Genomic DNA, 72,089 nt, shown 5'->3' with positions numbered 1-72,089 from the left:
TAACAAGTATTGGCGTGTGAAACCCTACCCTTAACAAGTATTGGAAACAAACCGATACCCTTGGCAAGTATTCCCTGAATTGAACCCCTAAACCATAAAAGTGATATTTTAACGGTCACGGACGTCAGTTTTACCTTTACCTACATCATTGGGCTTTGTACGGCCCCACCTCCCACCCCTCGTGCAAATCGGGACTCTACCGGGCTCTAAACACGTTTTTAGTCTTAACCCTCGCAAATTCGACCCTTGAAACACGTACGTAGCTTTCCTAGCGAAATATTATTTTAGTGTGTTTGACACCCTTATTTAATACGTTACGTACGTAACGTGCCCTATCTTGAAAAATACATCCTTTTTACGTGTTTTTTGGGGTCGCGCATGGTATCCACTCGTAAATGTAAGTGCCCCCCCCCCGGACAAGTACATAGTAACATTATAATGTAAATGAAATTTTGACATTTTTGGCTTCCCATGATTTTAACCATGGATGTATGACACTGATCTGTACCTTATCTAATCTGATACATCACTGATCTGAATGTCAGGGCCCGGTCTTACAAAGAGTTGCGATTGATCCGATCAACCACAACTATGGACGGGCAGCAAACATCAACATTTAAAGTGTGTTTCTCTTAGTTCACTAAGGAGATTGTGCATATTTCCTGAAGAAAAAAATTATGGTATGGATGGATTTCCATACAGTTGAGATTGATTGGATCAATCGTATCAATCATAACTCGTTGTAAGACCGGGCCCCGATCAGTGATGTCGGCCTTTGTTTTAACACAGACCTAGACCTAGACCATGGACTATCAGTAGAGCTGGACCTCGGAATATGAGTTATACCTTTGAAACAAGTACATGAATAAGTTAAAGAAATATGTCCTTTCTCTATTAGAGTAGGCTATGTATTCTTAAAAAACGAGCCAGTAAGGGTCCAACCGATAAAAATGGTGAATATCAACCAATAGTTCTGGAAGATTTTAACCATTAAATTGGTTGGTCTTGATCATTTAATATCCATCAACACAATGGTTATTTTCACCAATCCTTTTCAAGACTGCAATTGGCTATTGCCTGGAAATTCGGATGAATTGGACATGAAGATAGTGATATACGTAAGTACTGTATATGAAAACGAAACTGTTCTCCAGCGGTTTTATTTATGCGATTGTGTTTGTGTAGTTTACGCTATATACCAACGAATTTCTGTGCGATATACATTGAGGCGGAAATGACAAAAGGAATAATAAATCCTTTATTATATTTGCAAATTATGGTGAAGTGAACCTTGGACCGATATCAACGGCCGAATGAGTGAAAAAAATGGGACACTGCCCTGGGGGTATTAGTTTATTACTTTTCAGCCTTAAAACGCTAGTTCGTCGAGACCCCAGGGGCCACTTCCATTGACGAGTGGATACCATGCATGACCATGGGGTTTCGAAAAGCATCCTAAACAAGTATTTCTCATAATTATTCCGAAAATGCACCCCTTAACATGTATTGGAAACAAAACAGTACCTTTGACAAGTCGACCCTTAAACAAGTACAGCGATATTTTGATCGTTATACACGGACGTCGGCTTTACCTTTAATTACATTGGGTTGAGTTCCGCCCCACCTCCCACCTCGTTCAAATCGGACTCTAAACATCCTTTATAATGCATTTTAGTCTTTTTTATACCCTCGAAAATTTGACCGTAAACATGTTGCTTTCCTAGCGAAACTGATATATATACCCCTTTTTCAGTATTTTGCTGTTTTTGACACCCTAAATTACGTTACGTACGTAATGTTCCTAATCTTGAAAAGGAGATCCTTTTTTCGCATTTCTTTGGTCGCGCCTGGTATCCACTCGTCAATGGAAGTGTCCCCGGGTCTAGACTAGGCCTGAATCGCTGGCGTACAAATGGGGGGGGGGGGGGGTCTTGCCCTCCAAGGGAGAAATGTAATATTATTGCCTGGATATTATGTCAAAAGCTATCACCAACTTGGATTTTTGTAATAAAAAGTACAATAATGTTGCATTAATGATAAATCATTAACTATCTCTATGTGATTTTATGTCTGACTTAGACAATGATTAAACATATTGTTTTGATTTTGGAAATACTCGTATAATGCATCGCATAAGAGACAATTTGAACTAGCCTTTGAATGGCGCGTGCGCTTTACAAATCTACTCTCTTGTTGATATAATTATTCACAACCATGCATGAGCTCCAAGCTTACTCCCAGAGTTCGCCCGATGGGTACAGGTCAAATATATATCCGGAATATTGTTCAATGAACGGTGTTTTTATATTCAAGGCATTATCATAATGCTTTGTAAACAGTGACCTTGTATACCCACGTGATCAATAAAATAGTCTGGCCCCGGAGTATGGCGAGCCATCAGTGACATTAAACGTACCGAAGTGAAGATTATATTCTTTCGAGACGCCATGTGTGATTTCATTTCTGAAGTTGGTTGTATGTTCTCATTTGGATAAAATCTGTTGGTTGTTTTCATATTATTAAATTGTGCATTTTCGTATTACTAGTATTTATGTATTCATTTATTTATCAGAACATATTTATTCAGGTACAAAAGATCAGCATAAAACTGTTTTTCATCAATGACCTGATGAAAACATAAAGAACAACATAAATCATCATATCATACATGAAAATAAAGTCAAAATCTAAGTCAAAGAAAACAATACTTAGTAACATAAATAAACAAATATTGTTACTTAAATGATAATATGAATCAAACTAAAATATTTTAAGTTATCAAAAGGGAACAGTTACTAATTATAAAACTACTAATTGTATAATTTATTCACTGATAAAAACACTGAACAATGAAATAATTATGGCATTATAGTATTCTAGATTCAAAAGTTAAAAGTATGGTGATTTGCCTTCTTCTTCCTCTCTAGCTCAATATTCTTCTTCACCCCATCTCGACCTTACCCTTCCTTCTTCCTTTCCCTTTCCATACTTGCCATTCTCAATTTTATGTTATTCGCTGTACACCTGGATTTTCCATCTGTTTATGTTTAGGATTTGAATTTTCCATTTGTATTGTATGTATGCTTGTATTTTATTTTGTCTTATGTTATACAGGGCCCCAAGTATAACAGTATTTGACTACTGAAGGGGCTACCCCGTTATTATAACTTTTAATAAATAAATAAATAAATATACACATATTTTAATTCAGTCTTTGGCTGCGGCCCAGTCAAAGGTTTTAATAAACAATTTTTTAATTTAACTGAATTGAATATGAATTATACTTTTTTTCATTGTCGGGGGAAGGGAAAATATTTTCAAACTTCGGTAACTTTGATAAATTTATATATATATTCCTTTACTATAGGAGGATTATTAGTACATGAAGATAGATGAAGTCATTTCTATATATACAAAAGTAGCATAGACGTGCAGATACAGAGTTAACAGGTTGGTGTGAAGGGCATATTGTTATCACTTATTCTATACATTTATTAATATATATATGATATATACGTTAAATGAAATATCAAAAATTCGAATTCGTTTATTTCATTTCCAAGAGAAAAGGGGAGGTAATTACAATGACATGTGCATATTATGATCACACAAACAATTCAAATCGAGATATGTAATAAGAATAATAATATCAGTAATGAAAGTGATGATATTTGTATAATATGTGCTCAATGCGCTCCTATATCACCCCGGCTAAGCTTGGATACCGATTCCTGTACTCACAGCTTTTTGAGAAACTCCTTCCTACCGGTAGATGTACCAGACATTTACCTCACCTGGGTTGAGTGCAAGCGCATTGTGTTGTGGATCAATTTCTTGCTGACGGAAATTACGTCATGGCTGGGATTCGAACACACGACCCTCTTAGACTATTCCACTGGGCCACACCGCTCCATGTACATAATATATATTTTCAATGATGAAACAAAAACAGAATTATAAAAGCAAATTAGCAATATATACATGTATGTATATGTGGAAATGGAGGGATCCACTAATAAAGCAAAACTAATTGCTTGTTGTTGTTGACCCTTCAAAACAACTTGGCACTGGCACCGATCTTGTGAGATTTGTGTTCATCATTGACGAGCCGACCGGTAACCTATATGGGAGACGGTCGCGACCGTCTCCCATATAGGTTACTGTGCAAAATTCTACAAAAATAGGGGAATTATAGGTCAGCACACCCCTTCCCTTCCCCAAAAGGAATAGCCGCCAATGACTTCTGGTATAAGATTGGACAGGAAAGAAATAGGAAAGAACTTTTAAGCACGTATCCTATGGTGTTTTATAAATTGATTTGATCAGAAATGAAAAAGGAATTACTAGTGTATCTTGCAAATAATATTTCAAATGCAAATAAGTATGATTGAAGGGGCTGTGTTACGTGTATGAACCATTGGGGCACTCTCCATTTGTAGAGACCTATATATTTGTAGGCATATTTGTTCAAACTTTAATGCCTTCGATAACTAAACCCATATTCATTAGAAATATTTTTTGTATACTTGTACAGTACACTCTATTTATCATCATTCACTGGTCTGACTAGCCTCCTAATGGGGGCTGGTGCCCTTACTTGCTAGAGCTCTGTGAGTACTGAGCTGAACTGGCTTGCCCCTTAAATTGTGGGTGAACGGAGCAGTAAGCAGTAGGGCACCAGGCCTCACCAGGATGTAACTAGGAATTTCAGTGGGTGATGCAAAACCGTTCCTGTAGTAAATTAAGATCTCTCTGCATTGACATTTATGTTTGTAGTTGTTTATGTATATCCATAAGAACTGTTACTGCGCGCGGCGCCATGAGCATTTATGGACGGTATGTGCGCTCAATAACACACTCACTTTTATTATTACATCTCACTCGTGCATGAATGTACACTTAGATAGATAACTCTTAAAACATCGAAAATAAACCCTCGAATGCACAATAGTTATCAACGCAACCTTCTGAAATATAAGTAGGTCCAGCTAAATGAGAATAAGAATACATATAGATTTGAATAAGAATGATGCACCAAATTGAAGTAAACTTGCAGGAAGAATGTGAGAAAGAAGGAACTCCTGTGCCCAAGGATCGGACATCAATTTCTTGCAATTGTTTCGGGAATATTGATAACACCCGTACTAAACTTATTAGGGGAGGGTTTGTACACCGTGAATAAAGGAAACCAATGAATGCAGTGTATACTGGGTACGTGGTTTATGGACAGATGGCCCGCCATACATCAAATACGTGCGCAAACATCCGCACGTACCATAGAGGGAGGAGAGGGGAAGAGAGAGAAAGAGATGTGCGCATAATCATAATATACCAGTCCGTGTCATCGCGATAAACGATGATAAACGATCGAGGCGCCTTTCCCATGCAATAATGTGCGACCAGTTTAGATCATCACTAGATTCAGGCCACTGTGGAATAAGCAAGAACTTGAGAAGGATTCTCTTCTAAAGGTCAAGAAACACAGACAAAAAATGGGATCGTTTGGTGGACATGCAGTCCCTGGTGGATTCTTTATCATTGTTGCTATCTGGTGGATCATACAACTTGCATACACCACCGCTGTACTGGACAACGGAAGGAAGCGTCCCCGGTCGCGCCTGATGCAATGTCTGCACCGAGCTCCAATTGAAGCAGGCCTAATCATTTTCGGCGCCGTTGCCGGCATCGTCGTCGAGATGGCCTACTCCGAGCCTATCCTAGTCCTCATCGATAAAAACGGTGAATGGCAAAACGATGTCGAGTGGGGTCACTGCTCCATGTACTTGTATTTCGGCCTCTACGGATTCGTCAAAACTATAGGAGCGACGTGTGTTCCTTCTGTAGCCAGGTATGAACAAGCTTTCGGCGCTTTGGCGTACTCCGTGGAAGGGTTTCTCTTTTACTACCACACCCACGGCCGCAGTCCTCTGGATATCCACCTTCACAGCATGCTTGTTTTTGCCATCTTTGTCTGCTTCTTGTCAGCAGCCGGTGAGATTTGGAACCCTGATGATATCCTGATCCGGCTGATCCGGATTCTGTTCACCCTTGTCCAAGGTACGTGGTTCTGGCACTTGGGAATCGTTCTGTACAGGCCGCCATCGGGAGAGGTATGGGATGGTGAAGACCACCTCAACATCATGTTCACTACGGCCTTTTTCACGTGGCATATTCTCATCGGTATGTTGGTTCTGTTCGTCATCTATTGCAGCACCAAACTGGTGTTGAAGTCCTGTGGGATCTCGACTGTGCAGTACTCTGAGACGTGTAACGGTCGTGAGGAACTTGAGATCAAGCTCTTAGGAAACACGTCAGACTGAGGATATAGGAATAATCAACATCTTATGGATCTTTGATCATGATGATGATGATGATGACGATGATAGTGATGATGATGATGTGTAACGGTCGTGAGGAACTTGCGGTCAAACTATTAGGGAACATATATCAGAAATGTCAGACTGAGGATATATGAATGGGCCAACGTCAGCCCTGGGCCCGTTTCATAAAGAGTTGCAACTGTTGTAACTTAATTTGCCATTATGGCAACTACCATGGCAACAGGGCACAGCAGCCAATCAAAATCAAGGTTACCATGGTAGTTGCCATAATGGCAAAGTTACAATAGTTGCAAATCTTTATGAAACGGGACCCAGTATTGATATTAGGTAAATAATAATAATGATAATTCCAATTACGACAATGATAATGACAATTAAATAGTATTAACAAAGATAATATAATTAATGATTTGCATTGACATGCACTTTTTTATTTTTATATCTGATAACCTCTATTCTCTGATTATTCATTCTGGATTTTAATGATTATCATGATCACGTTGTATCCTATTTAAAATAATGTAATTTGTGTACAATCCAGGCACCGGCTGTGAGATACAATTTAAAGTATACCATGAATGATGCGATGATGGTAATAATGATAGTAATAATGTTAAAAATAAAATTATTAATAGTAATAATAACCATGATAACAGTAATTTAGATTTACAATGTGCCAAATACAATCTAGAACAATCAGAGAAATAAGACAATAAGAGAAAGAAGAAGAAAAATTATATACGTCTGCAATAAGAAAATAAGAGACAAGGATAAGTGAGACAATTAAGGAATAGAGTTACGTTATACATACATTCCCGTGTTTAAAAATCACAGGTTGAGATAGTAATTCATTTCCGGATTAACAAGGAACAGAACCTTTCATGCCAGCGTGTTATTCTGTGAAAATTCGTCCATAAAATTATTTTTTTTAAGTCATGAATTATGTGCTCTGTAATCTTTGATATTCGTACCATAATTCATGTAACCCAATATATTTACGCAGATTTACGAGAAATATGCATTGCCTTTCGGTGTTGGAAAGGAAGTTGGAAACCAATTAATACAAACCAGATTTCCTCAAAATTCCGAGCTGACGATAAATTATTTCTTTTAAAAAAATGAGAAAATGAACAAAAAATCCACCTTGTGGTCGGTCAGGTCAGCTATTCAGTAGCTACCAACGAGTATTTGAGCTTTTTCGGACTATCAACAGTAGCTGTTCAGCCAAGATGGAAAAGTTGAACCATGTCGAGCTAAATATACATGTAGAACGGTTGACGAGAACGCGATTGAACTTTGGTCACTTGCTTTCTCTCTCGATTTCAATTTCAAATATATATAGCCTATCCCAGGGGGGCAGGATTTTCCAAACGGGGGGGGGGGGGGGACAGTTTTATCTTTTACAAGCAAAAAAAGAGAGAGAGAGAGAGACAAAGGCGGATTCAGGATTTTCAAAAGGGAGCATATGTACAAGGGGTTTTTCTCTCCAGAAAAAAAGGGTTTTCATTTCGCATATGCATGACATTTTCCACAATTTTTTTTGTGGCTCTCAAAAGTTGGGGGGGGGGGGGGCACGGGTAGGAGGTGCCCCTGCCTGGGTCTGCCACTGGCCTATCCCTTAACACTGCAAACAAACGTAGGTGTAAATTTAACACCAGCCCGGTATCTATATCGGAAAATACAGGCAGAGAGGTGTTGAAACAACACCAGTTTAGAATCAAACCGATATTGTTTTAACACTATTGGTGTTGCTTTAATGTCTATCTGGTATTAAACTAACGCCAAAACTGGTGTTGTTTCAACACTTCCCTGGTGTTTACCGATATAGATACCAGGCTGGTGTTAAATGAACACCGGCGTTTTTGTAGTGTAAATTGATCAAACTTAGACTAAAATATTCTGCAAGACTTGCAGAGCGCTACCAAAAATAGCACACACCATCTGTATCCTGTCTCCAATCAGGCAAGTATATACATCAATTCTAAAATATAGGTCTTGTGCAATTATGAATCTTAAAAGTATGCGAAACATTTTCAGTTGCCATTCATAATTTTGTATGCTCTTGCTTTTAACAATTAATTTTGATGTATATTTGCTAAATGAAGATCGAGATTTTTAATTGGATCTAGGTTTTGATATATAATACTGTAATTACGTTTTTGTTCATTTGCTTTGTTTTATTGTACATGGATTTTTGTAAATTGACCCTTTCAGCATGTGCTGCTGGTCAATTTTCATGTGAATATATACCAATAACTGACCTCTTTATAATTCGTAAATAGAATTGTAAATGTGAACTTTGAAATAGATTATTTGCTCACATTTATTGTACAATAGATGTATCAACTCGAGGTGGGGCAAATCCGGATTTAGAATAAATTATACATCAATAGCACTTCTGCTTTTGTTTCGTTTTACTATTTGAGACAAGACAATAGTCGCTTTATTAGCAACAGTGTAGTTTTAAGAATGGTTAAATTCATTTTACATTAGCAGGCCTATCCAAAACATATGAATAATATAAAACTTTGGGGATTATTTTTTACTTCTAAATTTACTCAATAGAAAATAATATTCGTAAATTTAATATTTTCCTTCTGATGAAGTATATTTTAATTATCGATATCAAAGATTCGCGTTTGAATTATAGTCCTACTTACAAATTACCTGATAACGTTTCTTTTTTCTTTCATGTAAAATGTTTAACGGGTTTTGATAATTATGTTGTGCTTATCATTGTGTAATATTTCTATCTTAAAAAAAAAAGTAAATTGTGAGCATTATCATCAGCCACTACATGGCTGCAAGATACAATTTGAAAAGAATTAATGACGACGATCACACAATACATTGATTATCGTGTTGATCACGTGATGGCAACATGATTGCCTTGTCATGACATCGTGTGCAAGAAGCATTCCTTTTGTTTAATGTCACATTCACCCCAACAGCAAGTTTATTTGGATGAAATAGAGAGAAATCGTTCAATCGTAGCTATGAAAATTTCATCAATATCGGAGGTAACATGAAAATGGCATGTTCAATTAAATTAAATTCAATTTATTTTCATTCTTCAACATTATACAAATAAATACAAGATAAATTATTTCAATTTAAATGAAAGCATGAACAAAATTTAACATTGAATAAATGATATACATAGTCAATAAGTGATCGAATATAAATTAACATGAATGTAAAATTTAAATCAATATAATCAATATAATTAAATCAATATAATTATATGTTCGCTTATTGCAAAACGCGTGTACACACTGTTCTATTTGGAAACAAGGGAGTTAATGACGTCACACTCTCACAACGTCTTGGACATTTTACTATGTAAATTCAAATTCAAAATCAAATAGGCCTATTTAACTTTTAAATATTTCACGTTTCACTGTACATTATTGGATGAAATGGAAACGTTTGGCTTTTCAAATGTTAGAATACAAACTATAGCATCATCGATTTATTCATTCGCTTACCGCCAGTGATGTGTGTATTATTATTTCGTGAAAAAAAAGAAACATTTGAAATAATTTCTTATTTACAGCCAATTTTGATGAAATTTCCATTGTGCTATTTTTGCGTGTCAGTCTCATTTTTGCCGATAGATTGACTTCAACTTTTAAAGGCAACAACAAAAAAATAATTTATATCAAACGAAGGTTTAATAATAAAAAGAACACTTATTGCCTTATTCAATATTGGCCAACAAGGGGAATTACTAATGATAAACGAGAAGGGTGACAAATAGAATTCTAAATTGAAAATGTATACGTATACGTATTCTCACACATGTTTATTCAAGTTTCAGAGTACAAACGTACAACAGAGGGAATGTTTAAAACTATTAAAATGATTAACAGAGGTTTTTATATTCTTTCTTTAGATGGTTTATAGAATAACGCGCATCGGAACTGAGTACATTTATAAAATATGGTATTCTTAAAAAAAAATAGTGTAGGAGAATGCTATTATACAGAATTAGTGTTTAAGGAGGTAATAAGCATTTTAGAACGCATGAATGTAAATTTAGTATTAATAATTTTATTGATGACATAAACATTTTTAGACAATATAACTTTTTGTCCTAAACAAATATTGAGAAATCATATTAAATCTGCAGAATTTGTTAGAATGCTCCATGCAGGGAGTGGAGAATGTACATAACATTGTGTGCTAACAAGCAAGAATCTGAAGACTGTGGAAATAATATTGTATAATGCTTAGAGATGCTCCGATGTACACTCTGTAAACAAATCAGTCGAAATTACCAATTAGTCGGGTCAGCTGGATGCAACTGTTATTATAGTCATATTTGACTATTTTCTATATAGTCGTATTTTACTAGAACAGAGTTACTTCCGACTAGAATATGCGACAGAAATGTGACTAGACATATCAGTTGCACCCAGCTGACTACTAGTCAATTTGACTGATTTGTATTACATGTTTTAAGAGTGTATGAAACACGAGATCAAAGGAGATATTATTCATTACTTATTGTTATAATTCTAATTACCATCAATAATTAATTTTAAACTGTTGATTATCTTTTTTATGACGTTTGAAATTTAAACTGTAATATACTGTATATAGATCTGATATAGAGTAGTATTTTTTGGAAATCAAATTGTTTTATGAATTGCCTTTGACTAAAATTATTGAAATAATTGTAATAAACCTTATTGTCTTTCACATCATGAGTCGTCTGGTATTGTTTGTTTTCTCCTTGTGAATTTGAAATAAGAGTCCTATTCCATAACTTCATCGCACCATGTTATGCCCAACCTGTTTCAAATTTTGTTCATTTTCTCTTGTTTGATTTTGTCGTCATACCTCACATTATCTGAAAAGATGGTGTTAACAATTTCTGTGGTAAACGCTGCCGTACAGACCGATAAAGGGTATGGGCCTCCGAAATTGTTTAGACCAAGAAAAATGAGGAAAAGAAAGGAAAGGTTGAAATTTATTATTTTCAAAATGTTATGTCAAAATGTAGGCCTATCACGAATTTTAAAGTTTGTATTAAAAAGTCAAAACTCTGCTTACTCAATTGGCTCGTTTGCATTTTTGAACAGGAATTTTTGCCCCATACGCCATGTCTGCCCCGTCAAATTTTGTGGCTCACCACATGGTTGTATAATCAGCAAAAAAAAAAAGAATATGCTAGTTTATTGTAAATGATATAATTATAGCAATTAAAATTCAGTTTTTCAGTGCATTACCTCATTGCAGATAGTCCAAGTGGATGTCAGGTTCCTAAACTAGTTTCTATGGTAACGGTTACCGCATGAATTTTGAAATGTGCAGCGAATCAGGGATTTGAATTTATAGGTGTTTCTTAGGTACCATTCTATCGACCTGTTTTGAAGGGGAAATTCACCCTGACAAATTGTTTACTGTAAAAATAGCAGAAAAATATATTAATGAAGGTTTGCGGAAAACCGATCAGAGATTAAGAAACTTATTAGAAGTTTGAGTTTTTTTTATCTGTGACGTCATATACTAGCAGCTGCCCCGTATTTTATGCACCAAAATGTATACTTTTCAATTTTTGAATCAGTGGTTCATGATTGCTAAAAAATCTTTCAGGAGCGGATGTGAAATGAATTGTATGTTGATCTACTTAAGGTAAAATAAAAACCATTTTCTTTTTTTTCAAGAAAATGACATTTCATTGATATGTTTTATTGTACCATATATGGGGAAAACTGCTCGCAAATGACGTCACCATTAAAATGTAAAATTCTAAAAGCATTTTAAATCTTTGATGGATTCCCTATAACCCCCTCCAGTATCATTTTAATTGTTTTCTGATATTTTGACAATAAACTTTATATCAGTGTGAATTTCCCCTTTAATTAATTAAGTACAATACTTCGGATCCAAAGTGTGCTTCAAAATTGAATATTACAAGAGCGATTTGACATGAGAAGGCCGTGCATTTAAGTTCACGAAAAAATAAGAAATACCAAATCAAGTGTTATCAATTTGGTGCAGAAGATCTACAGTATGATTTAAAAACGTTACCCTTTCCATTCGCCCAACATTATAATTCTAATTTTCTTCTCAGAACCTTTCTTATTTTATCTACTGTACGTGGAGGGGCTTTTGGATTTTTTGGCATGGAGGTTTAAGACTGGCCATTTTTACCTCTGCCATTATTACCTATATGCCATCATTACCGCTGCCATTTATACCTCTGCCATTTTTACCTTTGCCATTATTACTGCTGCCTTTTATACTTCTGCCATTTTTACCTTTGCCATTTTTACCTTGCCATTTTTACCTCTGCCATTTTTACCTCTGTCATTTTAACCTTTGCCATCTTTACCTTTACCATTTTTACCTCTGCCATTTTTACCTTCGCCATTTTCACCTCTGCCATTTTTACCTCTGTCTTTTTTACACCGAGCCGCTAATGTCATGTTTTGCATAAACGATGCACAGATGGCATTATTAATGCAGGGATGGATCAAGCTTTCGTCAGTAGGGGCGGAAAAAATATTTTCATCTACATTTCCCCCGATCGGCCGCAATAAGCAGATTTTTTGTTTTCTTTTGTTGTACATCATGGCTTTATTCTTACAAATAAGACAAGATAAAACGCGAACTCGAATTCATGGAAATTGCATGAATTCAGACCTGAAAATTGGACATTCTATACAGCATTTGTTAACCATGATCAAGATTCGCCTATTTAACTTAACGCTTAACGCAATCGAGGCAAAGCGCGAGAAAATTTTAACAAACCGTCCCTAGTGGTTTATGAAGAGGAATGTATCTATATAGAACCGCCAGCTGCAAAATTTTGGATTTACCGACCTGAAAACAAATTCTAACCACCTTTTAAAATCATCAACCGGATATGGCCCTACATGATACAACAGTGTGTACCAGTGTGTTCACAGTATTGACCACAATGTGAAATAAACATCACACTGTTAAATTTTTTAGCATTTCAATAGTGTAAATCACATATTCACATACTCGACCGTGTGAACACGCTGTGAACACTGTCGAGGACTGGTTTCCGCAGTGTGAAACGATCTTCACACTGTTAGTGAATTTAACTAGCATTTTAACAGTGTGAATAATATGTTCGCATAGTCTCCATTATGTGAACACACTGTGATCACTCTGTGTGACGCTATTCTTTCCAGCGGGGGTAGGCCTGTAACCTAAAAAATTTTGACGGGGGCCTATAAATAAAAGATTTTTCGACCTAGCTGGTCCGAAAACAATATCTCGCCTGCAAAGCAGAGCGAGACCCCGGGAGCGAGACTATGCGACTTTTCCGACGGCGGCATCGTCAACATTGAAATCTTAACCTTAAGGTTAAGTTTTTGAAATGTCGTCATAACTTAGAAAGTATTTGAAACTAGTTTATGAAACTTGGACCTAAGGGTAATCAAGTTTTACTGAACATCCTGCTTGAGTTTCTAGTCATATGACCCAGGTCAAAGGTCATTTAGGGTTAAAAAAATTGGCAATGTTGGGGGTATTTGTTGAATTGCCATCATAATTTTGAAAGTTTATTGAGTTCATGAAATGTGCACATGATGGTAATCAAGTATCACTGATCGTCTTACAGAAGTATTTTAGGTTTCATGATAAAGGTCAACTTTCATTCAGGGTCAATGAACAAAGTGGCGTATACGCATGATTTTGGAGATGGGCTCAAGGTGAAAGAAATGTTGACCCCCCCCCAAAAAAAAAAGGTCATCACCACAAATTTAGGTCGTTTAGGTTTCATGACCAAGGTCAGCTCTAATTTAGGGTCAATGAACACAGTGGTGTATGCATGCTTTTTGGAAGGGGGGGTCCAAGGTGAAAGAACAAAAAAAAAAAGGTCATCACCACAAATTTTAGGTTGCTTCGTACCTCTAAAAAAATTGACAAGCAAAAAAAAGTTCGTCAAACAAATTTTAGTTTCTTTTTATTCTTGGGGGGGGGGGGATTGAACCCCTGTAACCACCCCCTGCGTACGCCACTGAATGAACATGGTATCTTCTTGAATTACTATTCTAAACTCGTTTTCAAAATCAGCACTGCGGTATATTGAATGGCGTAACTATATGCAAGCGAGACTGCCAGAGGCGTTCCATCACTTGTTTTTATAAAGAACATACGAGCGCGAGCTGAGATGTTTTTTTATAAGATTTTTAAATTTTGATCCAGTATCACTTATCTGATAAACTTCTTCTTAAATAGTGGCAAATTTCCCAAATAACAATGGAAGATTGCAAAAATGATCCCAATTCTAAAAGTCGAAATAAAAACCGTCCCAACAAATTTTAGACCCATCTCCTCCTTGTATGTCAAAAGTTTTAGAACTTTAATATTCAGAGGCAGGTTGTCTCGTACTTACAGAGCCACATTATTTTCTCGCTTGCACAGTTTGGTTTTCGGGCAAAACATCCAACGATTATAACCCTGATCAAGGCAACTGATGACTGGTACCATGCAATTGATAAGAAGGAATAGACTGGTGCGGTGTTCGTCGATATCAAGAAGGTTATCGACACCATACAGGCCTGGGCGGATCCAGCCTCCGCCATTAGGGGGGGGGGGCGGAATTTTTTTCAGCCATATATTCCCCGATCGCCCGCTCGAAGATGATTTCGGTTTGGTTCTTTGAAGGGGTAGTCCTAATCGTCACTTCTTAGCTTTATTCTTGTAAATCAACATAAAATATAATATATGTTAATCATTTTTTGTAATCGTGAACAGGATAGCTATATAACTAAATGCGAGCGCGAAGCGCGAGCGGAAAAAATTGAGATTTAGACCTTAAAATGGGACACCCTATTCATGATGTGTAAATCATGAAAAGAATGAGTAATAGGGGATCTTCCTACATTAATAATGCGATCACAAAGCACGAGCAGAAAATTTTTGATATTGTGATTTGAAACTGGATAATGATATAAAATGAATAAAGAACAAGTTGCGTATCTGAATAAACTTGCACGCGCATGTTTCATATTTAGACCATAGATTTAGACTTAGAATCTAGGCATTCTAAATACATCTTTTATCATGAAAATCAATAAAGCGAGCGCGAAGCGCGAGCTTAAAATATTTGATATTCCGATCTAAAAAAAAAAGTCAATTTCAGTTCCATATTCTAAGCACTTTGTAGGAAAATACTGTGAGGTGGATATGGATCTCACTTAATAAAGAGCTGATATTTTTCATTATTATTATTTTGAGTTTTTACATAGGACCGGGGCATCCTTAGGACATGTCATCATATGAAAATGACGATTTTCTTTTTATTCCTCTTGCTAAGCGCGAGATGAAACACAAGGGACAATTTAATTATTAAATCAATATCTTATTTATTAATCTAATAGGCCTAATAAGGGTGTGAAATCTGATGATATTATGGCCTGAAAACTGAACATTTCAAGCACTTTTGTAAATATGAATAGGATGCATGAGTTAATTTATTTTTAACAATTAAGGCGAGCGCAAATCGCGAGCAGATTTTTTTTTGAAAAACTGTCATGAAATGGGGATTTTAAGTAGCTTGTTGTATAATCAATATTGAGACACACAACGGGACACACATAACTCTCCAATCAAAATGCGAGAGTGCAGCGCTAGCTGATACAGTTTGACAATCAGAGCTGAAAAGGGGTACTTTGAAAACTTATGGAATACACGAAAATAATAGGTACCTGATAAATTTGCGAGTGCGCAGCGCGAGCAGAAATTTTATTTATTTATTTATTTATTTCTGATATTTTGACAGGGTAGCCCATTCACCAATAAGTAGTGGTCTTCCATGGGGCCCTGAATAACAATAAACATATTTACAAAATGCATAATGTATGTACAGAATGTTACGGCATTAAGATTCACATTAGGATTTGAATGTAAAACGAAACATTAACAAACTTAGCAGCAAACAAAACGCAGACGGACATTCGTTTGACGTATATAATCAAATATCAATAAATCAGATTAACTGTTAAAACTGTTAATATTAAAAATGTTAATATTCAGGCCATAAATTTGACATCTTTACAGAGCACTATTTAAAAATCAATAATGAAAGTTCGATTTCCGAGGTGAAATATGTTTCGTATATTGACTTCAAAACTCGATATTTAATCTCCATATTGTCCGATATGTAAATCACCTAACAGGTAATGCTCGCGAAAATTTTATTTAGTGACATGAAAGATTCTTTTTATTTTCCAAGTCTTCCCCTCATCTTATCTTATTTACCCATCTTCTTCCTTTTCTTTTTTCTTCTTTCTTTTCCCCTCCTTTTTTTTCTTTCTTTCTTCCGGCTTTTTTGTTCTCTTTTTTTTTTGCTCCGCCAATAGGGGGACCCGGGCCCCTCGCCCCCCCCCTGGATCCGCCTATGCCAAAGACTGGCAGCATAATGCATTTTATAAAAAAAAAAAACTATTTCGTGTAAAATCTTGCCAAATTATTGAATTACATGATCTTTTCCTTTGAGCAACAGGTTAGCATTATTGTTATTTTGTTTCATTTCTTTTCATATGTGTTTACTTGTAATTATTTAGGGATCCCATCGAATAACAGAACTGTCATGTTGACAACAATGAATGTGGGCTATCCATCCGTTTTGTTTATTTTGTTGTTTTTATACGGAAAAAATATTAGTATTATACTGTCTTAAAGCGAGAGCGTTATCACAATTTTATTTTCTCAGATCTAGATTTAATTATAGTTTTACAATTTATTGCTTGATTGCATGAATTTATGCTTGCCGAATATGATCATAATTATGCTATTCATCTTACTTATCAGAGTAATCTGACACTGTTTTATATTGTTTTACACACAATATTATTTTAATTATAGTTATTGTTTCACTGCAAATTTCTATTTCCTATAGTGTCCCTAATTAATTCTTACTTTCATTTCAGTGGTTTATATCAGTCAATGAATTATACGATTTGTAGTTTATATCTATATTTTTCCGTTCTGAGTAACATTTTTAGTCATTTTCATGTTATAAAGTGTCGATATCGAGTAAATGTCGAAACTTGTAAAAAAAAATTAGAAAATCCTTTGATACCTTCACATATTAAAATATTAGTACATAACAGAAAAGGATGTCAATATATTTATAAAACTTTGCTTGGAAAAACAAAATGTGTTCCTTTAATATGTTCAAAATGGGATCGGTATTTAGATGATTCTCCTGATTATATAAAAATTAAAAAATACCATATTATGATATTTCGTTTTACTTCAGATATTGGTTTGAGATATTTTCAGTATAAGATATTAAGTAGAATATTATTTCTGAACAAACAATTATATAAGATGAAGATTGTTAAAAATGAAAAATGTTCATTTTGTAATAGGGAGTTGAAAGATATTGTACACTTTTTTATGAATGTAAATTTAGTAAAGAAATTTGGAAGAAAACAGAAAATTCGATTAATGAATGTTTTCAGGCACATGTTAAGTTTAGTTTGAAAAATGTGATGAGAAAAGAAATGATGCATTGAATTGTTTGGTATGTATAATCAAACAGCATTTATTTTTTCAAAAGTTAAATAGAAAAAAAAACAGTGTTTACATAATTTATGCAAAGAAAAAAAATGATTCAATATTATGAAGATGAGAGATATATTAGTTCTATATCGGGTTTGTTTAACAAATTTAATACTAAATGGATGTCACTTCATTCTTTATTTACTTGAGAGAAATGTTTAAGTATTATTATTGTTCGAGATCATTTATTGATTGTGTAATAATGTTTGCTTTTGTATATTTTGATATTATTTGATTCAATAAAAGGCCTTTGGAGGGCTAAAAAGTTGGAATTTTTTTTTTAATGTTATTTGTTTAAAAATATTTGTTTATTTATGTTACTATGTAAGCATTGCCTATATAGATAATGACTCGGAATTTGATTCTTATTTCCATGGAAGGTATTGATTTTAAGTTGTTGTAATCTTGATTTTGTTGAAAAACAGCTTATTGCTGATCTTTTGTAAAATATATTCTAATAAATAAGTAAGTAAATTAAATGAATAAATAAAGAAATAAATATATTAGATAAATGAATGAATGAATGAATAATTAATAAATAATTAGATTAACAAATGAAATAAATAAATGAATAAATATATAAATATATAAATAAATGAATAAATAAATAAATGAAATAAAATCTATAAATATTTCTTGTCACCTCCCCTTTACGTATATACCGTACCGTATACGGTACCAACGTAACCGCTAGTTGGCGCTAAACTTTCGTTTGATACGGTTTATAGTTGGATGACGTGTGGGACGAAGATCAACAACAAATAAGGTAAAATTTATGCATAATTTCAGTGTTTTATTATCCTAGGTCTGAGAAAATAATTTGGTGTGACCTCTCTGTTTGCAAGGCAGGAGTTTCGGTGGAACACCGCACGCTTCAAATTCAGCAAATGAGGCTAAGCCTAAGTTAAATAAAGAGCATCGGGCTCAGCTCAGCCGAGGAGAGGGCGGGTAGGGGTGTTTTGCCAATGCCCAGGCCGCTAGCTGCGGCGCGCTTGGCGCAAGATTACCGGTACTATGATTCTCTGCACAGACTGTAGTGTAAGTTAGTGTGTGTGTGGGGAAACACACATCAAAAATAATAAAGTCACTATGCATTGTTGTTAGCAGACTCAAATACATATCTGTGTTTGCATGATTTTTCGCATATCGTTGGCGGTCATCTGAACCGTCGTATAGATCCACATACGACGCCAACGGTTGAAAACCAGTTTACTAGGCTATAATTTTCACACTTCTCAGGCCTTACAAGTAACATATTCATTGCCAAAAAAGAAAAATCCATGGTTGGAAAGACCAAGACAATTGCTTGACAATGGTATCCTAATTACACAAAACGAAAGATTATACTAGAAAATATCGCAAAAAAAAAAGAGCTCTGTGGCGTGCTTGTAATTTCAGTTTGAGCGGTTTAGTCTTTAGATTTCCCCTGTACAAAAACGCCATAGGGAATACAACAACCCACTGAAAAGGCCAATGCACTCAACCATCAATTCCAATCAGTATTCACTGAAGAGACTCCAGTGCCTCCTGACTTGCTTCCCCCTTCTTCGCCTTATGAAACCATGCCAGATGTCATCATTACAACGAAAGCCGAAAGGTATCAAGAAACTGCTTGACAATCTGAAGCCAAGGAAAGCACCCGGTCCCGATGGCATCACTCCTCGAGTACTCAAGGAGCTATCGGGTATTATCGCACCGTCCCTGAGGGATATCTTCAGGAAGTCCTATAGCACCGGGGAGATACCAGAGGACTGGAGAAATGCCAATGTAGTGCCTGTCTACAAGAAGGGAGATAGAGCGGAACCAAGCAACTACAGACCCATCTCACTAACTTGCATCGCATGTAAGTTGATGGAGCATATCCTTGCAAGTAACATCATGAAGCATGGAAACCTCCAGGATATTCTGTACCCTCTTCAGCATGGCTTTAAACAACACAGGTCATGCGAGCTACAATTGTTAGGACTGGTAAGCGACCTTGTAACATACTCAGAAGAACACGTCATGACACAAGCTCTGCCAGTTCAAGTGTGTTTAATACGCAATGCGACTTCGCTAACGCTACACAGTAAATTCAATCATGCGGACACCTGTTGGTGCTATGTCGGTAACCATGACAATCACATACCTTACACTGCTTCCCCTTTTAACAAGTGGATTCCCTGACACTGTATAAATTCGCAATGTTTTGAAAATAACATAATATACCAGCAAGTAATCTCAACAGTAAATTACACAATTCAATATCATGTTTCCTTTTTTTTTTTTTTAAGTAGGCTATGCATCTTATAGCTATTTGTTTTAGAAAATGTTTAACATGAAAAGCAATAGTTTCTTTTGGTTATTGAGGGTAATATGACTCAAAAGTAGCAAATATGATTCGTCTGATAAAGTAGTTTTGCAGATCAAAAGGGTTTTTCAATTTCTCTATTATTTTAAAGTCTATAATATCCGCAATCTGACATTTCTTTATTAATGCTCATGAGTATCAAATAAATCACAATTTCATGTATAAATGCAATGTACTTCACGGTTAATTCTTTATAGTAATAATATACTGAACAAAACTTTTAACTTTTCAAACTCTCTATCCTTCCTTCTAATAGATCAATACATTTTAACAGAGATATAAGTCTGTGTATGTATTAGAAAATAATCATACTGTTGTATGTGCTTGAAATTAAATATTCCACATATAATTATCTCACCTTACTTGCATGTCGTGTTATAAATTACACGTGTTAACACTTGTTAACTCATGCTTTATTTTGAATAAATTAACCTGTCAATTGGTTTACGGAGTCTATGTGATCTTCGAGGTGGATGTGGTGAAAGTTTTTGAGTAACCCCGGGTGTAGCCCCTGGCTGTACATCTGTACTTGGGCCGCTTGTACTTTTGACTGGGGATTTCTCTATTCCCACTTCAGAATTTAACTGCCGAGACTGTGCGGAGTCTGGCAATGAAATTAAATCAAAACTATCATCCAAATCTGCATGATCACTAGACTCTGGCAAACACTCTTGGTTATCACTTGCTTTTAACATGTGATCTACATGAACACTTCGAACTCTACCACTTATATCAACTAGATACCTTCTACTTCCACAAACAGTAACAACTTCTCCCAACTCCCATTTACCTTCTTTGTGTGGGGGAGCAAGGATACGAACGTTCTCACCAACATCAAATGAACGATACCTACGACTACCCTTGAAATATCTCTTTTGACTTGATTGTTTGTTTTCTACTTTTTGAGATAGATCTGGTAAAATCAAACTTAGTCTTGTTCTAAGCCTTCTCTTCATCAAAAGCTCAGCTGGTGTAAAACCAGTAGTTGATTGAGGAGTAGTACGATACTTCAACAGAAAATTGGCTAGTCTTCGCTTTATACTAAACTTAGAACTACCATCAAACACTTGCTTTTTCAAAGCTTCTTTCACTACTCTTACTGTTCTTTCTGCAGCTCCGTTAGATGCTGGATGGTAAGTGGGAACTAAAATATGCCTAATTCCATTTTGTTTCATGAAAGTTTGAAATGCTGCAGAACGAAATTGAGGCCCATTGTCTGAAACTAACTGTTCGGGTAAACCATGACAAGCAAAAATGGACCTGAGTTCATTCATTGTTTTCTCAGTTGTTGTATTAGTACCCATATGAATTACTTCTATCCACTTAGAGTGACTATCTATGAGAACAAGAAAATGCTCACTATCAAACTCACAAAAATCTACATGGACTCTCTGAAATGGTCTAGCTGGCCAACGCCATGTTTCTAACGGTACTCTTGGTGGTTTGCTTCTGACATTTTGACAAACAGAACATCTACTAGAAATTTGCTCAATTTCTTTGTCAATACCAGGCCAAAACATAAATCCTCTAGCAACAGCTTTCATCGCTACAACACCTGAGTGCTGAGAATGAAGTTCATCAAGTAACTTATGTCTCAATGACTTGGGTATTATCACTCTATGTCCCCATTTGACACATCCCTGATCACATGACAACTCAAACCTTCTACTGTGATACGGTTTCAACTCATCATTCATTGGTTCTGTTTCTGACCAACCATATAAAGTTTGTTCATACACTTGTTTCAAAACAGAGTCTTTCTGAGTTTCTGCAGCAATCTCTGTTGCTGTTACTGGAAAGTTACTGTCTACAACATCAGTAACATAGATAGTACCTTCTGTACCATCTTCAGAATCTTCGTGAGGCAAACGAGATAACGCATCTGCGACAGCATTCTCCTTAGAACTGAGATACTCTATGTTGTAGTCATACTGCGAAAGAAGTATTGCCCACCGCTGCATTCTTGATGCTGCCATTGTCGGAATCGATGACTTAGGACCCAACAAATGAAGTAGCGGCTTGTGATCAGTGATGAGCGTAAAGTTTCTACCTAGCAGATACTGATGAAACTTCTTGATACCGAAAATGATACCTAACGCTTCTTTCTCAATCTGAGCGTAATTACGCTCACTCTTCGTCAAGGTGCGTGATGCAAATGCGATTGGCTTTGTTGCTCCGGTATCCATCACATGACTTATCACTGCTCCTACACCGTAGCTAGATGCATCACAAGACATCTTCAATTCACGCCTGTTATCATAGTGAACAAGAAGTGCATCACTGGTTAACATTCGCTTGCATTTCACATATGCTTCCTGTTGGGCTTTCGACCATTCCCATTTCTGTTCCTTCTGTAGTAACTTATGGAGCGGTGCTAACACTGACGCAAGATCCGGTAGAAATCGCGAATAGAACTGAACCATCCCCAAAAATGATCTTAGCTCGGTCACATTCTTTGGCTTAGGAGCATTGATGATTGGCTCAATTTTCTCTTTGACTGGTTGAAGCCCCTGTGAGCTTACTTTCAACCCTAGGTACACCACTTCACTTTCCACAAAGGCACATTTGCTCCTTTTTAGCTTCACATTATGATCATTCAAACGCTTCAATACTTGCGCGAGCACATCAAGATTTTCATCCACTGTGGTTGTAGCTATCAATACATCATCTTGATTACACAAGCAATGGGGGATACCTTGAAGAATCTTATCCATTGTCGCTTGGAAGATCTTCGGTGAGGACTTAATTCCATATGGTAGTTTTGTGTAGGAATACAATCCCATATGCGTGTTGATAGTAAGATACTGCTGACTTTGCTGGTCCAAGTTGAGTTGTGCATACGCGTGAGAAAGATCCAACTTCGAGAAAACTTTGGTACCTCCCAACTCTGCATACAAATCCTGCGATGTGGGAAGAGGATAACACTCGTCATCAACTGCTCGATTGACTGTGGTCTTATAATCTCCGCAAAGACGAACACCTCCATCGGCTTTCGGCACCACTACGATCGGAGTTGCCCAGTCGCTGTAGTCTGTCTTTACGATGACTTTGTTTTTCTCAAGGTTTTTTAACTCTTTCTCAACTTCTTCTTTCAGTGCGTACGGTACTGGTCGCGGTCTACAGTAGACTGGAGTTGAATTCTCCTTGATTCTTACGTGCGCTTCCACACCAGAAATCCCTTCATAGCTGTCTTCAAACATTCCGCTATACTGTCGGAGTAGACTCTGCAATTTTGAAGACTCAACATGGAACACGTTATTCCAATCTAACTTCAACTTAGTCAGCCAGTTCTTACCCATCAGTGTAGGACGATTCGTGTAACTTGTTACCATCATGGGCAACAACAATGTATTCCCTTCATAGGTGACTTCACATTCAAATTCACCACACAAGTCCAACTGCTGACCAGAATATGTTCTGAGTTCTAATGAATTTGGTCTCAAAGGTACATCACTGAAGTTTCTCTCATATGTGTCCTTACTCATAATAGAACAATCTGCCTGGGTGTCAATCCTCATAGTCAAGGATTTCTTGTTGATTACAACTTCTGTTTCAAACTTATTGATCGAATCTGTAGCATAAACACAATACAAATTCAAATTATGCTGCATAGAATTCTCTAGATCATCAGTTTCATCCAACGCATGAACTTCAGCATTGCCGCCAGATCGACGCGATTTACCTTTACTCGGTACACTAGACTTTCCTCTATTTGACTTACAAGCTTTAGCTATATGTCCCTTCATCTCGCACTTGAAACATTGTGAACCTTTAAATGGACATTCTTGAGGTGGATGATTTCTGGAATTACAGCGATAACAGTTTCCATGCTTTTTACTTTCAGCATTAGAGGGTTTGGGTTTACCTCCACGACTAGTTGGTTTAGCTTTACGGGTGTAACTTTTCTGACTATTCACACTTCCAGCATTATGAACAGAACGAAGTTCACGAGCATTTCTTGATGCCATCTCCATCGACAAAGCAATTTGGCAGGCTTTATCAAAATCTAAATCTTGAGTATTCAACAGTTTGTTCTGAATTCGTTCATCAGCCAACCCGCAAACAAATCTGTCTCGCAAAGCTCTATTCAAGAAAGATCCATAATTACAATGTAAGGATAAATTCTTTAAGGCAATGATGAACTCACCAACTGTTTCACCTTGTTTCTGATTTCTCGTTCCAAACTTGTAACTTTCAGCTATCTCTAACGGCTTAGGATCGAAATGATTCTTCAACTTATCGATGATGTCGTCAAATGTTGCATCTTTCGGCTTGCTGGGCGCTAACAAATTTGCGAGAGTTACGTAGATTTCTGTTCCAATTTCAGTTAGTAAAATTGCCTTTTTCCGTTCCTTCACGAATTCAGCATTCTGGGAAGTTTCAACGATGTTATTGGCCATGAAAAACAGTTCCATACGTTCTACATATGAAGTAAAAGGTTCGCGAGCCTTCTCAAAGCTCCCTAACCGTCCAATATAGCCACTGGGCGTCGCCATGTTGTATCACGCATTGACTGAATACACGTGCGAATACCATGTGCGAATACACGAAGACTTCCTTCCTAGTTCCATCAACAATACGACGGTAACTTTAACCAGAAAATTTCCCTTTATGACCTCAAAATTAGGATCAAACTTTTGTCTCACAGATTAGCAGTCCCTTAACCAGCAAAATTAAGACTTTAAGGCTTTCGTAGACTCTTTTCTGATCATCCTCGTCGCCAATTTGTAACATACTCAGAAGAACACGTCATGACACAAGCTCTGCCAGTTCAAGTGTGTTTAATACGCAATGCGACTTCGCTAACGCTACACAGTAAATTCAATCATGCGGACACCTGTTGGTGCTATGTCGGTAACCATGACAATCACATACCTTACAGACCTGACCAACAACCTTCAAGATAGAAAGCAGACAGACATCTAGTTAGTGCTGGACTTTAGCAAGGCATTTGACAAGGTGGGTCACCAGCGCCTTCTCCGGAAACTGGAGTTCTATGGAATTAGAGGACATAACAATCGCTGGATTGCCAACTTTCTTCATTTACAGGAAGCAGCAAGTGCTCCTGGATGGTCGTAGTTCATCTCAAGTCGACGTAACTTCAGGCGTGCCACAGGGCTCTGTCCTCGGCCCCTGCCTCTTTCTCTACTATATCAATGACCTGCCTGATCAACTCAAGTAAAGAGTTCGAATGTTTGCTGATGATGCTATCATCTACTTCACAGTTCAGTCAGATGCTGATGCTGACCAGCTGCAACAAGACCTCAACAGACTATGTGAGTGGACCAGTAAGTGGATGATGGAATTGAACACCAATAAGTGTGAAGACATCACAGTCACCAGGAAGCGAAACAGGATTGTACACCAGTACAAACTCAAAGATGCTATCCTTACTCCTGTAGAAGCAACAAAATATCTTGGTGTCACTATCACATCAGACCTGAAGTGGAACAGTCACATCAGCAATGTTTGTCAAAAGGCTAACAACACCCTTGCCTTCCTACGAAGAAACCTGCGAGTAAACTCTCCCAAGTTGAAAGCTACAGCATACCAATCACTCGTCAGACCTTTGGTGGAATATGCATCTACTGTCTGGGATCCATCAACCTCCAAGAACATCTACAAGCTTGAAATGATCCAACGCAGAGCAGCTAGATTCACACTGAATCGATATCACAATACATCAAGTGTGTCATCGATGCTGCAGGAGCTAGGATGGACATCCCTTCAACAACGACGGAAAATCTCTCGCCTTGTGATGTTCTACAAGATCCACAAAGAGCTTGTCCCATTCAACTCTGATGCATACATCACCAATACCCTTTTTACACAGGATTTTCTTAACCCCGGACTATCGCTAACCCCGTACTATCCTTAACCCCGTACTATTTTTTTTCCTTTTTACACATGCCAAATTGTTATTGCTAACCCCGGATAAGGAATGCTTGCTTTTCACACACGAAACTCGCTAACCCCGGACTAGTGGTTTTTGTCGATCATTCGTAGTACAAGTACCTCACTCGTACCATTTTACACACGCTACAATTTCCTTAACCCCGTACTATAGGTGGGGCCAAATTGCCATTTAGCCCCACCTATAGTACGGGGTTAAGCTTAGCCCACTTTCGTTTTACACTAGCGATCTTAACCCCGTACTATCGCTCTTAGCACCGCAATTGCTGGGATAACCCTGCTTTTTTGCAGGGCCAAATAATCCCGTACTAAAGGTGGGGTTAGCCCACTTTGCAAAAATGCTGTGTAAAAAGAAAGTGGGCTAAGCTTAACCCCGTACTATAGGTGGGGCTAAATGGCAATTTAGCCCCACCTATAGTACGGGGTTAAGGAAATTTTAGCGTGTGTAAAAAGGGTACTAATGTACTAGATCAACAAGAGCTGTTCACACTCATGGATATCTCATGCCACAATCACGGACCCAACAACATCAATGCTCCTTCTTCCCCAGAACCATCAAGATGTGGAACACTCTCCCAGTAAATGTTGTGACAGCACCATCAACCGAAGCCTTTCGTCTGCAACTGACGAAAGGCAACAACAGCTAGATCAATACCTGTTTTTACTTGCACCATGTATATATTTGGCACATGCACTTTACCCTTGTGACACACACTTCACCAAGTTCTGCAAGAATCTTCAGGATTGAAGGAAGCAGACTACACAGAAGAAGAAGAACCCTGACCGCGATTTCAATGCGCGCGGTCAGTCAAAACGTTGTATTGTTTTTCATGTGCAAAGTCAATACAGTGCAGATGGCCGATACAACAGTTTGGTTGACCGCGCGCACTGAAGTCGCGGTCAGTCAAAATGTATCGCTCTGCTACACGTTTCCAATGGGATTTGTGCATTTTTTTATAAAATTGTATGGCTTCGCCATGAAAATCCCCTCATATCTCAGAAACTAAAATAAATTGCTGCCTCGAAATTCATTTATGAATAGAATAGGACTTGTACATTCATTTTCTGCAAAAATCTCCAATTCGATTTTTTATTTTTATTTTTTTAACCAAAATTGACTGATACGACAGTTTGGATGAATGCCGACGATATGTGACCACCAAAACCAGCAATAAGTTGCCAAAATATGATTTGGAGACTTTTATTGAACTTGAAAAAAACACTTGTATCCTAAGCTTGCAATGATATAACTTGTTAAAATTAATAACCCACCAAAGTACTTGATACAATGATCAAGAAATTCTTACAGAGCTTATGAAGAATAAGGACAAAATATATTTGAAGTATGGGGTACACTTATTCATGAGATGTGCACACTGTGCAACCTCAGTGAAACTTCTAGAGCAGTCTGCAAAACATGTCCCAGAAATCCTTGTATCTTGTCTACTCAACTTGACAACTTTAAGTTTTGACAGTATGAAGAATAATTACTCTTTTAGATTTAAGCTAATTTTGTCATTTTTGATGTTTAAAGACTAGTTACTATTTTTCCTATTTACAGATAATCTTCCCTGGGCTAGTGACCAAGTGTTGGTTAAAGGGTGCCTGATCACATACGGAACTTGACCTTGAATAACAGATAAAATGTTTTAAATTAAAGATAAATAAAAGTAGTCGCAGTAAACACTGATTTCATCAGAAAGCCTGTATAAACCAAGGTTAATTGTCACTATACCACATAGATCTAGATCTTGTACAGTTGCATTAACTGAACTTTGTGAAATCTCAGCTGAAAACGGACCACACTGAAGATCACCAACACAGATGAGGACATGTGGGACAGTGTTTTGTTGTTGCTTGGAAAAAGCCCCGACGAATTCATGCTTGTTTTGCAAATTTCTTAGCAATTACATAATACTTTCCATAATTCTTAGGCACATATTTTTTATTTATCACAGATAGATTTATGCTTGGGGTGGTCATTTGATCGGATTCTGTTCCAACTCATTTTGAAATTGTTACCACAACTGGCATTTACATATATATGTATCTTCGATTATCTCATTTGCAGGCTTTCTAGGAGTATGAGTTCTCTTCGTATCAAGGGTCAGAGGGTCGCGCTACCTGAAAGGGTCGTAGCCCCAGCCATCATAGAGATAAAAGATGGAGTCATAGCGGCCATTCACAGATAGATTTATGCTTGGGGTGGTCCTTTGATCGGATTCTGTTCCAACTCATTTTGTAATTGTTACCACAACTGGCATTTACATACGTATCTTTGATTATCTCATTTGCAGGCTTTCTAGGAGTATGAGTTCTCTTCGTGTCAAGGGTCAGAGGGTCGTGCTGCCTGAAAGGGTCGTAGCCCCAGCCATCATAGAGATAAAAGATGGAGTCATAGCGGCCATTCACCGTTCAGATCTCGATAGGGTACCATGGAATCCAGACACAGTAAGTAAACGTATTAGGGACAGTCCCTATTTTGGGAAAACACAAAATAAACAAGTTCTCACCCATAATGAATCACGCCATTAAAAAAAAGGTTTGTCTATAGGGCTGTGTATTAAAAAATAATGCCCCTATTTTTAGTTAATTATTTTTGTAATTGCCTGCTGATATATTAGGAATCATACAACTCTTTATCAATTTAGTTCATAATGATGGTGTTGTAGATGTAGCTTTATACTGTTGTTTTATATAGGTTAGATGCTGGGGACAGCATACTTACTAATGTTGGTGTTGTAGATATCCTTTCAACTTAATAATGATTTTGCAGGAAATAGATGCCGGGGAAAGCTTACTTTTAGTGATGCTGTTGTGGATAAACTTCCAGCTTTATACTGTTGTTTTACAGGATAAAGATGCCTTGGATAGCTTACTTTACTTAGTGATGGTGTTGCAGATAACCTCACAGCTTTATTCATTAGTGTTTACAGGATATAGATGCTAGGGATAGGTTACTTTATACTAATGGTGTTGTAGAGCTGTAACCATGCAGCTTTGCTGTTTTACAGGGTATAGATGCTATGGATAGCTTACTTAGTTGTTGGTGTTGTAGATGAAGTGCCGTGGTGTAGCGTCAGTCCACACTTTGCCACTTTCACCCAGATGCGAATTGGGTACCGGTGGGAAACAACCGTCATTGTATTTAATAGCAAGTTTGCGCCTAACAGGCTGCTAAAAAGCTATGAATCCAGTGACCAGGTAATAGTAATTATTGTGAAGCGCTTTGGGCAGTTAGAGATTGATAGTGTGCTCTATAAAAGCCAATCATTATTTATTTGTTTTTACAGGATATAGATGCTGGGGATAGCTTAGTGATGCCTGGTGTCGTAGATAGTCATGTTCACGTTAATGAACCCGGTCGAACCTTGTGGGAAGGTTACAGGACTGCTACTAGGGCTGCAGCTGCCGGTGGAGTAACTACCATCGTTGACATGCCATTGTAAGACACAACACATTCTTATATACATCAAATTTAAAAAAAAAACATTTATTTAGGAAGTTAACAGAGATACCAACTGTTTATTTTTTATTATTTTATACTGTTGGTTTTATTTTAAATTAGATTCATGTAAGTTATAAGAAAAACACCTTTTACCCAAAATTGTATTCAACATTGAAAAATAATATTTTGATTTTTTTTTTCCCCACAGAATAGTGTAATTTTTTTACTTTTTGGAATCCCTGAGTTTACCCAAAATTAATGAAGAAAAAGCATATGATAAAATTAATCAATAAAGGTGATTGTTATTACTTGTAGAGATTTGATAATCAATGATAAGGAGGTTCAAATTTGATTTTGTAAAACAGTCCTGATGCTAAGGCACATGAAATGACAGAGCCAAAAATTATTCCCCCTCAGCATTTTTTAATTTGTATTTTGTAATCCTCAAATATTTTTATACACAAAACTGGAAATGATGGGATGTCGCTGTGATTCCTGCTCAGCATCCTTCCCTCGACAATCTTCTTGTTTCACCTTACATAGAACAATGCGGAATGATGGTTTGTCACTGTAAAAGACACCAAATCCTGCTTGACGTCTTATTCACTTGTACTCCTCTGATGTTATCATACACAAAACAATTGGGAATGTAAAAGAGAGAAAAAATCCTTCCCAATACCCAATTCAACATATGCTATTGGATTTTGGAAACAGATATTACATGTAATTGGCAGTTGCTATTTCATTTCTGCATTTTGTTTTTCGCAGGAATAGTATTCCACCCACAACCACTTTGAGTGCATTCCACGAGAAGATGACCCATGCCAAGGCTTCCTCCTATGTAGACGTTGCATTCTGGGGAGGAGTTGTACCTCAGAACCAGGTAGGTGAAACGATGTCCACAGGCTTCGAAGGTAGTAAGGTCCATTATTAAAGGGATGGTCCGGGCTGAAAATATTTATATCTAAATAAATAGAGTAAAATTCACGGAGCAAAATACTGAAAATTTCATCAAAATCGGATAACAAATAACAAAGTTAATGAATTTTAAAGTTTATCAATATTTTGTGAAAACAGTTATATGCACATTGCCATGAATATTCATTAGGTGGGCTTATGATGTCACATCCCCACTTTCCTTTTTCTTATGTTATTACATGAAATAAAGTGTTTCATTTTTTCATACATGTATGTGTAAATGATATGTCTCCATTATGATGAAAATTAGTTGCAGCAATAAATAACTAATGCACTTTAATCAGTTGTCAATCCAATTGTTTTAGTTCTTGGTAGAAAATTTTTGAATAAACCTAATTTCATATAGTAAAATACAAAAGAACAAGTGGGGATATGACATCATCAGCCCACTTAATGAATATTCATTTAGACATGCCTAGAACTGTTTCACTGGAATAATGCAAATCTTTGAAATTCAATAACTTTGTTATTTGTTATCCGATTTTGATCAAATTTTCAGCATTTTGCTTTGTGAATTTTCCTCTATTTATTGAGATATAAATATCTCTAGCCTGGAGGTGCGTTTCCGTTTTACACCCTGGCGAAGGCATTTTCCGCAAAAATAGCCACAAAGCGACTAGTGAAGAGTCTACACACGTCGCTGGTTGCAGCGTGCGACACAGGCGAGTCCCACACCACCGCATGCAATCTGCACAGTTACTGATCAGAGCATAGAGTTCCTCGGCACTTCATGTACAGAGAGCAGTCGTATGAGTGAAATCCGAACATGCTTTTGCAGTTACTTTTTTTTAATGAAAAGTTATGAAAAAGTTTTTTTTCTAAATATGAATTATTAACTAAATGAATAGAATGACAGACAAAATAAAAATAAACAGATACATATAATAGAAAGAAAATTGAAGTTTGATGGATTGATACACTTAGATGCCGAAAGATAGATATAGAAGACTGATAAATAGATAGAGACATAGATAGATAGATAGATAGATAGATATATAGATAGATAGATAGATAGATAGATAGATAGATAGATAGATAGATAGATAGATAGATAGATAGATAGATAGATAGATAGATAGATAGATAGATAGATAGATAGATAGAAGTAGAGAGAGAGAGAGAGAGAAAGACAGAGAGATGGATAGATAGATAGATAGATAGATACATAGATAGATAGATAGATAGATAGATAGATAGATAGAAGTAGAGAGAGAGAGAGAGTAAGACAGAGAGATGGATAGATAGATAGATAGATAGATAGATAGATGGGGGGAGAGAACTTGAGAGATGGAGAGATGTTATAGATAGATAGATAGATATATGGACGGATAAAGAGAAATAGAGAGAGAGAAAAAAAGACAGACAGATGGATAGATAGATAGAGAATGAGAGTGACTACAGAGAGCAGTCGTATGAGTGAAATCCGAACATGCTTTTGCAGTTACTTTTTTTTTATGAAAAGTTATGAAAAAGTTTTTTTTCTAAATATGAATTATTAACTAAATGAATAGAATGACAGACAAAATAAAAATAAACAGATACATATAATAGAAAGAAAATTGAAGTTTGATGGATTGATACACTTAGATGCCGAAAGATAGATATAGAAGACTGATAAATAGATAGAGACATAGATAGATAGATAGATAAATAGATAGATAGATAGATAGATAGATAGATAGATAGATAGATAGATAGATAGATAGATAGATAGATAGATAGATAGATAGATAGATAGATAGATAGATAGATAGATAGATAGATAGATAGATAGATAGATAGATAGATAGAAGTAGAGAGAGAGAGAGAGAGAAAGACAGAGAGATGGATAGATAGATAGATAGATAGATAGATAGATAGATAGATAGATAGATAGATAGATAGATAGATAGATAGATAGATAGATAGAAGTAGAGAGAGAGAGAGAGTAAGACAGAGAGATGGATAGATAGATAGATAGATGGGGGGAGAGAACTTGAGAGATGGAGAGATGTTATAGATAGCTAGATAGATAGATAGATAGATAGATAGATAGATAGATATATGGACGGATAAAGAGAAATAGAGAGAGAGAAAAAAAGACAGACATATGGATAGATAGAGAGAGAGATAGAGAATCTGAGAGATAGATAGATAGAGAATGAGAGAGACAGAGAAGATAGACAAATTAACAGATAGATAGATACTGTAGTTACATAGATAAATAAATATATAAAAGATAGATAGATAGATAGATAGATAGATAGATAGATAGATAGATAGATAGATAGATAGATAGATAGATAGATAGATAGATAGATAGATAGATAGATGGGGGAGAGAACTTGAGAGATGGAGAGATGTTATAGATAGAGAGATGTATATATGGACGGAAAAAGAGAAAGAGAGAAAAAAAATGACAGACAGATGGATAGATAGATAGATAGATAGAGGGAGCGAGAGATAGAGAGAGATAGATAGATGTTAGATAGATAAAGTATGAGAGAGGCAGAGAAGATTAACAGATAGATAGATACTGTAGTTACATAGATAGATAGAGATAGAATTTGAGAGATAGATAAATAAATAGATAGATAGAAGATAGATAGAGAGAGAGAGAAAGACAGAAAGATGGATAGATAGATAGAGAGAGGGGGGAGAGAGATAGAGAATTTGAGAGATAGATAGATGTTAGATAGATAAAGAATGAGAGAGACAGAGAAGAGCGACAAATTAACAGGTAGATAGATACTGCAATTACATATAGATAAATAGATAGAAGATAGATAGATAGATTGATAGAGAGAGAGAGAGAGAACTAGAGAAAGACAGATGGATAGAGAGAGAGAGAGAGAGAGAGGGAGAGAGAGATAGATAGATGTTAGATAGATAAAGAATGAGAGAGACAGAGAAGATTAACAGATAGATAGATACTGTAGTTACATAGATAGATAGATAGATAGATAGATAGATAGATAGATAGATAGATATAGATATAATTTGAAAGATAGATATATAGATGGATAGAGAGAAAAAGACAGACAGATGGATAGATAGATAGAGAGAGAGAGAATTTGAGAGACAGACAGACAGATGGATAGAGAGAATTCGAGAGATAGAGATATATATATATATATATATTTATATTTGATTTTATTGCAATAACAACTATCAAAATACAATCACAAGCAGTCAAAGACTGAAATAAGTGAATGTTTACATACACATAGAATCATAACAAAATATAAAGTAAACATTATAAATAAATATCAAATACAATACAAATTCATACAGATGAAAAAGAAATGTATCATAAATAAATACAAAAGGCCAAAAGTACTACAAAGTGTCACCAAAGAAGAAAAAAGCGGAATGAAAGATTAAGAAGAAAGAGGAGAGAGAAGAGGAAAGAGGTGAGAGAAGGGAAAGAAATTGGGATAAGACAAAGAGAAGGGAAAGCAAGAGGTGGAATTTGAAAGAGAATAGGAGGCAACCTTCAGAAAAAAAACTCATTATGCAATACAAGACATTTAACAATGGTAACAAGTAAATAAAGTAGTAATTGAATCGAATCGAGCACAAAAAGGGAAAAGTAGAGCTGAGGAAATACATGTAGACTCCCGAAGGAAGTCGAAGCAGTGTTGATATTGCACGAGTAGATTAATAGATGGATAGAGAGTAATAAAGAGAGACAGATGGATAGATAGAGAATTTGAGAGATAGATGTTAGATGGATAGATAGATAGACAGATAGATAGGTAGATAGAGAATGAGAGAGACAGAGTAGATAGACAAATTAACAGATAGATATATCATGTAGTTCCATAGATTGATTTATAACATAGATAGTGGATAGACAGATATGATAGATATAAGGATAGATATAATATGAAAAAAAGTAATTATGTGTTTTATTTTTCAATATTTTAGCTATTATTCGTTTTCATTCATATAAACGATCATATGCAATAAAGTAAAAAAAAAAAATCATGAAGCCAACGTATATAGTTCAGCGGAACAACCAAAATACAGAGACTGAAGCTTTTGGTCTATAAGCTCAGCTGCATGTTCTGCGGATATCTTCGGTGCGGACTTTTGGATCGCGCGCCCAGCTGATTATGTAAACAAACGTAGACGTAGACTCTTCACTAGTCGCTTTGTGGCTATTTTTCCGGAAAATGCCTTCGCCAGGGTGTAAAACGGAAACGCGCAGCCTGGAGCATCCCTTTAAAGCATGCTACATGTATTGGCACTTGTTCAGAGTGAGAATTGGTTTTCCAGTTTTCAGATTGTCTTGAGTAGAAAGTGTATTTCAAATGATGTTTATCTAGAATTTCCAACACTTCTTGGGGAATCTTGTATCTCGGAAGCTGTAAGGTGAAGTAATGTCAGAAACAGGCTTTAAATATGTCAAAATCTTGATATCCTCTACAATCAAATTAATCCACTCCAATTCATATACATCACAAATCCTTCCCTTCCGCTTTCTCGTATACTACATGTACATTGTATCTTTTAAAGGGGAATGAAACCTTGGGAACAAGTAGGTTTGTGTCGAAACAGAAAAATAAAAGAATAAGAACAAAGAAAGTTTGAGAAAATTCGGACTAATAATGAGAAAGTTATGAGCATTTGAATATTGCAATCACTAATGCCATGGAGATCCTCCAATTGGCAATGCGACAAGGATGTGTGATGTCACATGTGAACAACTTTTCCTTTGATGGACTATAAAATACCCCCAAAATGTATCTTTTAGCTTTTTCTTATATGGTGATACAAACTCTTTATCCATGATGTATTCTTTAAAAATTTGCATTACATGCCATCCAATAGAAAGAATACATGCTCTACTGATAGATGCGATAAAAGAGGCAGTTTAAGTGAAATATATACTAAAGTAATGGGGAGAGTTGTTCACAAGTAACATCACACATCCTTGTCGCATTGCCAACGTGAGGATCTCCATAGCATTACATGTAGTGATCGCAATATTCAAATTCTCATAACTTTGTCATTATTTGTCCGATTTTTCTCAAACTTTCGTTGATCTGTTTCTTTCATTTTTCTGTTTTCACACAAGTTATCTTGTTCCAAAGGTTTCCTTCTCCTTTAAGCAAATTTGAAACTTCTGCAATTATATAGTCTTTACAATTAGTCGAAAATATTCTGTTGATTCATATTCACACCAAAAGTATTAATGAATTTATATTTCTTCATGCTTTGTATATTTGTATAATAAGTACTATTTTGATATTTCTTATTAAGTATTACTGTATTTATTGTTTTTTTATATGTAGCATTTCTGTACAATTCAGCTCTTGCTGTGAACAGTCTTGAAATAAAATACCATTATTATATCGAGGGCGGCGGAGCAGAGGATTATCTTTTGATGTCCTTCCATGAACAGAGGATAATCCTATGCTCCGCCGCCCATGCAGTCTATCCAAATAATTGGAGCAGGATAAACACAACATTGTTATAGTATAGAATGGTTGAAATATGTCTGGAATCCGATTCATTGAGAGCTGTGTTTGATTCATTATAATGATAATAATATAGGTATATTTACCCAGGGTAGCCACTTCAGTTCCGAAAACTGTTCTCCCAGCGGGCCCTGTTATTATTACCCCGGCTAAGCTAGGCTACCTATTCAGGTGCACACAGCTTTTTGAGGAATTACTTCCTGCCGGTACCCATTTACCTCACCTGGGTTGAGTGCAGCACAGCGTGGATAAATTTCATGCTGAAGGAAAACACGCCACGGCTAGGATTCAAACCCACGACCCTCTGTTTGAACACAGCTCGTTGAGAGCTCTGTTTGAATTTTGACTGGTCTGCATGAACGATGCAAATGATTCACGATTATCTAGTATAGTAGATGTGCTATTGCCCTTTAAACTATGCCACTGCTAAAGTCATGCACGATAGTGATTACATGCAATAGCTACATGTATGTGTCCCTCTTTTTTATGAAGGAAAACACTTGAAAACATAATTATGTGACACATGCTTTATGAGAATTTTTTCTTCCATTCTCTTTTCAAAAAAGAGCTGCTACACAAGAATCTGATCTTGATTTTTATCTTGAATGAGAATTAAACTCAGAATATTTTTGAAATCGGGAGTACAATGAATTTTTTACCTGATTGCTAAGAAAGCATGAAATTGCTTGTAAAGAAGCAACCAGAGGACCGACTTCTTAAAGTTGAATTAAGAAGGGGGTGAGTTTCCATAAATATAGGTTCTACATACAATATATAGTATATATAAGTTGTTCAAACACATAGCATGTCACAATAATCCTCTGCCTTCTCGATATTTTGCTTTGAAAGTCTATGAAATTAGCCACCTGTCAGAGCCCGAGAGACGAGTGTACAGAAAAGTCACTCGGAGTGTGACGTCACCGGGGGGAATTTAGTATAAGAGGTGCCTGAATGTCATACAGAAATGCTATGCAGAGAGAGAAAGATATTTTACAATTTTTTTTCAAAGCAACTCAAATCAAACAAATAGGACTGATATGTACAAATCTTTACTTTCCCTGTATAAAAAACAGTATGAATAACCACCATGAACTCTTCAATCATGATGTAAGATAGCAAACAGTGAGTTATTAAATGATATATTCACTATTTCTCATTTATTTTATCACGATGTTCAATCAAGTGAGTAGCTGGAAAGTAATTCCGGCGGCTAGCTCAGCGCGCGCTGAACGCATAATACTAGTACACACAACACCCAGGCATTGAGTGTACTGTTATGGTCTGGTATGTGGACTTAGTTCATGGTCGTACTCGTGCAGCGATCCCCTGGCGTTTTTTTCTTCTTTTCTTTTGTCTTTGACTCCACTTTTATATCCTCTGGATCATTTCCACTCATAGCTCATTCCACAGAACAGTGAACCAAACGTATAGTATTCTTTCTCGGCCTTCTGAGTTGTTTTCTATATTTAATTACGCTAGGGGTCACCGTCACACATACAAACGCAATTCGGAAGTGAGTTGAAGACAGAATTAAGATAAATAGTAATTAGTATACATCTCTATGGTTGAAGACAACAAGAACGGTACGGTAGCTCGACAGCTAGCTGCGCCGAAGCGGGCGGCCGGTCGGCACAAAGCAATTCCGCAACCAACTGTGTTTTTTTGGAAGAGCCGCGTCACACGCGGATAAATATGTCATAATAACACGTCTGCTACGTTATCGACTGGTGAGAAGATCTCGATCAAATTTCATATTATTCACCTTGAAATTATTCCTTTAGGGTCTATGGTATCATTCTGAGGGAATTCACATATTTGGAATAATAGTACGGCCACAAATATGTTAATCATTTCCTCTTTGCAAGTTCTATGGCTCGCAGATACAACTTCAACTGCAGTTATTCCATATGAAGGAGTACGTGCATAGCACACAAAACGGCACTGCCTTGTTTACTACACCGGGACCGAATACCCCCCGGTGACGTCACACTCAAAGAACACCCGTCTTGGTAGGCATTGCAGGAGCGAACTCAGGGAAAATGGATAGGGATAAATCGTTCAAATTCACTATTTTGAAAAAAGAAAATGGGGGGTCGAATCACCTATTAGTGTTTGGGGGGTTGTAAGGTTGCTATTAATGTAAATATCTCAATATTTGGAATCGTCTTCTTAATTCAACTTTAAGGTCCTCTTTGAGGGACTTGGTAATGAAGATTTATGCCTTACCAAAGGGCACTAGCGTACCAAATGGAATCGAACCCGGGTCACCCGAATTCGAATCCCCTGCTCTACCAACTAAGCTATCACTCCTCCATAAAAAGAGGATGTATCTTCTCTTTGTACAAAAGGAGAGGAAAATCAAGATGGCTATGTAAAATTGTACATTTCTTTTGTTTTTTCCTTGTTCAGTTTGAATTACGTCCCATGATCGAGGCTGGTATCGCTGGGTTCAAATGTTTTCTCATCCACAGCGGGGTAGATGAATTCCCTCACGTCTTAGAGAGTGACCTTCATGAAGCCATGAAACAACTTAAAGGTACCAACAGTGTCTTATTGGTAAGTAAAAAATTTCTTTCTCTTACGATTTATTATCAATCACAAGCGGTTGAAAGTTGCTGCTTCTTTTTGTTTTCCACGATGAGGTAATTAATGAGGAATATTTCCTGATTGTCATCATTTTTTTAATTTTTTTAATGAAGAAGTGTACTTGTTTATGTTTTATATTTACAACCATGTAAAAACCTATTTTTTCAAGTGCATTTGCGAAGAACACCACAAAGAGTTTCCACACCCAAAGTAAGAACTTTTGCAACTATATTTTGGAATTCAGTGCGAAAAATATGATTTTGCTTACTACTCGCACATAAATAGCACAAATTAAAAGCAATCTACATGAAATAAATGACTATGCAATTTTGTAGTTTAGGTCCCAGGCAGTGAGCATGCCAATTTTGGTGTGGTCGATGGCTGAGACCCCTTCCCCCCTCCCCCCTTCTCATATGATATGATGGGGAAAGCCAAAGTAGTGTGTGTTGACATCGAGTTCGGAGTCTCTTGCTAGAATGCTCCCCCAGGGAGTGGAGAAAATTTATACCTTGTGTGTAGGGAAGCAGGAATTTGATCACCTGGGTAATCATACATTTGTAAAGATATTATTGTTATTGGTAATGGTGATGATGGTGTTGTTGTTGTTGTTATTGTTGTTATTGGTGGTGGTGTTGTTGTTGTTGTTGTTATTGTTGTTATTGGTGGTGGTGTTGTTGATGGTGGTGTTGTTGTTGTTATTGTTATTGTTGTTATTGGTGGTGGTGTTGTTGATGGTGGTATTGTTGTTGTTTTTGTTATTGTTGTTATTGGTGGTGGTGTTGTTGATGGTGGTGGTGTTGTTGTTGTTATTGTTGTTATTGGTGGTGGTGTTGTTGATGGTGGTGTTGGTGGTGTTGTTGTTATTGTTATCAGGATTGTTATTCTTGTTTATTTACTCTAGTTCCATGCTGAAATGGAGGTCCCGAGTACAGAGGAAACACCAGAAGTGGATTCATCGGCAGAATATGAAGACTTCCTCAATTCCAGGCCTAAAAATATGGAGAACAAAGCAATAGCACTTGTAGCAAAGATGTGCCTTCAGTATAGGTAAATATTGAATGTTGGATGTTGGAGAAGAGTAAGAGTGACTGGAGGGTAGTCTGCAGGCACAGACCCTGATTGAAACTTTGATCAGCAAGTGTGTCTCCACGCGAAGACTAGCACATACAAAACGTGCTGTTTCAGTTCCGAGCGAGAGGGCCTTCAGTAACACAAGGCATGATTAGGCTGCACATTCAGACCCTTAACTCGAGTGAAGGGTTTGCACAGCAGACTAACTGGAGGGGGGGGGGGGGCAGTTAAAATAGTTGTAACGTTGCTGGTAGGCAGAGGGGTAAGGGGAGAAGGGCCAAACAAAGTAGAGGAGAAAAACAAATTATTCTCAATATAAATAACAACTTCTGTGTGAATGATTTTGATTTGATTTTGATTTACTTATTTCCACATTCCAATAACAAAAGTATATACAAGTTTGTGCTCAAAAGTTAGTGAACCCCACCACCCTCCTTCATGCTGAGTGTTGAATGTAGACAACAGCACTACGATGTTGGGCGAGCCCAGAGAAACAAAATATTTTATCACCTGTCTTCACAATAAGATATCTAAAACATGGCAGAACTTGAACACTGCAGTCTCTAAATATGTTCATTTTCCGGAGGGGTTCACCAACTTTTGATTACGACTGTATTGACTGCGATGAGAGGCGTGGAATATTATCTAGAAGGAGACTGGAGCTTTCGTCTTTGCCTATACAAGTCTGATGCTGTTGTGCAATGCGAAGACTACGAACCATAGGCAGTTTTCATCCTAACTTTGTAAAATCATGAAATCCAAGCTGAAAAACAATCACTCTGAACATCACCTACACAGATAAGCTAATGTCAGGGGCTGGTTTTGAAAGTGGCGGGGGGGGGGGGGGGGGGCTGAGCCAACAGTTGGGAATATCCTGCTTATTTTGCTAATTTCCCAGAAATTGCACAATTTCTTCTAGAATCCTATGACACATGTTGTTTATTCATGCGACAGTTCACACTCGGGTGGTCGTTTGATTGGATTTGGATTGTGGAGCGTTATGGCCCAGTGGAGTAGTCTCCGGACTTTGAAACAGAGGGTCGTTTATTCGAATCCCAGCCATGGCATAGTTTCCTTCAGCAAGAAATTTATCCGCGTTGTGCTGCACTCGACCCAGGTGAGGTGAATGGGTACCCCGTAGGATTTATTCCTTGAATGCTTTAGCGCCTATTAATATTGCGGCTCAGCTACAGCCGGGGTAATAATATGATACCAAGTATCAAAGCGCAGTTGAGTATATGCACGTAGTAACCGCGCTATATAAATGGGCATATAATTATTATTATTTTATACAAATTCATTTTGAAATCGTTACCACAACGTGAATTCAACCAACCAATATTACTTGAATGTACTTGGGTAGATATTCAACTGTGTAACTTGTTTTACAGGGTTCCTTGTCACATCGTCCATCTCTCCTCATCCGACGCTCTTCCTATCATCCGGGATGCCCGTCGCCGTGGCGCCCCGCTCACCGTCGAAACCTGTCATCATTATCTCTCTTTCACGGCTGAGGAGGTTCCGCAGGGAGGAACTCATTTCAAATGCTGTCCTCCGATCAGAGACAAAAATAATCAGGTAAACATGAAAATTCCACAACCAAAAAAAGCATCAAAATACTGCATTTGAAAGCTGGAACTATAATATTACTAAAAGAAATATAACTAGCTTCCAATATTTATGATTTTTTTTTTAGTTGTGTGTGTATATTAAAAAAAAATCCTGACTGACTGACCTTAATGCATTCATTGATACGTTTTTTTTTTTTGGGGGGGGGGGGGCAGTTGAACCTTAATTTGATAAAAAATGCATACAGAACAAAATGGATGCACCCATAGACAATGCAACTTGGATCATAACGTTTTGAGTCAATATTTTCAAGGAAAAAATTGATAAATCCTGCTCAGTGATATCAACTTTGTGTTCCACCAGGCTTCGCAAAAAATCCCGGATGGGCACCTGTTAAAAAATAAATAAAATGGGAAGACACAAGCCTTACTTCACAAACAGAAGAGAATGATATTTAATTTCAGTACCATACAAGATTATTTTTCAGTGTTTTATTATTTGCTTGTGAGCAAATATTGAATTTGAGATGATTTTCCTTTTTCTAGATGGTGTTGTGGGATGCTCTGAAGAGTGGTGATATTGATCTGGTTGTGTCTGATCACTCTCCATGTACTCCAGAACTCAAGCTCCTAGAGCAAGGCGATTTCATGAAGGCTTGGGGTGGCATCTCATCCATGCAATTTGGTAAATACTTCACACAATCTTCCATTCGTGCATTTTATACGTACATTAAATATTTAGTACTTTAATAATAAAATTAATTAACATTATTTGTATAGCGCTTATCACAAAACATGTCTCTAAAGCGCTTAGGAAAAAGGAGAAAGAGAGAAGGAATTTCAGCAAAAAGTAATTGTATAGTTCACAGTAGACTGTAGACAATTGAGGGGCTTCACATGCGAAGGGAAACGCTATTTAACAAAAAAGTAGGTTTTTAACATGGAATTTGAATTTCTCTGTTGAATCTGCTTGTTTTATACTTTGTGGTAGATTTTTCCAGAGATGAGGGGATGCGGAATAAAAAGATTGTGACTGGGTATTGGTGGCAGGAACTATTAAGAGTGATTTGTTTCTTTGAGCGCAAGTTGCGGGAGGGTGAATATTCTGATATCAACTCTTTTCCATTAACATGCTCAAATTTTTCTTATGCATAGCGTGTCAAAACTGAGAAGCTATCTGAAAGATGCTTTCTCAACAAAGAAAAGGCTATGGCAAGGAATTTGATGAACTTTAACTTCAGAGCGCACACTAGATATACCTGTGATGTCATAATAGAAAGCAGATAATACCTTGTGTATACGCGATCCTTAATAATGTAGAGGGATTCAAACAAACTTTTTATTAATAATTCATTTAGTCGATCCATTTGATTTTTGATAAAATGCACATTTGAAGTGAAACTAATGAAAAAAAAATCAACCCTCACCCTCCCCCCCCCAGAAGTTTTAGGGGTTTTTTTTTTAATGAAATGACATATTTAACTACATTTATTTTGTGTATCTGTTCGTAACTTGTATTTTATACTCTTAAACTAGCATTTAGAACACTGCAAACCAAACAACCAAACATTATATTCGTGATAATGCTTTATACAGGTCTGTCGCTTTTCTGGACCGGAGCCCAGAAACACGGAATGGGACTCCACGATATGGTCAGGTTGATGTGTGAACGCACTTCTAAACTTGCTGGAGTCTCCCACCGCAAGGGCTCCCTCGCTGTTGGCTTTGATGGAGACATTGTCATATGGGATCCTGATTCATGCATTACGGTAATACAGCAACATTTCGTTCGGAGGTCCTGTAACATAAAGCTTTGCAATTGATCATCGGGCTATTTTGTACAATTGATCATTCACAATAATAAATGCAATGAATTGTAGAAATCTGCCCCTTGATCAATCACAAAGCTTTATGTTACGGTGTCCAGGGGCCCGTAACACAAAGCTTAGCAATGATCGTAGAACATTTTTCTACGATCGATCCCATTGACTACAATGTACAATCAATCATGAAAATCAAGCATATGATTAATCGCTAACCTTTGTGTTACGGGACCCACAATTATGTATATATCTGATTACTTTTATATTGATAAACTTTTGATTTTAACGTTGCAAAGATGTAGTGTTTAAATAGTACAGTCCAACCTCTCTTATACGGACACGTTGGGACCAGTACCAATTGGATAAGGGATTTATCCGGATCTGGGTGACCCATATTGAAGACCCATATTGAAGACAGGCAGCTGCCTCCCCTATGGTAGCTACACGTAATCTATTGTAGTGGGCGTACACAGACGGTATTCACTGCAGTGTCAGTGCAAGTTATAGGCATATTTTTACGGAAATGAAATCGATTGGTTACCAAAACTAATGAATAATTTACCTGCTGAAATTATTGAGGTATACATCGAGCATACCTCGAAAGAAAGAGAATGACTCAGTGAAACTAAGTTTTAAAATTGGATCATGGTGGCGAGCATCGCAGCTTCGCAAAGTCAGCTATTGTTATGACTGTAGGCTCAAACATGTAAGATGGCGCTGTCCGTATCGAGGCCTAGCGCTAGGTAGTGAGACCAATTGTTTTTTTTGTTTTTTGTATTAAGATTGAAAAAAATCGCTTGGTAGTAATAAAAGGTATTCAATTACAACTCAAACTTCAGCAGCCAACAGAATATAATGACTTGTATGACATATGATGTGTAATATTTGTGTAACTGTCTATTGTTAAGTTCCATTACTGTGTAGTAATTTTGATGATATGAAATTATGCAAGTTATATCCTTTTTTTGGTCATTTATTTTTTGTAGATCCAGCCCGAGAACATTCACCATCGTCACAAGGTTACACCGTACAGTGGTCTAACACTACAAGGCGTCGTACAGGTTACCATCGTGAGAGGCCAGGTTGTCTACAGACACGGTACATTCAGTGAAACACACAAAGGGTCTCTTATTATGTGTGACCCCAACAGAAAGAGAGAAACCTTGACACCAAATGCCCACCTGTGAGTTCATTGAATACACTGTTACTTTTTATATCATAGGTTCATTGCATTTTATATATTATTTACCAGATACTAAGATTGTTATCGCTGATTTGTCAAAACTAAATCATGTGATGAGGTGTAATTCCGTCTATCATTGTCTTTGGGTTTTGACTTGCTTTGCATTTCTTCTGTCTAACCCTGTGATAGATCGTGTAACCCCTGAGGGCAGGGCCACAAGTTGTTTTGCAACACGCACATCTAGCTAGCTCGAGCTAGCTGGCTAGCCGCTTTGGTGTGAGCTGCTTTGTGACTTATGCGCAGCCAATGGCGCACTAGCCAAGTACCCATTTGCCCAGGAGCAGTGCACTCACTAACCATTATGCCTCCTGGCATGTAGGGCAGCAACAAAGGCTCTCCACTCCCGTCTCTCTTGGGCCAGTCTCTGAAGTGATCCCCAGGTCTGTCGGAGGTTAGACACTTCACCCTCCACGGTCCATCTCCAGGTGTTCTTGGGCCGACCTCATTTTCTCCTTCCTTCTGGGGTCCACTGCAGTGCTGTCCTTGTTATGTTATCCGCTTCTTTCCTTAATACATGCCCGATCCAACTCCAAGTATCCAAGTATGTGTCTTCCATTCTCTCTTGTTAGCATCTTTCATATGTGTTAGGCTAGAATATAGTAGTATACGTTTTTAACTTTGTGTGAAAACCCGGCAGTTTCTGAAGGTCATATCTTGTCATCAGGAGCAGTGCAGCTCGTCTAAATTACAAAGTGATTTAGCAAATCAACTTAGATTAGGGTTACACTAGTGGTCCTAAAATTGAAACCTTTGGGTCTGGAGTTATTGGATTAATGCTGAGATATAAAACAAAAATGGACTGATTTGTATTCGGATTACAGTTTTAAATCATTATTCCCTCTGGGCTTTCATAAAAAAAGTGTACTTTGCCGTCAAATGGAAGTTTTTGCTGTACTTTTAACCTTTCCAGCAGTAACTTCTCAATGGCAGGTCAAGTGTATATGATGCTTTAGACATTTTGTTTAGAGTGAGGAGACCCCCCAAAAATATATCTTTCTTTGAAAGGTGTACTTCAGGCTGTCAATAATTACATCAAAATAGAGTAAAATTCCTTTAGCAGAATGGTGAAAATTTAATAAAAATTTGATGTAAAATAATGAATTTATTACATTTTAAAGTTGGGTAATATTCAGTGAGAATATTCAGTTTAATGCATGTCATCATGAATATGCAATAGATGGGCCGATTATGGATGATGTCGTGTGTCCACTTTAATATTTCGTATCTCATAACATGAGATCATAATTTATTTCATATTTTCATGCATGTGTGTAAAACACGACTCCCTTGTTAATCAGTACTCAATCCTATTTTTTCCATTCTTGGAGGAAAAAGGAAAGAAAGTTATTTCATGTTTAAAAAAAAAAGAGAAAAAGTGGGGGAGATGACATCATCTTACTCATTGCATATTCATGAGGACATGCATGCACGGAACTTTTTCACCAAAATAATGCAAATCTTTGAAATGTTGATGAATTTTGATGTCCAATTTTGATGAATTTTTCAGTGTTTTATTTTACTTTATCCATTCAAATCACATAAATTCAGTCCAGAGTACCCTTCAATGTAATCAGGGCAATTATAATAAAATAAAATGACCTCCATTGACCCCATTTTGACCCCTTACATGGTCACACCAAGTTGAGAGTTGTTCCTTGAGACGTCATTGAGCATGTGAAAGACAAAACTTAATCTTGGCCAATTTTCTGAAGTAGATGACAAATGCTGCCTATTTTTGTACAAACAAATATACAATTTTTTAAGGGAAATTTTGAAGGCAAAAATACACCAAGGCACCCCTTTCTCAGTTTTGAAAGCCGCCACAGCAAAACGGATTATGAGGGATTCGATACGGGAATGCTCTTCAACATCAATAATGTTATTAAACATGATGTTGGATCACATTTATTTTAATATTTTCAAAGTGGTATGTGACCAGTCACCCCAAAACCCATTTGGTTTCCAAAAATGAAATATAAGAAAATTAGCTTACATGTACTTGAATGAGAGTAATTCTTCATACTGTCGATATTTGAAGTTTTAAAGTTGAATAAAGAGACAATATACTGTACAAGAGTTTATTCGACACCATTTTTTTCCAGACTGTATGTTTTATACAAAGAATGCCTCATGCTTGAGTAAATCACACAAACTTCAAACTTTCTTTTCTCCATAGTAGTCTTTGAAGCTGTCACTGAGTTATTTCTACATTCAATCAAGTAATTGAGTGTTTTTTTTTGTAGCTGATCGACTTTTCATAAGTTATCCATCATTTTAAAGCATAGGATGTGCCTTTTCAAGCTGAATAAAAAAGCTCAAAAATTTATTCAAGGTGACTCATGGTTGGTTTTGGGTTGCCATGTCATATATTATCTCATTCATAATTCAATGAACAGTGTCATGAAATCAAATTGGTGAAAGTATTCAAATGAAAATGCATTACTTCTGACAGGATTTACAGGGAGATTTTAGGTGGTTTTATTGATAAGCATAAATTACAATATATTTTGTTCTATTTCATATGTTGATGTACTCCAAGTGTTATTGTATCATTCTCTGAGAGGAAATGGGTTTTATGTGGTTTTTGAGAGTTGCATTATGTTTTTAAGATTATTCATGGTATTTAATGTACCTCATAGATTAATGTACAGGATATTACAGGGTGTGAGAGTTCAGATTTTTTTTTGTTTTGATTTTCAGCTTAATTTCAGGTTATTTTTGGCTTTCCTCTGTACAAAAAGTAGGGGTAATCTTTCTATTTCAGATTTTTTCAACACTCTTCAGCTTTTTCCAGATCTTTCTATTTGTGACCACTCACACCCCTGATATTTAGAAAAGATATATGAGGGGGACGAGCATGAATAAATGAATCATCTTAGTGTCTTGGATGGAATTAAGCTGGTAAATAAAAAAATGTGTTGCCCGTGTATTGGATTTTCAAATTAATATAAGGTTTTTGTCTCGCCTGCATAGCAGAGCGAGACTATAGGCGCCGCTTTTCCGACGGCGGCGGCGGCGTCAACATCAAATCTTAACCTAAGGTTAAGTTTTTGAAATGACATCATAACTTAGAAAGTATATGGACCTAGTTCATGAAACTTGGACATAAGGTTAATCAAGTATTACTGAACATCCTGCCTGAGTTTCAGGTCACATGACTAAGGTCAAAGGTCATTTAGGGTCAATGAACTTAGACCATGTTGGGAGAATTATTTTCAAAATCTTAACCGAAGGTTAAGTTTTTGAAATGACATCATAACTTAAAAAGTATATGGACCTAGTTCATGAAACTTGGGCATAAGGTTAATCAAGTATTAGTGAACATCCTGCACCAGTTTCAGGTCACATGACCAAGGTCAAAGGTCATTTAGGGTCAATGAACTTTGGCAAAGTTGGGGGTATTTGTTGAATTACCTTCATAACTTTGAAAATTTATGGATCTAGTTTATGAAACTTGGACATTAGGTTAATCAAGTACCACTGAATATTCTGTGCGAGTTTCAGGTCACATGACCATGGTCAATGGTCATTTAAGGTCAATGAACTTTGGCCGTGTTGGGGGTCTTTGTTAAATTACCATCCTAACTCTGAAGTTTATGGATCATTTCATAAAACTTGGGATATAAGAATAATCAAGTATCACTGAACATCCCCTGTGAGTTTCAGGTCACAAAACCAAGGTCAAAGGTCAGTTAAGGTCAATAAACGTAGGCCATGTTGGGGTAATTGTTGAATTGCCATCATAACTTTGAAAGTTTATGGATAGAGTGAATGAAATGTGGACATGGGTGTAGTTGACAAGTCTTAAGTCACCGTTCAAATGTCATCTATGGTCAATGAACGTGGTATTATGTCATTATATGAATGGTGTTTTTGTGAATGATTATTTTATAGTAGTTTTCAAAGTTAGCACTGCTGCTATATTAAATCGCGTAATGCAGGCGAGACTGCCAGAGGCGTTCCACTTGTTTGTAATATAAGTTCTAATAATAAAATATTATATTATATTATAATATAAGTTTTAGTGGTGGTTTTTTTTCCGGGGATGGTGGCAAATAACTAGGTAAAATTGTACTTACTGACTAAATTCTTCGCTAAAAAGGTGAAATCAATCTATTGAATCATGCATGATTGAGCACACATTTAAGGAAAACATTTCAGTTTTCTAATGGATCAAGAGTAATTTCCAGAATTTTAGTCAAATAACTTTTTCTAGAGAATGTTCAAGTGCGGTGGTGCTAATCTTTCATTGATATATGCTTACCAAGTAAAGTTTATCATCTTTTGAATAGCTCATAGGATTCAGAGGATATTATGGAAAATTTCCAGATTGGAGCCATTAACATTATTGAGAAATAAAATATATTTTTTTTCTTCAAAAATTTGATATTTTTAAAACCACAAATGTTGTTAATGTATAAACACAAGATAATATTTTTATATAATAATTGAGTGATCACTCTCAAATAAAAAGCAAGATTAACTATTATCCACTCCTAATGTTCATTTCAATTCTGGTTATTTTGTTCAATATATTTTCATTGAATGTAATGCCATTTTTATTTGGGGGATTAAAGTTATCTGTATATTTTACGTTTGTTTAAAAGCACATCATACAGCCCTTTGAGGCAAATATTATGTCAATGTGTATGTTAATTCTTATATTAAGGTGTATATATCTAATATTTGGTAGGCCTACATTAAATTCATTCTTGACTGAAATTTGCAAAGTAAAATTTTGAACTATTGTGACCCAACAATTAAAAAGAGTCTTGAGAAGAGGCAAGCTTTGCTACTTAACAAACTGGGCGTTGTGGCGTGCGCCTGTAATGCAAGCTATGTGGGGAAGTTACAAATTGATGCAGAGGTTTGAGGTTCAAGCCCTGGTCACGTCTTTCAGATGGTGACGTTAAAGGTCAGTCCCAGACGGAAATAATCATATCTGATTGAAACACGTCTGACAAAACTCAAATACACGCATACCTCTTGGAATGAGCAGTGGCCCGTAACACAAAGGTTAGCGATTAATCGTACGCTTGATTTTCATGACTCATTGTAGTCAATGCAATCAATCATAGAAAATTGTTTACGATAATTGCTAAGCTTTGTGTCACGGACCACAGAGGACACAATGAAACACATAAATGGAAAATGAGGGGCACAAATTTATGGTGCGACGTCTTCCGACAGCCAATCGGAGCCCAGACTTTATTTGTGCATAAAAATATCCCAAGAAAATAGGCAAAAGTTTGAAATGCCATAATTTTTTTCATATTTCTTCCAATTTTTATTAAGTTTTCAGCATTATTTATGTTTGATTTTGATCTGTTTATTCCAATTAACATCAGGATGGACTTGGTTGTTGAGCTTGCATGTTTTCTTACTTTTTCAACTGGGTTCCAACTTCCCAAAGCCAATAAACAAACTTTTACAAGGGCAATGCACAAATTCTACTCGGTCAAAAGGAACAATATTTTTACACAGGCTACATTGTAGCTTTAATAATCTTTACTGAGCACGTATGTCAATAATCAAGAGATTGGTTCAATCACAGAGAGGCTATAGCCCCTCACATCAATAGGTGGTTTCAGACCGCCTCGAAGTTTTTCAGTTCCAGGTATTCTCTGATCGGGAAATTTACCCTGATCAGAAAATACCAGGTATTTTGGTAATGTGAAAGCAAACTACGCGTAATTTCCCCGAAAGAAAATACCCGCTAAATAGTAGGTACTTGGCGAAATTACGAGAACTTTCGCGGGGATTTTTCCAAGGTCGCAGGTATTTTGGCAATGTGAAAGCAATTTACGGGAACTTTTATCCCAGCATGTCGTTGGGCGCGGGCGCTGTGGGTGGCTGCTGGGCTAGTGCTTTTGAATCTCGCGCCTTGCCTGCTTATTAGACCATACTGCGCAATGCTCTTAACTACAGGAATTTATCCCGAAGGGTATGTTTCGGGGCGGTGTGAATGCAGGAATAATTAATGGGTATTTTTTAGCCTAAAAATGTTCTCGTAATTTAACGGGGATTCTTGTGATAGAGGCGGTTTCAAACCGCCTAATTAGTTTCAGAATCTAAAGTCACAAATTGGCAAAAGAAAGGCCAATAAAAATGAGATGGGATTTAACAAACTTCAAACCGCCTAATTAGTTTCAGAATCTAAAGTCACAAATTGGCAAAAGAAAGGCCAATAAAAATGAGATGGGATTTAACAAACTTCCCAGTCAGTCCTCCATGGGCATGTTTAAGTATTTTGGCTCGGTCACAAAGAAGCTACAGAAAGTTAACATCTAAATTTTAAAATTGTGTCCATTAACGTTATGCTTCATTGGTCTCAACCGCAGTGTGGCTTTTTGTTAAATTTGATTCAGAAACATTTGATGTTTGCCAGCCTGTCTGTATCTTTGTGTGGCTGTGTTATTGTTCCAGTCATTCAAATTTATACATTGTACATTGTAGTGTTGGATAAGTTTGATCAAGGACAACAAATAGAATTGAAGTTAATAACTCCAGGTAGTTTTTGTCTGTCCGTCAGAATAAGAGAAACAAATAGACACCTGGGCCCCATCATACAAAGAGTTACGATTGATCCAATCAATCGTAACTCTATGGAAATCCATCAGTGTCATAATTTTTTCTATAGGAAATTTGCACAATGTCCTTTGTAAACAAAGGAGAACACACCAAATTGTAAAGAAATCAGTGAATGTATGGATATACATTCATATGTTAAGAAAATTTTTGAGCAAACATACAATTTATAAGTTGACTTTGCTGGCTTTCCATAGTTGCCATTGATTGGATCAATCACAACTCTTTGTAAGACGGGGCCCAGAAATTTCTATTAGAAGTTTTGCACTGTGTGACTCATAGAGTATGTAAATGATGGAAGCTCAGAAAAATGCTATCAAAATAACCTTTATGCTATTTTCTACAGAAATTTTTTTCCACAGAAAAAAACATTGTCCATATCAGATATTTTGTCACTATGATGTTGTGAAATTCATGTTGTTCAACAATATACAATACACATTGAACGCCTGTCACTCCCCATAGTGGACCGAGTCTGTGTAGAGAATACGAATGTACCAAATATTATGATAAAATAATTCCACAGTCTGCGTTTAATATTTATGCTGCTATATTTTTTATACTGCTCATTCAAGTATAAAATACTTTAAGGAATGTTGATGCCATGTAATTGGTGAGATTTACCTGGAGAATGATATTGTACCAAATATCATGATAAAGAAACTCCAGTCATTGTTTATGTTGCCTAGGCTATGTATTGTGCTCGACCAAGTGTACAATACTCAAATGAATGTCGATGCCATGTGATGGGAGAGATCTACCCAGAGAATGATAATGTCCCAAATATCATGATAAAACAATTCCATAGTCAAATGTTTATGCTGCTCTATTGTATTGTGCTCAACCAAGTGTATAATACTCAAAGGAATGTCGATGCCATGTGATGGGAGAGATCTACCCAGAGAATGATATTGTACCAAATATGATAAAGTAATTCCATAGTCAAATGTTTATTGAATTGAATTGAATTGAATTTATTACCAAATATCACTGTCAGGTACAATTACAGGGAATAGTACATCACATATAAACAAAACATTTGGTAATTGGAGCTAACATAATAGCAAGATGCTTATCGAGGTTAGCCCCGAATAATGTCATTATCATAGTTTAAACAATAAATTTAACTAAATCTCAATATTGTACATTCTGCTGCTCTATTGTTATGTACTGCTACATGTATGCTAAGTATTGAATACTCACAGGGATGTCAATAATATGTAGTGGGAGCCCGGGAGTGGGAGAGATCTACTTGGAGAATGATATATAGGACCAAATATCATGATAAAGTAATTCCATAGTCAAATGTTCATTGTGCTCTATTGTTATACTGTTCTACCAAGTATAGAATACTGAATGTTGATGCGATGTACATGTAGCGGGAGAGAAAATTTATAATCGTGTATAATGATATAAACAATTTCAGAGTCAATGTTTATGCTGCCATATTTTTGTTAGACTGCTCTAGCAAATATGAATACTATAGAGTGCTTCCCATCCCACAATCTCACCCTTGCCTCTATGCATTACTATGTACATCTGCATGCATCTAGAAATGTTGAAGTATGTGTTTTCAATCACTTTTTTTTTGGTGACACACCCTCCAAGTGAGTATTTAAACTCCTGACAAATGTATTAATGATTATATTCCATTAAATAGGGGCTTTCAAAAAGCAAATATTACTTATGAATATTTCATATCTCATCAGATGGTTATTATGTATCCTTATTTTCATTTCATATATTTCAGGGGCCATGGAACCAGAGGCACTAAATGCCCCTTTCCCTTTTTATTCTTCAAAAAACGTATAAAGGACCGTCTGATTGTTTTGTTTTTTTGCATGCACTGCACTCACGTTTGACACCATGCCATGGCCCCTGTAGGACGCATATTTCATTTTAATCGAAATGTTTGTCACGATCTTGGATGTGTTTGAAAAGAATCAAATAAAATTGCCTCCCTGCTAAAGTTACTCCCTGGTATTCAGTATATAATATTTTACAGCTGGGCAATTCCATAAAATATGTACGTCCGACCCCCTATATGTGGGACCTTCATGAAATTCTCTGTCTCTGATTTCTTGTTCTGTTGATAGTCTGTAATGCTCTCAAATGACCAGGACTTGGTCAGTCTATGAAGTGAAGTAAAACTTGAGAAAAATGGGGGTCGGACGTACAGAATGCTTGATTATTTTATGGAATTGCCCAGCTGATTCTTGTTGAAAATGTGTAATTTTTTTTAGAAATGGACAAAATAAGCATGGCGTTTCAGTATTTTCAAATCATGATTACTACACTGCCCCACATGTGCCTATCTGTGCTGGTGATATGTTGTGTCTGGTGATCATTTCCTTTTTTGCTTAGATTTCATGATTTCACTAGGTTAGGTTCGAGTTACGATGGGTCCGATCAATCACAACTATGGAAAGCCAGCAAAATCAACATATGAAATGCATGTTTATTCAAAAAAAAATCCTAGATATGAACGCATATCCATAAATTCATTGATTTCTTGACAATTTGGGGTGTTCTCCTTTGATTACAAAGGACATTTTGCAAATTTCCTGTAGAAAAGATTATGACACTGACGGATTTCCATAGAGTTACGATTGATCGGATCAATCGTAACTCTTTGTACAACGTCTGGTGGGTGTTTCATAAATCTGTTCGTAACTCATTTAAGAGCGACTTTAAGAACGACTGGTGATCCTTTCTTGTGGTAAATGGTATTGGCGATGATTAAGCGCCTAAGAAACTTTCACTAGTCGTTCTTAAAGTCGCTCTTAACTTACGAACAGCTTTATGAAACGGCCCCCAGCTCTAGATCTATCATGATATGGTGACAGCCATCTTTATTTTAAACAATGTCTCGTGAAATCATATGCTACAACTACAGGTATTGAGTTTTAACAGTGTATATTGGAAGTTATTTATATATTTCAGTCATTTGACTGGCATTTTGAGATTATAATAAACTGGAAATTAAAAAGTATTACGTACTATTGTAAATATTGTATTGTCTTTTCTTTGTCAGAAAGTTAGTTTCTATCTTATTTCATCATGGTGTATAGTAATGGAGGAAATAGCAATGAAATATCAATATTTGGGGGTTATTTTGAGAATCAAATCTTACTATTAAACATATTTTCTTTCTTACTGATTACTTTTTGTAAACAGAATGAATAGCATTCGATGAAAGCACGTCGTAAGGAGAAAATCGTATGTGAGTGATATATTGGTGACCGGAATAGCAAGAGTTTTCCCCGAATAGAATGCAGTACTTACACAAAATTATTCTTTCTATTCTTTTATTTTATTGGTTCTGTATTCATCAATGTAAACATAATTCAGCTAATAAGAATAATGTACAGTGATACTGGTTGATAGTAATTTAAGTTTATAAAAACATTTTAACACGAATGGTTCTCAAAATCTTTTTTTTTTATTTGTGCTCAATCAATAACAAATGTTGTACATAGCTGAAATGTATGAGCAGTTTAAATATCTTAACGAAGAAGACAAATTTACAAAACATAATTGATTATTTATATGAGTTCATCAAAGTCATTATAATAACATCAACCTCATTTTTCCATTCTTCCTTTTATTCAGACTATTTAAAATCCAATGTGTACCAAAGATTTTTTTTTTCTATCATAAATTATATATTTAAAGTTAATTCCTGATCTGTGTGCGATAAGTAGATAAACATATATACGTTTCATTATATTGCATTATGTTATACTTTCATTATTCTAAATTTCAATACGTTATTTCTCTTTATATATAGATGTATGCTATTATATACATATTTCCTTCAATTACTAGTAATTGGAAATTTAAAGATATTGTATTACGCAATACAAATTTATTGATGTATTACTGTTGTATACGATATACTGTTAAAATTCTCTTTATGTTACCATTGTATATATTTTAAAACAAATGTTCATGTCAAGTGAATGAAGTTTGTAAATAAATTCAAATTCCATTTTCAAAATAAAAATCACCACGAATGTGTATTAAACTGAGAAATCAAATCAAATGATTTCAGTTGCTTATAAACATAGTAGCTGTAGGCGTACCTTGGGATTAATAACACGTTTTATGAAACAGGGGACATGGAATACAATCAGAGCAGATCTGAGTTAATGTTGCAAGAAACATGACTTGCAATTAATTACAAGTTTTACAAAATTGTAAACTTGCAGTTGAATGACTAGATTGATAACATGTTTTATGAAACAGGGGACATAGAATACATTCAGAGATGATGACTCGGTGGGTAATGTTGCAAGAATCATGACTTGCAATTGATTATAAGTTGTACAAGATTGTAAACTTGCAATTGAATGACTAAATTTTTATCATGTTTTGTGAAACAGGGTCCATGGAATACAATCAGAGATTATGTTTCGGTGGGTAGTATATCTGAGTTAATGTTGCAAGAACATGACTTGCAATTGATAATAATTGTACAAGATTGTAAACTTGCAATTGAATGACTAAATTTTTATCATGTTTTACGAAACAGGGTCCATGGAATACAATCAGAGATGATGTCTCGGTGGGTAGTATATTTGAGTTAATGTTGCAAGAAATGTGACTTGCAATTACAAGTTTTACAAAATTGTAAACTTGCAGTTGAATGACTGGATTGATAACATGTTTTATGAAACAGGGTCCATGGTATACATTCAGAGATGATGACTCGGTGGGTAATGTTGCAAGAATCATGACTTGCAATTGATTATAAGTTGTACAAGATTGTAAACTTGCAATTGAATGACTAAATTTTTATCATGTTTTGTGAAACAGGGTCCATGGAATACAATCAGAGATTATGTTTCGGTGGGTAGTATATCTGAGTTAATGTTGCAAGAACATGACTTGCAATTGATAATAATTTCTACAAAATTGTAAATTTGTAATTGAATTACTTATAGTTTATTTCGTGCTTTATCTACAACTACATCAAATTTCTTGCTCATAAATCCCTGTAGGGATGAAATTGCTGTAATGTTAGAATTGAAAATGAATTATAAAAGAACGCATACTATAACGGTAGACATAAGCGCTAAGTCCATCTTTAGTGTCGATTCTTTATACATTACAAGTACACATTTTTTTTCTTTTTTTTTCTTCAAAAAATTTCATTAATTTTTTTTTTAATTACATGTTTCCCTCATAGTTAAAGAAATATATATGAATTATTAAGGAAAATCGTGCTATATTTGATACATAGAACACACATATTCGGAAGCCATTTTTTGTGAAGTGATTAACTGAATAAGCTGTATAAAGTATTATAGGCCCTATATATTACAATCTAAACAATATATATATATATATCATATATATATAAACCACATACAATTTTTGTTGGACCTTTTGGTCAAAGCCTTTTTATCAAGGTGATAAAAACTATTTGTTTATACACATAACACACAGTCACACAAAGTATGAAACACATATATTACATAATTAGATGTATATTTCATATATATCACATAATATGAATGCCCTCTTTTTTCACATAAGATGCAAAAAATTAGCCTAATTGCGTCATATAGTTATAACAATACATTTTCCATGAATATACACATGCCCTTACAAAAGGCATACACACACTAGAGTAAAAAATGCAAAGTAAATGTAAAAAAACTGTCCGAATTATTTCACCATTTGGACATAACCCTTTGACGAGGTAGCAATTAACTGATATCATTGAGGGCATAACCTCTGACATTCTGTGTGGGTTGTTTTTGATCAAATTTGACAAGTTATATTTCGTTTTTAATCTGAGGGTGTGCTTTAGAAATGTCACTAAAAATATCACTTTGGGAGACTAAATGTTTTTTTGGAGTGGCAGGTCATATCATCCACTAGCTGAAAAAATAAGGCGCAGTAATATAAATTGCTATATCATAAAAATCAAGCCGATCTTTATTGCTTATTAACAGTCTCATTTGGGAGCAATTATCGAAATTTCTCATTGTCAGGGCCCTGGGCCCAAAACGATTTTTTTGTGGGGGTGCTGATGTAAATTTGGCAAGCAAATAAATAAGGGTTTAGTTAGGGTATAACTAAAAAATGAAGGTCATTTTTGTCCAGAGAAATTTGACAAAAAAAAAGAAAGAAAAGGGTTTCACTACAAAATGTAGGTCATTTTGGGGTTACAGTTCTCCATTTTTCAGACCTACCCCTTCCCCCCAGGAAAATCTTGTGGTGCATGCATGCTTCAGCACCCCCAGTACCCCGCTTCCCAGGGCCATGCTTATTGTGGGAAGAGCTCCTCGATGATCCGGAAAATGTTCGAATCTTTGTAGAATGCATTCAAATAGAATGCATTATGACACAATTCAAAGACGAAAAGAAACAAGACAAACTGAGTCATCTTGCTTTGGAAATCATCAATGATCATCTGGGGGTAGGTATAGAAAAGGATGCCACCAAGCGAGAGGAGAATGAGTTTGAAGAAAAACACGAAGAGAAGGGCGATCCGGACCTCCTTGTAGAGGAAATCAGCTCTCCGCCTTCTCGCCTCGTCGCTTCCTCTGGTCAAAATCTCTCTGAGCTGATTCAGAGGTTCCTTGGTCAGGTAAAGTTTGATCCATAGAGATATGGAGATGAAGATGGTTACCAGGTTGTGGGGACGCCCCTCTGTGCAGATGCTGATGACGTTCTGGACAACGGTCACACACCACACCAACATGTACAAAAAGTTCATCAAGTTACTGACTTTCCGGTACATGTCGGAGGCGTAGGACAAGCTGAATGGAAAGATCCAGGATAAGATATTCTGCACGCGATCCAGGATAGGATAGATGTCTAGGTAATGCAAGAGAAAAAAGAGGAACACTTTGAAAATACATATCAAAATACACAAAGAGTTGGCATGGCTTTACACAGCGTGGGGCGGAGGCAGTTGCCCCTCCCCCAATAATTTGTGAAAACATACAGTTGTTGTTTTTTTTACTTAAAATTTTCCACAAAATTTACCAAAAAGTTTGCATGAATGAAATTTTTTTAAAGGAGAATGAAACCCTTGAAACCAGCTGAATCCATATCAAAGAGAAAAATCAAAGAAACGTATTGTTGAAAGTTTGAGGAAGATTGAATGAATAATAAGAAAGTTATGAGCATTTGAATATTGAGATCACTAATGCCATGTAGATCCTCCCATTGGCAATGCGACCAAGATCTGTGATGTCACACACGTACAACTCCCTCATTACTTTAGTACTTATTTCACTTTATATTCTCACTTTTACAGAGTCTATCACAATGTGAGGTGTTCTCTTTATGAGAGGACAAGTACAGAGGTTTCACAACATTATATCATTGATGAATCGTTTGTCATATGATTAGAATGAGCAAAAAGAGATGTTTTGGGGTATATTTTCAGTGTCCAAAAGGGGAGAGTTGTTCATCTGTGACATCATAGATCTTGGTCGCATTGCCAATGGGAAGATCTCCATAGCATTAGTGATCTCGACATTTAATTGCTCATAACTCTTCTATTGCTAGTCCTATTTTACTCAAACTTTTGTTGATCTTATTCTTTGATTTTTCTGCTTTCACAAAAGCTAACTTGCTCCAAGAGTTTCATTCTCCTTTAATTTCACTTTAAAATACGCCCCATGACAAACTCGGTCGCTTCACTCCCTTGCTTTCGAGTTTCTTCAAAACATTTTATGTGTAATAGCCATGAAAGGGGAGCAGTGAGGGTGGGATATGTGTTAATCGACTGAACGCCAATGCCTACCCCAACAAATACCATGCAAAACAATAAAGGGCTTATAAATAACAGAAACTGTAATAAAATGACAATATTAAAATGCCTTGGGGGGGAAAATGCAATTGCCCGACCAAACTGGACAAAATCATGCCCCCTAAACTATCTCAAATCTTTGTATTGGCCTATGGAAAGATTCGTTGACTTTCGTATTAAAAAAAATTATGGACATTTTTTAACAAAAGAATATTTGTAACAAAATTACATGTTCTCATGAGAATTTGTGGCCATGTTACTGCAGCGGAGAGTCGATAATTGGTTGAATTCAATATAGTCATCCAATCCTGATCTGGTCGACGGTCATTTAAATCTGGAATTAAAACATAACATATCGTGATAAAAGAGGTTTTTCGTGTATTTTGTCGTTTGTGAGTGCGTGGTTCAAAGTTCTGAAAATATTTCATTATAAAGGTCTATACTGTAGATGTGTTAGTCAAAGTGATATTAAATTGTTTTACAAAATTCTATTCTTTCGGCCTATAGTGAAAAACTGTAACTATTTTTTTTATTACAAATATTTATATCCAAACTCAAAATTACACTATCGTTATTTCATTTTTAAATAACCTGAAATATACATGTATATACAGTAGATGGGCATAATCCCTATTTAATCATAAATATGTTTAAAAAATAGTTTATAAGATTTGTAGCTGCAGAATTAATGTGCTCTAAAAATACATTTTTTTTAAAAACTTTTGTTTGGCAAGTCATTTTCGTGTGAAGTAAATAATAAAGGTCCTAGTACTGATCCTTGTGTGTCGAATATCTTTTTAACTGGTCTGTTCTTTTTAGATTGTGTCGTGACGATGACGACGTGTTTCTATATATACACCACATGCTTACTGAAACTTGGTGGTATCTGTACGAATTAAGCCTATGGGAGTTACAGAATTCAGGAGTCAAAAGGTTAATTTTTTATGACTATGACGAGTAAACTCACTTTCACAGAGACATGTGTAGAACTTCCGTAAGGCTTCTTCCTGATGACTCGACGCCAGAGCCCTGTTAACCAAAGAGTAGATTTTTTTTTCAAATTCAATACATTTTTACAGTGAAATATTTATCATGATGGGGATTGGATAGCACATGATGTGGGCATATATTTTTCTGGTGGGTTTAATAATGTTGATTAATTGAGGCCTTGTCCATTCCCAGTCATGATTCACTTTGGCTGTACTCATTTTTGGTGATCCAGAAGTCCAGGGGCCGTGGAAGCGGGGGGGGGGACTGGGGGCTTCAGCCCCCACTTTTTTCCAAAACCGTGTACAACTAACGTAAAAATGACCAAATGATTGCAATTTTTTTGCATTGTCAGCTCCCCCCCCCCCACACTTTTGGCTCAGCCCCCCCCCCCCCCCCACTTTGAAAACCGTTCCGCGGCCCCTGAGAACAATGTTATATTATTATGATATTGAAAAAAAAATACTATTTTCTGGGTGAGTGCATGTATAATATTTTCAGTACAACAAACAATAATAAACAAATAAATTTCAGGTTAGCAGTGAAATTAAATATGCAATATCTAATAGATATTCATCCATTTAACAAGCAATTTCCGAAATAAAAGTGTAATCAAATATATTACCAAATTGCTTTTTATAAAATTCCAGGTGCGACTTTGTATAATTGTTTATTTTATTGAGTTGTTTTTGTTTAATCAAATCCTAGCTTCTTCTTCTCCTTCTTATTCTTCTTCTTCTATAGCTTCTTCGTCATCTTATTTTCTTCTCCTGCTCTTCCTCATTCTCTATTTTCTTCGTTTATATGGCAACCAGTCGAGGTTGGCCATTTTCTCCACAGCTAATTCTCCCCCCCCCCCAAAAAAAAAAAATCTTCTGGAGAGGTGGTTTGTCTTCTTAAGGTTTAGGTTTATTGTATAATTCAGATAAGATTTAATGTATTATTTATTCAATATATTTTGTAAAGCGCATAGAGAGTCTTTTGACTATTATGCGCTATATAAATTTCAAATATTATTATTGTTATTTACCGGTAAATAACTCCAACAGTCTCCTTTCCAGGACGCTTCATTATCAAACCTTCAAAGACTGGTCTTCTGTACCTGTCGTAGAGGTAGTTAATCTGGTTTTCCGTGAAGCCAAGTGCAGCAAGGAACGTTCGGCCATCGCTCTCAGAGTTATCAAGGATAATGGCCAAGGACTGAACAGTCGCGAAGAAGTTAAAGAGGTATCGGAATGGGATGTCTTTCAGGGATAGGCAAGAAGGGAAAGCCATCTTCTTATAGGATTCCACCTAGTTTGGAATTAAAATATTCGTGAATAAACATATGAACTATTCCCAGGAAGGGGAGAATATGTCTAACAGTAGCAGGTCTAAGCAGATAGGTTGGGTAACGGTTGGGCGAAATGATACAAATAATAAAAAAAACTCTCGTCTAAAGACTAAATATATTCCCCCTTTTTTCTCACGATCTAATTAACTTACGTGCTTATCTCCTTAGCCCTCACACACACACTCTCTCTTTCTCCAATGTTCTCACACTCTCCTCTCTCTCTCTCTTTGTTGAATTTGAATTTATTAACAAACTTCATTCATATGGCATGAATATTTTGTTTTAAGCTATATACAATGATAACATAAACAAAAACATTCATAACTGTATGTCGTATAAATCAGTAATACATCCATACATAGATTTCCAATCATTATAAAGATATACATCTATATACAAAGAGGAATGACGAATTGAAATTTAACATAAAACAGGTGTAGCATGATGCAATATACATAAGTTATCTAATTATCGAATGCAAATCAGGAAGTAAATAAATGTATAACGTTAGAGATATATCTTTGGTAATGATGGCTTTGGTGGATTTTAGATAGCTTGAATGAAATTTAAAAATAAAAATGTACTTGATGTTAAAACTCACCCCTCTTATTTATAATCCCTTTGAAGAACTTACAAAAATGATCAATTATGTTTTCATTATCAAGTTTCATTATGAATATAAATTTGTCTTCATCGCTAAGGTTCTTAAACTGTTTATACATTTCAGCTATTTTGTCTGTTGTTTTTCCGAGCATTTGGGTTTTCCCCTTAAAAGCCCTTTCCATAAATAACAAAGGCCCCGAAATACCGATCAAATCAATAGCATGACGCTCAAGAGGAGGCATTCATGTTGGTTCGTTATTGAATAAATATAACAAATATAGCGTTTTGAAGTTTGTATTAAAGCGGAGATCGTGAAAATAGATACGCACATGCATACATAGATAAAAAGCGTTTTAATATTATAATTTAAAAAGAAAATAGATATACACATGTATATTAATACAGTGGTGCTAAAAAGTTAATGAAACCCACCAGATAATGAACTTATCTTATTGTTCAAGTTCTGTCATCTTTTACCATCTAACCATCAATAACGCTGGATTTCGTGCTCATACAAACAACCTTTTTTATAATTGCAAAATCTTGAAAATATCTGATTTATATTTGTACAACCTTGGTATATTTATGTTCGAACTTAAGAATGACAATTTACCAGATGCCTTTGCGCCATTATTTCAACGCAATTTTACTTTACATTCCCATTCAACTAGACAAGCTCCCGGGGGGGGCACTCGACCAAAAAAGTGGTAGGGGTGTGCCGCGGGCGAGGCAAAAAACGGGGGCCTTGGAGCGGGCTTATTGTAAAAAGGAGGGTCCTAGGAACGGGCTCGGAACTACAAATGTTTGTGAAAACGGGGGTCCTCGGAACGGATCTCCGTATCTCTGTGAGTGCGTATACATCCCTATGGAACGGGCAATCGTGCATGACGCAGCTAGCGCGGCCTCCGCCGGGTGCGCTCGCGCTTAGGCGATGGTCGAAAAGCGCTCTACGGCCGCTTTTCACCAAAATTGTAGCAGATCAATGCGACCGGAACGGCGTAATATGCGAAGCTTTGGAGCGGATTTCTTTCTTCTTTTTTCTCGATAAGAAGGAAATGCTATGCCTTGGAGCGGCTTTCTTTGTTCTTTTTCTCAATAAGACAAAAATGCTATGCCTTGGAACGGAAATTTGAGTGTAAAAATGGGGGTCCCCTCCGCGGCACATACCCACTATGCATTATATACTGAGTGCCCCCCCCCCCCCCCGGGGACAAGCTAATCATTACCACCTCCCACAAACCCGAACCGTTTTTGCAAATAGCACTTTTACTACAACAGGACCCAAATTCTGGAACAGCCTAAATAACGAACTGGTTAATTGATAGCCCCTCTCTCAATTGTTTCAAAGGCAAGCTTAAGTTATACCTCTTAGAGAGGGACAATGCTGGATCGTACTGATGACTGCAAATAATAATATTAATAATAATAATTATAATTATGTTTTTCTATTCTTTCTTTCTTATACTCTCTATTATTTGTCCCTTGACTCCCCTCTCCATCTTTTGGTCGTTTCCCGATTTCATTTTATCTTACTATTGTTATTCTTTTTCTACTTCATCATTTTCTGGTTACTTGATGCCTTTCGATATATTTTGTGTAAAACGTTCAATGTAATAAATATGTATTCCGTTTCCACATTTGTTCGCCCAAAGTAACAACTTATATTTTCTCCCAATGGGAGCCTAATTTTCTACAAGCTCTGCTTTTTATTTAGGCTCCTCACTTTTTTTTACATTTTGTAGTGTACCTGATGTTTAAATACTTATGTTAGATATTTAATTTGATTATTGATACACTATGTTTACGAATACATTTGTTATGTTATTTGTTTTAAAAGTGGAATCAATAAATGAAATGAAATGAAATGACTACATGCATCCAGCATTCAGCATGAAGTCCTGAGTGCATTTTCTTGGGAGATTCACACACTTTTTAGCACCACTGTATATGCGTTTTGAAATTAAAAGAAAATATGCAGGTGAAAAGGGGCTAATTTTGGGGTGCTGGACAAACTGTAGTGCGACTGACCGTTATGAGACTGACCAGCGCTTTCCTAAATTCAAAATCGATACTTGGAAGTTTCTTACCAAAGGCGGTTTCCGCTTCCGCGACGCGCGACGGATTCAAGGACATAAAAATGTATTGTCAAATGCCAATCACGACAATGAACAACCCAAGAAGTCTTTGTCGAAAGCTGGTGAATCGAAACAGCAGTTTAATTCATACTGGACTCCTGTCCCTCCTGTGTGTATTTGCATGCTATACTGTATATACCTGAAACACATACACTTGTCTACTGGATTGTATCATCTACTTTCTCTTTAACCCTGTGGTTGCTATTTCTTGGTATCTTCTCTCTCCCTCATCCAAAGTCCAAACAGTGGACATTCCATTATCACAATGCTTCCTCCTATTTTCCTCTCCCCACCCCTCTCTGACTCATTATCATTTATCATTATATGTGCCTGAATCGGTAGTTGTAATAGTGAAAGTATCTTGATTGTGTTGGAATAAACACTTGTAGATTAGACCTCAACTAGACAAGTCGTACTACTCCTCTGTGCTCGTCTTTGAGTTAATTATGCACTGTAAAAACTGTGGTGTTAAAACTGACACCAGTTGGTGTTAATAGAGGACCACAACCAGAGGTGTTAAAGTTACACCCTAGATATTGAACATAACACCAAAGAGTGTAAATGTAACAACCAAAGGTGTTGTAATAACACCTATAGGTGTTTAACTAACACTGTCAATTTAACACCGGTGTAAAATAACTGGTGTGGTCCTCTATGTACACTGGTTAACACCACAGTTTTTGCTGTGTGTAATTCAAAGAGATTTAACAACTCCAGACACTGAAACGACATATATTTGCAATTTTTTCGTCAGCTCCGAAAGTTGGACGAAACTGTTGTTTCGGTTCACCAGTTTTCGACAAAGACTAGCTCCCAGCTGTGCTTTGTCATTTGCCGGGGATTTTCGACACATCTACTGTGTTCTTGAATCCGTCCACGTTGCTATTGCGAAAAATCCCTAATATTTCATTTGAGAATTCTATGTGACAGCCAGCTTTTCCATATCACAGAATTGGCAAATGTGCTTTGATTTGTAATGAGACTGACCAATTTTCAGGATGCCATGCCGTTCACGGTATACAGCCTGCAACTTTTCCCAAAAGAAAGCTTTCGTTGAGAAGTTAAAGGACAAGTCCACCCCAACAATTGAGTTGAATAAAAAGAGAACATTCCAACGAGCATAACACTGAAAATTTCATCAAAATCGGATGTAAAATAAGAAAGTTATGACATTTCGCTTAATTAACAATTATGCATATCCTGGTTGGTATGAAAATGATGTCACCCACTCACTATTTCTTTTGTATTTTATTATATGAAATATTCTGACTTGCTCCTTATTGTCCTGTGAAACAAAGTTTTCTCCTCACTAAACATGTAGAATGACCATTGTTTCAACATTTTATGGTTCAATCAAGTTGGTCCTTATTGTCAAAATTTGTATTTAAAAAATGAAATATTTTCTAATTAAAAAAATAAAATAAAAATAGTGAGTGAGCGACATCATAATTTTTCTCATTTGCATATCATTTTCGCCCAACTATTTTACGAGTGTACTATTTTATTGATTTGTTTATTTTAAATGAAATTGGATGTAACCTGTGTAATGTAAGTCGGAAGAAAATAATGTTTGAATTGAATTGAATATATAATCTGAAGAAATTTGAGAATGTGTAATTGGTCGATTAGTTGGTTTTATCATTACACACTAGATCGTTTAAAAGGGTACGTTCACCCTGACAAAAATCTTATTGTAATATAGCAGAAAAAAATATTGGTGAAGATTTGAGGAAAAATCATCAAAACATAAAAACGCTATTAGAATTTTAATCATTTCATTTGTGACGTCATATGCGAGCAGCTTTTTTACATATCGTATGGTAAAAAATCAATGAAATGTCATTTTCTCAGAAAATTGAAAATGGTTATTTATTGTATGTTCCGTATATTAATACACAAATCATTTCACACGCGCTCCTAAAAAGAAAATAGAAAAAAGCCATCACACACCACTAAAAAATGAAATTTGTGCATTTTTTATTAACATATTGGGCAGCTGATCGTTTATGACGTCTCAAATAAAAAACTTCAAATTCTAATAACTTTCTTAAAGGACAAGTCCACCCCAACAAAAAGTTGATTTGAATAAAAAGAGAAAAATCCAACAAGCATAACACTGAAAATTTCATCAAAATCGGATGTAAAATAAGAAAGTTATGACATTTTAAAGTTTCGCTTCATTTCACAAAAGAGTTATATGCACATCCCGGTCGGTATGCAAATGAGGGAACTGATGACATCACTCACTCACTATTTCTTTTGTATTTTATTATGAGAATTATGAAATATTTTGATTTTCTCGTCATTGTCATGTGAAATGAAGTTCCATTCCTCCCTGAATACGTGGAATTCCATTATTTTAACATTTTGTGGTTCAGGCAAGGAGGTCCTAATCGTCAAATTCGTAAAAATTGAAATATTGTATAATTCAAACAATAAAAAACAAAAGAAATAGTGAGTGAGTGACATCATCGACTCTCTAATTTGGATGTAACTGGCTCGTTCATATAACTATTTTGTTAAAAATAAGCGAAACTTTGAAATGTCATAACTTTCTTATTTTGCATCCGATTTTGATGACATTTTCAGCATTGTGTTTGTTAGATTTTTCTCTATTGATTCAAATCAACATTTTGTTGGGGTGGACTTGACCTTTAATATTAAATGGATTTTCCTCATACCTTTACCAATATTTGTCATTATTATTATCATTATTATTTGCTATTTTTACAACAAACTGTTCGTCAGGGTATGCACCCTAACAGATTAACCACAATCATGTCAAGGTGCAAATTTGATCGTATTATGCACCTTAAAATGCGAACAGTTACAACTTTTAGGGTGCAAACGAGCATTTCCTGGTGCAAATAATAATAAAAGGAAAGTTTTGGCATCCTTTTCCACTGATAGGGTGCAATACACCCCAATATGTATTCACTTGGCGTATGTGCTATTCGAAGTCTATAGACTATAATTTGCTTAAAACATATAAACTCACCTATATCTGGTTTACCAAATCCTTGAAAGCCTATATAGGCCTACAGGACCCTACCAAATTCAGTCCTATATACAAGAACGAGCCGGATGGTGTTATTTTGAAGTCAATCTAGCCTCCCAAATGAGGTACTGATCTTGTCCCACGCGATGAGAGATAAAAAGCATGAGTTCATCTACTATTGATCACTTTAGGACCGGTGGCACAGTATATTGTCGGCTACCCACTTGGTTAGATATTGTTCAGTTTCTGCATTGCAGGTAGTTTGACTTCTCACATAAAACGATATGTATCAGTTGCGTTTTCAATGCCCATCTCATATGCGTACGGCAATAATATATATAGTTGTTGGTTATTGTATGAAATCTGTAAGCTCTTTTACGATCAGTGGACTTTCTATGAAGGGCTCAATAATGAATGTGCACTAGAGCCTAACAATTTATTGATTCACCAAACCCCTATTACTTTCAGATTGCAACATGATATAAAATGAAGGGAAGTTTTGTGAATGAATCAGACTATACCTGAGTCACGATGAAAGACACAAACGATCTATCAAGCATGAACAACAATTTGCATTTTGTTCATGCACTCACTGGTCGGACATAATAATGGCCGGGCTCCAATTCGGCATCGAAGCGATTGACGAAATATACAACATGACGATATAAAATTAAAAATATACCTTTTTTGCAATATATATATATAACGCTCGTGCAAACGGGCGGCGCTTCCTGTGATGAAGCGCTATTTGTAGACGATCGGACACTCAAATGCACAAGACTAATAAGTGACCATTTTAATATATATGCACGAATATAGATTCTTGAACTCTGATCATTATTACTCGAATTTTGTTGTTGTCTCGAAGCGTTCTTATGACTCGAAAAAATAATTTATTACTCGAAAAAAATCACTATGACTTAAACTTTGCTGTTAGCTCGAAGTTTTCTTATATAAACGAAATATTGTTAAGATGCGAAAGTATAGATTCATGACTTGAACGTTGAATTATTACCCGAAATATGACTAAAAAATCATCATTACTCGAAACTTTTGTTTATGACTCGATGACTCGAAAGTATGACTTTTGATATGAAACTTGAATGTAGACTTGAAACTCGAAGGTTAGACATTCTCCAATATAATAGGGTTTATTTTAGCTAGTATATACCGGGGTATACGCCTCATGAATATTCATAAGCACAAGAAACGTATAAAGGAGAAAGCGTAACTTCAAGCGTAGCAGTCTCGTCTTGAACGATTTCAAAGTTTTTTTTAAAAAGAAATTGAGGCAAGAATCTGAAAAAACATAAAATTAAGCCCAGCTGATTTGTATATGAATATTCATGATGGAGCCCAAACTGTCCTTAGGCCTACCTCACTGCATGGTCTCTCTTATTCAAGGTGACAAAACTTGCTCCGATATGTACTGAGCCAAAAAATTGAGGGGGCCATGGCGTATATAATATGAGACAAAAATTCATGAGAAAATCAAGCGAGCGAATAAGTACGCGACCCAAAATGTTGACCCTTTTTAAATTAATTCAAAAGTCTTATTGTTATTTATAGCACATAATATACTTGTGTCAATGTATAATAAGTCCTTACGTTGACTAGGAATATATAATCAATTTTCAACTGGCGCCATTCCTAGAAAAAATTGACTCCGTTACGTAGAAATACAAATGTAAACACAAATAAATCAAAGCTTTAAAGCGCCGTCGACTTGTCTGGATGATGAGAATTAAACTCGCTAAAATAACGTGGGCTTAATGAGTACTAGAAAACATGGTCGGATACGTTTTCTCGCCAAGTCGACATACAAAAAGCTGTATGTCGATCAAAATGGCCAGATAAATTATCCCACCAACTCACAAGTCGACGGCACTTTAAAGCTTCCGTTCATAATTATGATTTGACTCAACTGAAATAGGACTAACTCTATGGAGTGAAAACACAACGATGAATCGAACTATTATTGATTTTATCACACAGTTTCCTAATGAAAATTCAAAATGAACTCCCTATATAGTTATTTACAAATCACTACCTTTTCGTGGCGACGTGCAGGTGTGATGCTGATGTTGACGAGATGTCTTCGATGAGCTCAAGTGATGTTTTCTCGGGGTGCGCCAATTAAGGTGATGATCGGCGCGACAATCATGATTAATGCACATGAGAAGAGTCGTATAAGCAACAACGCTGAATATTAAATATAATTATGTTCGTGCCAGTGGCGGATCCAGGGGGGGGGGGACATCCGCATTTGAGAGTCATAGTCAATAACATTAATGTAAGTATATACCCAAATGTGCCCCCTCTCTCTTTTGAGAGTCACAGACAATATTCTAATGGGAATATATGTTATGGACTTTCTTTTTGCTTGCAAATGTGCCCCCCCCCCCCTCCCCCGTTGGAAAATCCTGGATTCGCCGCTGGTTGGTGCATAATGGTTCAAATCAGTAAAAGCATTGTATAGGCCTAGTATACAATGTGTAATAAAAATGCAACTCGTATCCAACATTCCGCGGGGATGTCTCGAATATATTTATTTTATTTATTTATTAAAATATCTTTATACAGGATAACAGGCTCAGATTAACTGTTTTTCAGCCTGGTCCTGTTAACATAAAATAACAATATATACATAATAGATAAAAGAGTAACTTGGGTAATGTACAGTAATGAGTGGATTCAATAACATTTAAAATCAGAATTATCATTAATACAAAATTGTTTAGAGATAAAATACACTACCAGTCACAATTCCCAAACTCAGCACTACCTGCCTCAGCCAGAGAACAATAGAATCAGCATGATCAGTGGACCAAATCCATTGCTCTCCGGCCGAAACAGGCAATAGTGATTCAAAGAATGGTGACTAGTACTGGATTCATTTTTTTTTCAATTGACGAAATGTGAAAACTATCCTATAGACAAAACAATAGCTGTGAAATATAAATTAAGATGTATGATATCATTGACATAGTAAATACAAAATTCAACAAAATTTATGAAGGAAATTAAGGATATAATTATCATTGAGCATATCATACTAGACTTAAGTATAAAATTTTACAAAATAAATATCGCCAAGTTAAGTAATGGAAGCTTATTTACTAAGAGTACGAATTATATTACATAAAAATTATTCGTTCCAACATATTTGATATCCCAAATCATTAACACAATTCAAAACGAGAAAAATAAAGTAAAATGGAACAAAAAGCATATAATATTAATTATTGAAATAAAACTTCTTATAAATCAATTTCAATGTTTCGATAGTTTGTGCATTTTGAATATTATGGGGTATGTCGTTCCATCGTTTGGCACCGGAAAATCTGAAAGCTTGTTTGACAATTGAAAGGTGAACAACGGGTGCAACTACGTTAAGGCTATCATTATTTCTTGTATGGTAATTATGTCGGTCACATACCATTTCAATGTCATTACAAAGTTGGGGAGGGGCTAATCCATGTATACATTTAAACATTTGTGTGGCAAGAAAGTATTCTTTTCGTTCATCCATATCAGTCCAGGAAAGGTTTTTTACAAGTGTTTTAAGAGAAATATTTTGATCAAAGTTTCCAGTTATGTAACGTGCAGCTCTTTTTTGCAATCTATAAATTTTGCTTTTGTTTTTATCAGTAGTATTTCCCCAAATAGGTAGTCCATAATCGATGCAAGGTTGTATTGTAAATTTATAAAGGGTGTTTAGTAATGAAGGACTTAAAAATTTTCTTAATTTTCCAAGGGAACGGATCTTGAATCCAATGGATTTGCATAAGTTATTGACGTGAATGTCCCATTTAAGATTTTCATGTATTAAAACACCTAAATAACGAATTGACTTAACTTGCTCAATTTCAGTCCCATCAATAAATATTTTCATTACTTCATGGGAGCGTGTTTTTAAAAACATACATTTTGTTTTGTCGACATTTATCTTTAAATGGTTAAGTTTATACCAGTCATTAAGAGAATCCATATTTGATTGCAATTTTGAAGTTATTGTCTCAACATCTTTACCAGTCTCAAATATAATAACATCATCAGCATAAATTGCTATAACACCAGACTTAGTTGATTGTGATATATCATTTATAAACAGCAAGAAAAGCGTGGGAGCAAGAACTCCCCCTTGAGGTACCCCTACAGAAAGTTCCTTCTTGGCAGAAAGCTTGTCACTATCTATACAGCAGGATGATGAATTATCATTTTTAGACTTGCCTGTAACTTGTTGCATTTCTTTCCATAATTTCTTACCATTATTACTATATTTCATGGAGATATCATTGAAATAAGCACATTTTCTTTCGTTTTGAATTCTGTTTAAGTAATTCTTGCATTTAACAAATTCATAATGATCATCTTGAGATTTAGTTAAATCGGCTTTACTCTTTAAATGGTCACGCTTATACATGAGCTGGATGATATCCGAAGTAATCCAAGGGCAGTAACGATCTTTTACCCTTACCTCTTTGAAAGGTGCATATTTATCGCTTATTTTCAAGAATGTTTCTTTCCAAGAGTTCCATAACAATGACAAAGCCTGTGAGCTTTCATTAGGTAAGTTGAAAATATTACTTGTTTTTATCTCTTCTAAAAATTGATCTTCATCAAAATGTTTGAAATCTCGAAAGCGTTTCGATTTATGAATTTCTTTTGTATTTTTTAAGTCAATCACAGTATAAATAAGATAATGATCACTCAGTGATATATTCAGTACATCAGTTTGAACATGTTTTTCTGGGATTGAGCTCAAGATGTGATCAATACAGGTTGCTGATTTGGTAGTAACTCTCGTTGGCTTAGTGACCAATTGCGTTAACAAGAATAGATTCTCTAGACAATGAACAGGATTATCATGAAGGGATTCATCAAGTTTATAATCTACATTCAAGTCACCAAGAATAAGTAATTCCATATTCGTGTTATTTGCTTTTTCAAAGTTTTCTGTAATTTTCTCAAAATAAGCTGCATTTGTGTCCGGAGGTCTATATATACAACAAATTAGTAATTTTGCAAATTTCAGGCCTTGAATTTCTAGCCAGATGGCTTCTAAAGAACTGTCAGTAAGATCATCTCTTTCGATGCATGTCAGGGTACTCTTTACATAGATACAAACAGGTAGGCACTTATGATCCAAGTTTGAAAGGAGACTCGTAAAATGACGTCACTCTCGCCGATGAATATTCATTAGATCGTGGTCGTGCGTGTTCAATACACACTGCGTGCAGGCATGCAGATAGTTATATGCGAGGAACTTTGGCTCCAGAGACAAGTTGTCAAATAACGTGTGTGTGTGTGCGTGTGTGTACCATCG

The 72,089-nt window shown here is 35.9% G+C and overlaps 4 protein-coding genes across 4 annotated transcripts; 2 read left to right on the top strand and 2 right to left on the bottom strand.

Annotated features, from left to right (window-relative positions):
- Nucleotides 1–5,346: 5,346 nt before the first annotated feature.
- LOC129275672 (transmembrane protein 45B-like) lies at nt 5,347–11,045 on the top strand. Its single transcript, XM_064109572.1, has one exon. The coding sequence runs from the start codon at nt 5,493–5,495 to the stop codon at nt 6,318–6,320; it is 828 nt and encodes a 275-aa protein (XP_063965642.1). The 5' UTR covers nt 5,347–5,492; the 3' UTR covers nt 6,321–11,045.
- A 7,551-nt stretch (nt 11,046–18,596) lies between these two features.
- LOC129276429 (allantoinase, mitochondrial-like) lies at nt 18,597–44,939 on the top strand. The gene is made up of 11 exons (XM_064109842.1): nt 18,597–18,663; nt 28,458–28,611; nt 29,454–29,605; nt 30,377–30,491; nt 38,461–38,607; nt 39,539–39,684; nt 41,100–41,286; nt 41,823–41,961; nt 42,873–43,045; nt 44,086–44,282; nt 44,472–44,939. The coding sequence occupies exons 2-11, from the start codon at nt 28,471–28,473 to the stop codon at nt 44,485–44,487; spliced, it is 1,413 nt and encodes a 470-aa protein (XP_063965912.1). The 5' UTR covers nt 18,597–18,663; nt 28,458–28,470; the 3' UTR covers nt 44,488–44,939.
- LOC135156599 (uncharacterized protein K02A2.6-like) lies at nt 20,661–24,743 on the bottom strand. Its single transcript, XM_064109172.1, has 2 exons — nt 21,965–24,743; nt 20,661–21,373 (listed from the first exon to the last, which is right to left on the bottom strand). The coding sequence occupies exons 1-2, from the start codon at nt 24,741–24,743 to the stop codon at nt 20,661–20,663; spliced, it is 3,492 nt and encodes a 1,163-aa protein (XP_063965242.1).
- Nucleotides 44,940–56,406: 11,467 nt separating the features above from the next.
- On the bottom strand, nt 56,407–67,127 carry LOC129275673 (uncharacterized). Its single transcript, XM_054912173.2, has 5 exons — nt 66,761–67,127; nt 60,722–60,984; nt 59,672–59,733; nt 58,934–59,038; nt 56,407–57,761 (listed from the first exon to the last, which is right to left on the bottom strand). The coding sequence occupies exons 2-5, from the start codon at nt 60,964–60,966 to the stop codon at nt 57,208–57,210; spliced, it is 966 nt and encodes a 321-aa protein (XP_054768148.2). The 5' UTR covers nt 60,967–60,984; nt 66,761–67,127; the 3' UTR covers nt 56,407–57,207.
- Nucleotides 67,128–72,089: the final 4,962 nt, after the last annotated feature.

Source organism: Lytechinus pictus, chromosome 14 (assembly GCF_037042905.1).
Source record: "Lytechinus pictus isolate F3 Inbred chromosome 14, Lp3.0, whole genome shotgun sequence".
NCBI lineage: Eukaryota > Metazoa > Echinodermata > Echinoidea > Temnopleuroida > Toxopneustidae > Lytechinus > Lytechinus pictus.
Note: the sequence above shows the minus strand (reverse complement) of the source record. Positions and strands in the feature narration are given on the sequence as shown.

Bases quoted from the DNA above. Each gene is read 5' to 3' on its own strand.
- LOC129275672 (XM_064109572.1), top strand. From the start codon at position 5,493: ATGGGATCGTTTGGTGGACATGCAGTCCCTGGTGGATTCTTTATCATT.
- LOC135156599 (XM_064109172.1), bottom strand. From the start codon at position 24,743: ATGGCGACGCCCAGTGGCTATATTGGACGGTTAGGGAGCTTTGAGAAG. The intron at 21,374-21,964 runs GTTGGTCAGAAA...CTTACCATCCAG, and splicing joins GTATGAACAAACTTTATATG to CATCTAACGGAGCTGCAGAA.
- LOC129276429 (XM_064109842.1), top strand. From the start codon at position 28,471: ATGAGTTCTCTTCGTGTCAAGGGTCAGAGGGTCGTGCTGCCTGAAAGG. The intron at 30,492-38,460 runs GTAGGTGAAACG...TTCCTTGTTCAG, and splicing joins GAGTTGTACCTCAGAACCAG to TTTGAATTACGTCCCATGAT. The intron at 43,046-44,085 runs GTAATACAGCAA...TATTTTTTGTAG, and splicing joins ATCCTGATTCATGCATTACG to ATCCAGCCCGAGAACATTCA.
- LOC129275673 (XM_054912173.2), bottom strand. From the start codon at position 60,966: ATGGCTTTCCCTTCTTGCCTATCCCTGAAAGACATCCCATTCCGATAC. The intron at 59,039-59,671 runs GTGAGTTTACTC...TTTTAATTCCAG, and splicing joins CTACACATGTCTCTGTGAAA to ATTTAAATGACCGTCGACCA. The intron at 57,762-58,933 runs GTAATTTTGTTA...TGCATTACCTAG, and splicing joins ACAAATTCTCATGAGAACAT to ACATCTATCCTATCCTGGAT.